At 43.2% G+C, this 72,089-nt stretch overlaps 1 protein-coding gene across 1 annotated transcript; it reads right to left on the bottom strand.

The window, feature by feature from the left end:
• Positions 1–224: 224 nt before the first annotated feature.
• Cpsf100 (cleavage and polyadenylation specificity factor subunit 2) lies at positions 225–59,419 on the bottom strand. Its single transcript, XM_075675371.1, has 16 exons — positions 59,102–59,419; positions 58,164–58,429; positions 51,430–51,675; positions 44,142–44,230; positions 39,644–39,742; positions 37,967–38,089; positions 34,328–34,495; positions 30,092–30,189; positions 27,616–27,703; positions 25,091–25,197; positions 22,219–22,304; positions 17,042–17,286; positions 14,331–14,499; positions 10,282–10,337; positions 9,364–9,498; positions 225–342 (listed from the first exon to the last, which is right to left on the bottom strand). Exons 1-16 carry the CDS (start codon positions 59,248–59,250, stop codon positions 250–252), a joined length of 2,217 nt encoding a protein of 738 aa, XP_075531486.1. The 5' UTR covers positions 59,251–59,419; the 3' UTR covers positions 225–249.
• Positions 59,420–72,089: the final 12,670 nt, after the last annotated feature.

The following is a 72,089-nucleotide window of genomic DNA, read 5'->3' on the forward strand; positions in this document are numbered from 1 at the left end:
TTTGATTGCGAGTCGCAAATGGTCGCGCGACCTCCTCAAGTCGCCGGTGTGAATGTGCCCTAAGAAATGGTAGAACATTAACATTTCGTTAACAAAAAAAGAAAAACAGAGAAAAACGCATCGGCGTACCCGTTTCAGGGAATGTTGGGAGATGCTGCAAAGAAAAGCATTAAGGAGTGACACCAAATATTTTGTGCATAAAGCACGCCATGTGTAAGAAAGAGTACATTTCTAAAAACATGTTTATTTCTAGATGATGGCATACTGCTGGTATAGGATCTCGCGCACTTTGAAGTAGTCTTCGCACAGGCAACCTTCAATGTTGATTCGGCCGGCTTCATTCTGCAAAAGATCAGCACACATTGAAATAACTAGAATACTAACAACTGTGGAGCTGAAATACACAACTGCTAGCCACACCAAAGTACAGTCTGGTATGAAAGCTTACACAAGACGAGTTCAAATGTGAACTTATGTTTGGTTAACGCAGTCTGAAACTTTAAATTCAAGTTTATAGGCACAGGTTTCGTAAGAGCTGGGCGTTTTCACAAATCCTGTGTCCTGTATACTTTCCTAGCTAACTACACATTCTTGACCTCATGGTGAAATACACCACCCTTGTGAATGCGAAAAATAAAATTTAGTGCGATTTGAAGATACAAATTATAATACACTCTTTTCTCACCCCTACAAATGAGCTTAATTTTCTTCTAATTCAAGATGCATTGTCACAGCATATGCTGTGATACATAATATTATTGCTTAATCGTTTGCATCTTGTATGGAACAACATAAGTTATTGTCCACGAAGTTTCTGAAAATTTTTGTGAAACTTCAAAGGAGCACCTCACGAAGTGCGAATGGAAATAACAATTTGCACTTTTACTGAAGTAAAAGAAAATTTGAAGCATATGAAAATATGTATCTCTCAAGAAGTTAGACCATGGCAAAAAACTATAAAGATTTGGTGACATGAATATTAGTGACTGTAATGCCCATGTTATGCAGAATAGTTGTGGCTTTGCAATTGTGAAAACAGGTATGCGCCCATTTTGTAGAGAGTACTTGTTTTGAATCCTTGCAGTAAGCAACTGGTTCCATTTATTCTGCATTCTGTATGTTGTGTCTTGAGCAGATGTACAGGGCCAAAATAACACATCTTTAATGGCAACGCACGCATCTGCACCACCGTGTACACACTTCAAACTCTTGAAGCAATGGTTGCCAGGTCAGGGAACATAAACTAACATCCTCATACTTGATTATTATCAGGCATAATGCTAACGGATAAAAGCAAATACATTGTGGATGAACTTGCACTCAATACTAGTTAAACAATACGATAATCAAAATAATATCCACACCTGCATGTGCATGTGTTTGAGGCATCGTTAAAGCAGTGTAGCAGGAAAACTGGATGACCTGACAGAAGCTCCCTTGTCATCACTGTTGCTGCCATTTAAAAATTATGTAGCCAGGTCTACTGAAGTGCACATTTTGCATCACCTGATGTTGGAAGTGCAAAAAGCACTGGAAGCCAGTTTAGATAATGCCTTCTGTTGAAGCTTAGTTTTCGAGACTCGCCAATGCATCAAATATTGACAAATCTGAACAAAAGTAAAAGTGGAGTCTTTTTTCCATATGATGGAAGAGTTCCAACAGCAACATTTCACATGTTGGAATACTGTTGACCAAAGTGATGCATTTCCTATGACCTGGTAATGAAAGAGCTGAGTTTACAGCTTTTCAAAGACCATAGCTTTCAAACTTGTGTGACCCTGCCGCTCTTCTTTAATGCAGTAAGTTTCTGTGACTATTTAGCTGTACACTAAATGACTGTGCATGGTTGGTGGCTAGCTAACTGCTGTAAAATTTTACTCCTCCCACTAGACTGTTAAACATTATTTTTCTTTGTATATCGATTTCCAGGATAGCCAGGACATTTTGCTTACTAAAGTCATGAATTGCCTTGTTACAGAGTGCTGAATTGACTGCCCAAATGGAATTGGGGATATAACGAAGTGAAAAAGAAGCCTATAATTCCATGAGAGAGAGACCAACCCCATTTTAAAGGGGTCCTGAACCACCCCTCGGGCTTGGCGAAAAAACAGACTGCAGATAGAATATGCTGTTGTGAACATTTAAGACAAATTTTATAGTTGTGCACGGTGCATAGAGCTAACAAGTGGAGTGTGAAGTTGCCGTTTTGTCAAACACACTCTTTTCAAACAATACCTTGTCCTCACCCATTTCAAAGCAGTCGGCGGCTCGCATATGTCATCATATGCAAGATTCCTATAGACGGATGACATTGGCCAATAGCTAACCTCAATCAAGTAAGGTGTTTGGACCAGCGCACTTCTTTCTACTGTAGTATGGTAGCTAGCTGGGTGAATCAGTGCATCTGCATTATTATTAATTAAAGCGTGCACTAAAAACACGGACAAAAAAGAGAGAGCGCTCGTTTTTTGTCTCTCTTCTTCGTCCTTGTTCTTAGTGCGCGCTGTAAGTAAAAATAATCTTTCTACTGTTACTGTGTATATTGTTACATGCGCTATCATGCACAAGTACTTACGCAACAATATTTATTGATGTAGTTAATAAACAGGCTGAAGTAAGCGAAAATGTGTGTTTCAAATTTCAAAAAGAATGATGTGCTTCTAGAAGAAGGCAACTGTAGCCTGCTCACGCTCGGTCACAGCCACCTGCATAGGAATTAAACTTTGGCCACCCTAGTTATTGGTGTTGTAGCAATTGGGCCTCACTAATTTCGATTAGTTTTTAACACTCAACTAGCATCGAACCACGCAAAGGTCAGACCACATGTACGCTTGCCAATGCTGCTCCTGAGTGGACACCTTGGCAGACATCGCTTCACATTGAACTATTGACAGTGCTTCAAAATGTGCAAGCTGAATGTGGCCACGAGCCAAGAGTCAAGCTGGTGCAAAACAAAGCCGGTCCGTACCACACAGCAGACTTAGCACAGCTTGACTAGTGAGTGTGAGTGCGCACTCCAGCCTTGTCATGCACAGACGAAGCATTGTGCATATGCACTACACGTTGCGTGTAGCTGTGTCTGCTACATAGTATAGCTACGACGAGCACTGTGGGGTGCTGCGACAAGCCCACTCACTGAGCTCAATGTGGCTTGCCAAGGTCAACTACCTTTGGCGCATGTAGGCAGGGAGTCGTAGGCGTGAAAATTCTAAATAGTGGCATCACCGTGAACATTGAAAATGAAATTTGAACTGCACACCATGGTGACATTGAGTAGGCAGAGCGTGGTGGGCGCACCCCGCTCTACTGTAGCCTTCGCAGTGCAAGGCATTGAAGAAGGTGTGGGAGCATCATGAAGGAGTTCGAAGGCGATTTTTGACTGCCAGTTAATCTGCTTCTACTGAACAGATTGAAGAACCTTTTGCTGCAACGCATTTCTGAAATAGTCCATTAACTTCAAATCCATATCTTCAATTCATTAAGTGTTTCAGTGACCCTTTAAATGACAAAAATAACCTGATGATAGGCAGATTATACACAGTCGAATGTCACTATATTGAATTCAAATACCAGACAGAAATGTGTTCATTATGTCTAACATTCGACACAAGCATGTATTCATTACATGTTGAATATCGGTAGGAAAATTTTAGATCTAGTTCGTTGTGTTCATGTTCACTGTACTGAGGTTCACCTGTAGTGACCAATACTGAAGAAAAGATGCAGGCTTGGCCAGGATGTGTGACTCATAGAACAGACATTTGTTAGTCCGTCACATGGACTAACACTGAATATGTATGCCAAGAGAAGAGGCATGCTTTTAGAGGTGACAGAGAAACAAATGAAGTAGTGAAGCTGTGGCATCTGCAAGTATAGCTCGCTAGCATGAACTGTAATGTATCCACTAGATGCGCAGCCCCATAGACCTCTGCATGACTAAAGTGAGCATCTATTAGAGGCCACATATGTGAAGGTGCGATATCCTTACAATGTCACAGCACTGCGATTTGGATGGGAGATTATTCACGGTATATATTAGTAATGTTGTTTGCACAAATCTAGATACCTATAGGATGTGTGCAATGCTTAAAAATAGGCCTCAATAAAACATGATTGGTTATCCGGGTACATAGGGGTCAGTGGGCTTTAGGTCGGGACCAAAAAAGTGCGACGTAATAGCCGGGAAAACGCAATAGCGAGGAGCGTATCAATGGGGTTCCACTGTATAAGGAATACATCAGAGAAGTTCATTTAACTTAATTATAGACGAGTTTGGATAGATCAAATTACATGATACATCTACCAAAACACTGTACCACTTAAGCCTGTTCATTACAACTGGGCTTGACTGTAACTACCTTAAAGAGATTGTAAAGGCAAAGACCAAATAAGTTTAGATTGATAAAACAATTTCATATGTCTATTTTGTGTTAATTTCGTGCTAATGAAATGATTGCTAGACAACAAAATTAAAATCAAACTTCAGTTTGCTACTATTTCACATCAAAACCTCAGTGCCAACGCATAGGTGAGAAACTATGGACTTCAAAGTATTTTGTCGAATTTAGGCCATTGTGGCAACATAAAAGTTCTTAAAACTTACTAAGTTCAATCTTCAGCTTCTTTACAATATGCTGCAGTTCATCCTTATCGATAAAAGATTACCTAGGGCAGGGCCAATGTCACCATTCATGATGTCACAGCAAGCTTCTGCTGGAACTTAAGAGGATACTAAAGGAAAATATTAAGTTGACCTAGATGGATAGATTACTTGTCTAGAGGTCTATAATCGTCTTCTGTGTGCTAATATATCACTTTGTTGCATAGAAAATTGCTGCCGAAAGCCTCACTGCTGCTCCTTAATTTGAACTGCCCTGGCTAAAATGGATAGATTTTTCGGACACAACTGATGATTCCGGCGCCTTCATGACACCGCCATGTACCCCGTAGAGCCAATGTATAAGGAGGTATGAAATGTCAGACACCGAAACCCTCCACTTTCCAATTTTTCTGACTTTCTGCTGTGACTGCAGGTCTGAAACGGTATGAATTGAAGCTGCAACTGCCATCTTTCTGATTATTTCGCAGCCTCAAACCAGTGGTCTCGCACGCCAATCTATGCCAGTCTACTGGCAGCCAAAGTAGTTCATTGTATGCTGATGTTAGGCCTAGCTGCTTCGATGTTCACTATCAAGCTTCTTGGGGTGGAATCTTATAACAGTTTGGAAAGTGAATGGCTCACTTTGCCATTTGCATCATTAAATGGGCAGCTCTCAAGCCAGAGGTGGAAGGGGAGGATACGAGCAATAGAAGAGAATGTGCCGCCTCTGAAAAGCACGTCATCATACTGTGCGCTAGTCAAAGAACTTTACAATCTTCTGCTTGCTCAATAAATATAAAATACGAACTAAATATTATTTTGAAAGTGTTAAAGTATAAATGTGTAGATCTGGGTGCTTGCACGATGCTTGAAGTAATTTATTAATGTCATTCGTTTTCATTCTCAGCTGACAGGCAGTGTCACAAGCGCAAATGCGTTGGCAGAGAGCAGCACCACATCATCTTCTACCAGGAGCTTGCACGATGCACCCACAAGGAATGCACTGCCGGTGCCGTCTAAGTAGCGAGTGCAAGAGACCCGTGAACTGTTTTTCTTTAGGGCCACTTTTACTAACATTCCTTACCAATCTTGCCTTTTCTTTTGCCCTTTATCATCAGCTCGGACATGACTCAAATGCCGCCGCGCTGCTGTTACCACTGCGATGTGCCTCGGCGCATGGTGTCATAAAAACAATGGAACCTGAAATCGAACATTACGATACACGGGCCCTGCATTGCCTGCTCGAAGTAAAACCCAGGAGCAAGGTGTTGACGGCGCATGCTGCACTGTGAAATTGAGAATGAAAGTGCAGCACTCCTGAACTACATACAGCAACGAGGGCAGCCAAATCTGGGGAGGTATTCTGTAAGAGTCCACCCAGCGGACATGTCGAGTTCGTCTGCTGCTGAAGTGCTGATTGGCTGCGGCACCTCACTGCTGCGGACACGCAGACCAGCCCAGCCAATTGGAACTTTAACAGCAGGCGAAATGGACATGTCCACTAGGTGGACTCTTACAGAATACCTCCCCTGATATCTCTACACTCTTCCCATCCTGACCACTTTCCACTCTTATCAGCCGAACAAAAAGAAGCACTGGAGTGCCTTGGGTGAACCCTTCAGGCTGCTGAACGGGGATCTGCAAGCTATGAATGCTATGAAAGCACAGGGAATCTCGTCTTGCCATGCACATGTCTTCTTGGCATTGGCTTTGACGGCCAGGGTCACCCAATGACACCCAACGACAGCATTGCGAGAGCTACTTCGTGCACAGTGTTGGCAACAGATATCTAGGCCGTTCTGATGAATGCTTCGCTTTGGACAGGCCTCTTGGCGCTGCAGGAAAGGTGGCGATGAGCCGCAGGGCGCAATTCATTCCGCTCCGTGGAATGACTACTGCACGCACACTGAATTGTACCTGAGTCTCCTCCAGTTTGAAGTGTAGCCAGCAAAAGGTATGCTTAGAAAGCTGACAGTGACGGTGCAATTAATTTTCTGTCATCTCTTTGAATGCACATTATAGTTCCAGCTGTTGTTGACATAAGAATAACCCCAAGCAGACGACAAAGGCAAGTGATAGCCTCCGAAGCAACCAACGCACGCACGAAGTGCTCGCGTGTCTCTGGGGCAGCGCGGCCAGGGTCACAAGTCAACAGCCAAGTCATAGCAACTGAACCCAAAGTGGACTACCTCTTTGCCAGTTCCACTCTTAGCCGACAGTTGGTTCACTTTAAAAATGATTGACAGATGCATGACATGTCCATAATTGGTTGTCTCGCTCCGCCGTCACTTACAGCCGGTGACGCAAGCACAATTCTGACTACTCACATGAAGCCAAGTGAATCGTCCGCTTTCCGAACTGCTACAAGATTTCGCCCCTGCTGTTTGGTGCCATGTTTTTCCTTTATAGGATTCGGCACAGTCGGCGATAGTGCCGACTCTGCATTTGTCATTCTCGGCGATGGCATCGACGAGTGGAAAGCACGTCAAAAGTTTAAAGCGTTGTGTAATGCCAGTTTCTGAAAGTCGGCCTTGCTGCAATATGCGGTGAAGCATACAAACTGCATTGCGATCTAGCATACCAAGAGTGGGAAGGGGCTACTGCCAGGGGACAGAAAATGTGTTTAACTACAAAAATGCAGACCCACGATCTCCTGTCATAGTATGAGCACCGGGACGTTTAATGCGTGTACTGGCAGGCCTTTAGAGCTTCTTTCCTCTTGAGTACCCTTTTTCCACACCTTGCGGTACAGATTTCATCCAGTACACTATAGAATTCTTTCAAGCTATTTCAGATCTGGCTGTGGCGATTTGAGCCCTTGTTGCCTGATTTTTCTGACGTTTTCGCAGTCCTTAGGGAGTCCAAAAAATCTAGGGAGTCTGAACTCTGATTTTCTGTTTTGGTGCTTTTTCTCACTTATGAGAGCTCTGTTCTTGCTAGGAATGATGAATTCGTTACAACAGAAGCCTAATCTTTCAATTTAGCTAGACTTAATATTTTCCCTTCATCATCATCATCATCAGCCTAGTTACGTCCACTGCAGGGCAAAGGCCTCTCCCATACTTCTCCAACTACCCCGGTCATGTACTAATTGTGGCCATGTTTTCCCTGCAAACGTCTTAATGTCATCCGCCCACCTAACTTTCTGCCGCCCCCTGCTACGCATCCCTTCCCTTGGAATCCAGTCCGTAACCCTTAGTGACCATCGGTTATCTTCCCTCCTCATTACATGTCCGGCCCATGCCCATTTCTTTTTCTTGATTTCAACTAAGATGTCGTTTACCCGCGTTTGTTGCCTCACCCAATCTGCTCTTTTCTTATCCCTTAACGTTACACCCATCATTCTTCTTTCCATAGCTCGTTGCGTCGTCCTCAATTTCAGCAGAACCCTTTTCGTAAGCCTCCAGGTTTCTGCCCCATATGTGAGTACTGGTAACACACAGCTGTTATACACTTTCCTTTTGAGGGATAGTGGCAACCTGCTGTTCATGATTTGAGAATGCCTGCCAAACGCACCCCAGCCCATTCTTATTCTTCTGGTTATTTCAGTCTCATGATCCGGATCTGTGGTCACTACCTGCCCTAAGTAGATGTATTCCCTTACCACTTCCAGTACTTCGCTAGCTATTGTAAACTGCTGTTCTCTTCCGAGACTGTTAAACAATACTTTAGTTTTCTGCAGATTAATTTTCAGACCCACCCCTCTGCTTTGCCTCTCCAGGTCAGTGAGCATGCATTGCAATTGGTCTCCTGAGTTACTAAGCAAGGCAATATCATCAGCGAATCGCAAGTTGCTAAGGTATTCTCCATCAAATTTTATCCCCAATTCTTCCCACTCCAGGCCTCTGAATACCTCCTGTAAACATGCTGTGAATAGCATTGGAGATATCGTATCTCCCTGTCTGACGCCTTTCTTTATAGGGATTTTGTTGCTTTCTTTGTGGAGGACTACGGTGGCTGTGGAGCCGCTATAGATATCTTCCAGTATCTTTACATATGGCTCATCGACACCCTGATTCCGTAATGCCTCCATGACTGCTGAGGTTTCGACTGAATCAAACGCTTTCTCGTAATCAATGAAAGCTATATATAAGGGTTGGTTATATTCTGCACATTTCTCTATCACTTGATTGATAGTGTGAATATGGTCTATTGTTGAGTAGCCTTTACGGAATCCTGCCTGGTCCTTTGGTTGACAGAAGTCTAAGGCGTTCCTGATCCTATTTGCGATTACCTTAGTAAATACTTTGTAGGCAACGGACAGTAAGCTGATCGGTCTATAGTTTTTCAAGTCTTTGGCGTCCCCTTTCTTATGGATTAGGATTATGTTAGCGTTCTTCCAAGACTCCGGTACGCTCGAGGTTATGAGGCATTGCGTATACAGGGTGGCCAGTTTCTCTAGAACAATCTGACCACCATCCTTCAACAGATCAGCTGTTACCTGATCCTCCCCAGCTGCCTTCCCCCTTTGCATAGCTCCCAAGGCTTTCTTTACTTCTTCCGGCGTTACCTGTGGGATTTCGAATTCCTCTAGGCTATTCTCTCTTCCACTATCGTCGTGGGTGCCACTGGTACTGTGCACCCTTAAAAAGTGGCATCACCGTCTGTATTTTGTTTTCACATCTTTTCTGTCTTGGCAAGCCTATTCTCCCAGTAAGAGCAGCTTTTTTTTGCTATTGCATAGAAGGGTAACTTACTAATAGAGTTCAAGTTATTCTTCTCTTTACAGAGTCCCTCTGAACATTGCTGAATACAATACCAACCCTTCGCACTGCCACAATGCCGTTGCAGTACAGGACTCCACCAGAGAATTCAGCTTGGACTCCATTGCGAAGAAGCACTTGTTTGAAATCCGAGAGTTTGAGTTCGTTAACAAAGATGGTTGCGTGTCCCGGTACCTAGAAAACGATGAAGACAGTGTGAAACAATTTGAACACCACTGTGCAGCATTCTCTCTCTCTGTAAATGCACCGATGGACCTGCAAATTCCTGTGCAGCTTCTGAACTTTTTAACACTAATTGTTGACTAATGAGAAACCAATATTTATTCCACATACTAAACAGACCACTCTCGTACCCCTTGAAATATTACAATGGTCTATCTCAGCAAGTGTAGCCCTGAAGTTATTGGTAAGTGTACACACATGCATGGGATTAAATAATTTGTTTTTGAAGTATTCATGGCTTTAGATGTTTCTTTTACCTGCGCAAAAAAAAAAAGGACACAAGAAAGAAGACACGCCACACCACGAGCACACACACCACACCATGAGCGCTCGTGGTGTGGTGTGCATTTTCTTTCTTGTGTCGTTTTTTTCGCACAGTTAAAAGAAATGTCTAAAGCTATGAACCAACCAGCCCGCCTGAATGTCCTACCGAAATGTCCACACCGTGAAGACATTATACGTACTTAATATGTTTGGCTTCTGCAATTTCAATCATGTCAACCTGTAAGAGAACATCTGGGCACACTGTTTTGTTTATGAGCCCCATTAAACATTGCTCACTGCAACATAAACTATGACTTCTTAGAGTACAGAAAATTTGTCAACTGACAAACTAAATGAGCAGTAATTAATGCCATCACACCTATCGTCGCACAATCTCTGAATATGTGAAAGAAAGGAGTACTTTTGACGGTGCCAACATCACCCCTGACGATTCCAGTCCATATAACCTACCTGACTGGGTGGCAATGGTTGAAGTATGTACATGCTGTCACGATTCTCGTCTTCATCTGCAAGATAACAAAACAATTGAGTAAACAACTTATGCACATCAGCAGATGCATTATTTACAAGACAAGGGCATGGCAATGCGTGGTTGCTAAGAACTCTCATCACGTACGAAATGGAGATGAAACCTTTTTCATGGTAGAATGAAACAGAGATGAGACAACAAGATAGGAGGCAGACATACGTGCTCTCCCTGCACAAATTTGCCGGTGAAGTTAACACTTCTATGCACAGGCGCAAGTACAAAAGCACCGACCTAATTGTATGCATGGGACTGCTGCATACGATAATGCTAGAACAGCAGGAGCAGAAAAACACAACAAAACAAAACCACATCAAGTTCAAACTGCGCAAATTGCTGCCTTGATCTGACGATAGTGCTTCACTAGTAGGCTTGGAGTGAATGACCTCCGTCAGGCTGAACTACGCACATGGTGTCAGCAGCAGCCATGATGTGACTGAAACAATTTGATGTGTGTAAATCGGTAGCTCAAGACAGGCTCAGACGCAGTAAAATTAAAAGAGCGCAAAAAAGCACATGGACAAGACTAAACAGCATAAGTGCTCACAGAACACTTGTGTTGTTCAGTCTTATCCATTACTGTTGTCCAGTAACAACAATAACGACAACCACTACAAGACGCAATGCTGTTCATAAAAAGCAGGGAGATTTGCTGGCGCTGAAGTATTCGTCCACATGCTACTCTGCAAGGTAGGGGCAAAGAAAGGTTTTAGTAGAAGAAGGGCAGAAGAAAGTTAAAAAAAAAATAATACGGCTAATACCTGCGTCACATAGGCAAAAAAAGGAGATTTAATTGTTAATGCCTTAAATTATGCAATGACATTTGCTTTTTCAATGGAGGTGCCACAGATGCAAATTTAATGACAGTATCTTCTGAAGTGAGAAATTTCAGGGTACTGATTAAAAAATAAACATATGTTTACAAGTTTAATTTGCGTTCATGAATAGTGAAATGTAAAAATAAGCATACTATGAAGCCATTAGTTTAAGTTTATTGCTGTCTTTTGCAATGTTGCAACTTCAGCAACTTTGGCCATTGCACGTCAGGCTCAAACTTCAGAAGCAAAATAATGGCTGCCGTATCAAAGCTGTTGCAGAGCTGGCCTGATGAAGTTTGCCAAGTAAAATTCCTGACATAAGCACTGTAGTTGAAATTTATGTATAAATTATACATTATATGACAGACACAACTTCAATTATACTGCACTGCACAAGCTACGGCATCAAGAGTACGCATTTCTCAGTCAGATGAGTTCTGGCAGACAAATTAAGCAGTGAATGACATTAAGGCAAGTTACATTAAGTTTGTCCATGTGGCAACATGCAAACAGCATTAAACTTTAAGGCATTAGCAAATTAATGTTACTTTCTGCACCTGTGTGGCACGAGCACAACATAGGATTTATAGGCACTACAGTCAACTTCCGTTAATTTGATCCTGATGGCACCGACAAAATTGATTGAATTATTCAGTGGGTCAAATTAAACAAGATAAAGAACAAACATCAGAACACAACGCTGATCAATTTGGCAGCTTTTGCCTGATTCTAACATACCCCCGAATCAAAGGCACGCTCGCCTTAGTGTGTCAAAAGTAGAAACTAACAGAGATAACATTAAAGTTTCTGAACAAAGAAATCTAACACACACCCGATTTTTTTGCAAGAAGGGCAAGACGCTAATATGTGTTGCAACATGGTGGCTGGTTTCCCAAGATCAACTCGCTGCACAAGTCCTTAATGTCAGCTTCGCCGCAACGAGCGCATGTTATGCAGCAAAGCATACAAACGCCGCAAAGGCGCTTTTGGCTTTTTGTCCGATTGCACTGCACAGGCAATTTATGGCCCAATTTTCTTGAAGAAAAATAATACAGAAAAAAGAAGGGGCCCGTGTTCAAATCGAATAAATACTGTAATCAGACATTGTGAGCTACAGCTATTGCTTGAAAATCTTCCTAGGGCACACCGTAAATAGGCGTTCTCAACAGGAAATGACGTGTTTAAGACATTTTTTTCCTAAGTTAAGCTGAGACAGCTGCTGCCAGTAAGGGGGTCACTACTGGGGTCACTGTGGTCAGGAGCATGCATGGTGACTGGTAAAGTTCAAGTTATCCCGCTAAGGCCAACTTTAAGACGAATATAATGAAACTACGGGCCCATAGAAATACACGGGTGCTGGCCGGTACCTTTGGTCAAGATAGAATCAATCAAAAAATGGAGTTAACCAGAGTCAAATTAACTGAATTCTACTGTATACCATCAGTTATAAGCTAATTTGGCATACACAAACAGCATTCTCTACCACCTTGGTCAAACCTCAAGCCCCTGTTGCAACAACTGTGGCTCTATGAAAACGATTGAATATATTCTGCTAGACTCTAGAGCGTACAGTGATGAAAGAGTTAAAGTCGAACCCGGCTATATCAAACTTGCAAAAAAATGCCTATTAGTTTGACGTAGGGCACAATTCAATATAAGCCTGCTAAAGAATTGGATGTCATAAAAGCACATACCATTTATAAGATCCCTTTATTGACAAACTAGCTTAGTTTAGCATGAAATAGTGCTGTATGTTGTTGTGCTTGGGCAGTTTTACTGCCTGCAACACACACACTTCACACTGTCTAAAGAGTCGGAGCAGCTGAGGCTGCAACTTTCCACATTCGCACAGAAGCACCGGACTCGTGCGAGTGCACCAATCACCTCGGAGGATGTGGGCAAAGGACCATCATTGCTTTCCTCATTGTGCCAAATTTCACTTGCGCTTGGTACGATGTCGGTATGTAGTCTTCGCTTTCCGGCTCTCCCGTGGTCGTGACACTATCATCTGCACTCACAAACTCCTTGATCGTTGACTCGTCAATGGCTTTCGGAAATTCTGACAGCTCGCTCCAAACTTCGGCAACACCGGCAATGGCTACGTAGCACGCATTAGAATTTACAGTAATCACCAGGCACATGGAAGCCGGCATGTCAGAAGAAATTTCGGATGAACTACTTGTACACGGCCGTGCGCACGCGTCAGGCACCACGAGCACCGGGTCACGAGTTTGTTTGCTTTAGCTCTAATCTCCCCCTTATTCTTCAAGATCGTGCTGAGAGTGCTCCTTGGAATGTTGCACGCTGCGGGGTCATCCGACTTCTCACCGCATTTGACCCAATTTACGATTTCAAGCTTCACGGGGAAAAGCAAATTTTGTCGCTTCATCACGGCAACACTGCGGGAGAAGGCCCACAAGGCACAAACACAATGAACCTGAAAAGCAGCGAGACAACTCGCACTAGTGCCATTTTGCACGATGAGGGCACAAGAGCCTCTGATTGGCTGTCTGCGCAAGTGCTGCAGGCAGACCAGGATCATATTTTGCAGGGGGGTGCCAATGGCTCACCCGATGCAGCGCGGTCACGGTAGGGAGAGCGGTTGGAGGGAGCCATGCCGCAAGGTTTCTCCGCCACCGCGAGAGAAAGCCAACTTCTGGGGGCACTTTTGCGCCACCTGTTGTTTGATGTATTGGGAGTAGCTGCTATTTTTGGTCGATGTAAGCGCAATTTTTGCTACACATACTAATTGTAACTATAATGTCTTCAGAAATTGTTCGATATACAGAAAAATTCTATGTAAACGCGTTCGATGTAGTCGGGTTCGACTGTACATGCAAGACAAATGTGGCAACAATCTGTCAAGGTCCTTTGACACTAAGGCTCACACAGGGTCTCTGGCACTCTCCATGAATGCAACGTCAAGCACTTGATTTCTTACTTGGTTGTCTCAACTCAGTACTCCAGCTGTTATTCGGACAACGCACATAATCAGAAAGCCAGCAGTGAAGTGAAGACTCACATATTCAGACAAGTAGGGCTCGAAAGCAAAATCAACAAATCAACGGCCAAAAGAGTGACTGCACATCCTCAAACTCCTGGTGAAAGTCTCACGTAGTTGCAATCCTCTTGAATGATGCAGGTGCAATACTCACCGATGCTCTCGTCACGAGTCCCGTCGGGGGCGAGGTGCTCCTCTGTCGCAATCTCGCCGTCCAGCCAAGCCAGCTCAGCATTCTTGGCTCGTGCAAACTGCAGGGAACTCACTAGCGAGTCGCGCAGCTTCACCTGGTAGATGTGTGACTCTGTTGTTGCATCTACCACCTGCACAGATGGACAAGACAGGTTGAGGGTAAAACCTCACTATTGTAGCAAGTTCCCTTAACGATGAACACAATGAGATCCTGGAATTCTGTTCGTCTTATGAGAAGCTTGTCCCAACAGAAGTGCACTAAATCCATGGGAAGGCAAGTGATGTTCTCCAAACCATTCAGTTTGCTAACAAATTTACTAGAGGCAATGCTAGCACCGTGACTGCTCAGGTAAAATGTGAAGGATCATTAGTGCAGGGGCTTTTCGTCATCTTCATGCTTGTGGCTGGACACATTCTTGTGACGCTGCTTACAATGCATCATCCTTCTACATTAAAGAAAAAAAAAGTTTTTCTAAGTGCATGAAGGCAATAAAAATCTGTGCTGCATGATCATTGCAAATTGTTACATTTATAACACAATGTTCTGTTGAGAATGATCAATTTGAAAAGTCACAAAGCCGTTTAAAGCCACAGGGACAAAGTTTAGGCAAATCCACGAACCACCCATCATATCCAGGCTGGCTGGAATCCCCGTAATTTAAGCTCCCGCAGACATAGGTGCCTTATTTCCCTTATTTGTGTGCCTTATTGTGCATAAGTGCCTTATTTCCTACTGCAATTAATTTATACTTTGTTTAATTCAATTATTAGGTACAAGTAATTTTCCCTATGTTGTCTTTGGTGTCCTTGTTTGTTGGCTTCTTATGATTAATAAGAATCGAGCCCATCGGTTAACCCCTTTTCCTCTCGTTCATTACATAATGAGGATCTCGAATCCGGTAACATTGATGCCTTCAGGTAGCAGGTGTGAGTTTATTGACCAGTTGCCTTCAACCAATAAGATTACGTATTTGTGATGCCTGTGGCAGAAAGGATGTTCCACATCCACCGCCAAGATTAGTGAGTGGTGGCGCAGGCTAACACTCCCAAGGTTAGTTCTTGTAGTAAAAACATAAATACCCCACCCCAGAAAGTGGATGGGGAAACAGTGCCACGGTAGCTCAATTGGTTAGAGCATCGCATGCGTAATGCGAAGACGTAGGATCGTTCCCCACCTGTGGCAAGTTGTTTTTTTATCCACTTTCATTGCTATTAATTCATAATTTTTTAAATTCAATTATTAGGTACAAGTAATTTCCCCTATGTTGTCCTTGGTGTCTTTGTTTGTTGGCTTCTTATGATTAATAAAAATCGGGTCCCTCGGTTAACCCCCTTTCCTCTAGTTTATTTCCCTCTAGTAATTTTGGTATAAAACCCTTGCTCCAAACTTTAGCTTACCACAAAACTCAGCTTAGATGTGAATTAAAGCAGACTGTTAAGTTAAACAGCCCCTCATCAGTTTTGGACATTTCAAACAGACAAGCCTGGGTGCACAGATCACACGTTGGTGACTGCGTTTACAAAATCTGAAATCCCATACGCAAGAAACCTGTGCCCTACGATCTTCTCTGGACTTTTCGCCATGTGTGCAGGTCTGCAACGGCGGTAATCGAACTCACCACCGCCGCCACTTTGATTATCTCGCTGCCTCGAACCGGTGCTCTTGCCCGCAGATCCGTTGGCAGCTGTAGCACCACAGCAGCAACACTAGCCTGGCTACTTCGATGTTACCTACCAAGCTTCTTGCTGTTTGGTGCCATGTTTTTCGTTAAAACAATTCGCCACTGTTGGAAATGGCGCCAACCGCGCATTCGTAATTCTTGCCAATGGCTTCGAAGCTCGGAAAGCACATTGCGAGGCATAATGCCCGTTTCCGAAAGTTGCCGTCGCCTCAACACAGCGATGTTACGCAATGAAGCACACACGCATTGAGGTGAAGCATACCAAGGGTAGGAAGGGGCAACTGTCACGGGGCATGGTATGTATTTTTTACTTGCACACGCCGTGCACCTGCCATCTGCTATCAGAATGAGCACTGATAGGCCTAATAAGTCTACTGGCAGGCCTTCAGAGCTATTTCAAATGTGCCTGTGGCGATTTGAGCCCTTGGGGGCAGCAAAAGGCATGCACTTACTTGTTCAGACATTTTTGCGGCCCCTAGGGAGTCCGAAAAATTGGATGTTGACTGTTACAATTGTTGTAATGACAACAATAATTTTCCAATCTTCAATTTGTGACAGGGAACTTATGTGAAGACATTACCTTCAGTAGGTGACCAGAAGCTGAAATGTTTCAGACACAACTGTTTGCTTTGAAAGTTGAGTCATGGAAGTTGCTCCCACAGTGAAATGTAGATACGCAAGAGAATGCATGTTTGATTTACAAGAACTCACACTTACTTCTGATGCATTAGAGAGATAACCATGATCTGTGCACTCACCTACATTCTTCCTTGGCTGCGATGCTACTGCATTAAAACAACCAGCACAAAGATAATGACTTGCGCCAACTACTGCACGCGCTCCCAGCAACATGTACAGTAGCACTATGTTGGTAGCAGATAACAACAACCATCACATTTAGTGTCTACATTTCCTATGCACGGGTCATGTACACAAGGTCATCGATGCATCTCCTAGCCCAAAGTTTTACTACATGCAAACGAGAACTTACCTCGCCTAGCCTTGGGGTGAACACGCGGCCTTGGACAGAGCCCGATGATCGGCAGAAGGCAGCCATGGCCTGTGTAGCCTCGGGACTACCGCGCACCAGTATTACCCGCTGCGGTTTCATCATCTGCACTATCTTCCGCACCGACTCGCCGTCCGAGCGGCCCTCAAAGTCGATGAACTGCAGTGAAGCGTTCACATCCAACTGCAGAGAGCTCTCCAGGCACTTGGTCGGAACCTCTGTAACATCTGCACAGCCCACCAGAGAAAACAAGTCATTGACTACCAGCAGCTACTACTACTAAGAATAGTTTCTAAACATTTTTTGCCTCCCAAAAGAGGTGTAGAAGCTGCACTTTTATATTTCATGACCATTGTACACATTGGGAGATGTTGCATTTAACGAATGATTGGAGATGTTTGCCTTCGATGTTAAGGCAATTTTAATGTTCAATGGCATGTTCGATGGCATGAATGTTCGATGGCATGTTAATCGAGGTGGGTGACAAGCATGATATATACACAGTGATCACACAAACACACAAATGGCACATACATGTAGACACGTGCACAAACTCAGACTACTCATAAAATGTCACTAAGGCTTGTAATTAAAAAGAAAGATATATCAGAAGTGCTTTCACTGTGTGCAATGTCTGACCAGTATTTCTCCCGGGGCCAAGAATGTCCAGCTGTTTCAAGTTTGAGTTATGGTATAAATATTCAAAGATTGTCTGATGAGTAATAATTGCAGTCACATAGAGCATGCTGTAAGTCCTCAGGATTGATGAAGCTTAAATGAGCTGTATGTATTTATGCTCATGATTTCATCTTATGTAATTCTATGCCAAGGGGTCTCTCAAGGCACCCGGAACCACTCCTCACGCTTGGTGAAAAACTACATTTCAGGGATAGCACATAATGCTGTGATCATGCCAGCCAAATTTGGCAGCCGTTCATGGTGCTTGGAGCTCACTAGCAGAGCACTATGCCACATTTTCCTAAAGTAATCCCTTTTCAGACAGATGCCTTTTTCTCACTTGTTTTTGGCACATAGCTGACATCAATTGAGAAGAGTGTTTGGATCAGTGTGCTTCTGCTTACTGTTACTGTGTATATTAATTGATGCAGTTTACTAAACAGGCAAGCAAAAAAATTCACGATTACAATACTCCCTAATTCAAAATTTGATCACAGCTGCATACGCGTTTTCATTTCGCAATATAATGGCTGGCATGGGGGCATTCTGTCTCGTGCGGCACATTGCAAATGGAGTGATATGTGGTGCGACTGTGTCGCTAATTTGGAGATCATGAGAGGCGGCTCTAGGGTGATGTGGGCACGATTGACAGTAGCTGTTGCAACAGATCTTTGTTCATGCAGCATTTTGTTTCCATACAGATTACGCACGATACACTGGTGCCATCTTGCTGCAAAGCCCAGCTTGCGTGGCATCACATTGGGAGATGTGATGATGTGAGATTTTTCTCATGCTTTCACCATACCCTCCTCCTCCGCTTTCCTTCTTGCACTATCTTTGCTATCGCAGTCTTTTATCTCCCGCTGCTCTCCTCATTTGCTTTCATCCTTCGCTGTGTTTGCTCGCTCGGTTACGAAGAACAACACCAACTTTCACCCCTGAAATGAGTGCCTAAGAGCTGTACTCTAAAATCTGCAGTCGGAATTTCAATAAGAATTACGCAGTTCCAGAAAAAGCCGACTATCATCTGCTCACACTTGGCTGTGCCTGCCCACGTAGGAATTGAACTTTGGCCACACTGCTTATCGGTATCGTAGTCATTGAGTGTCACCAATTTCAATAAGCGTTGAACACTCAACTAGTCACGAACCATGACAAGCTTAATATAAGGCTACACGTATACTATGCCTGCCTTGCCTTGTGAGGAATGGCAATAAGTACAGTTAAACTTCGATACAACAAACTTCAATATAACGAAATTCTCGATATAACGAAGTATTTTACTTCTCATAACCTCTTATCCTCAGAACACCATGTATTTAGAACCTCAACATAACAAAATGTGTTTGTATGCGATTTCAATACGACGAAATTTCACTCCTGCAGCAACCGAATGCCGAGACAATAAACTGAAATTTCCGCAGACGCAGATGGTCAAATGATTGAATTACAAGCGGCTGCTTACAAACGCACCTCTCAAATGACGCCCCGAGCGATAAGAGCAACCGCAGAAGTGGAGCCGTATAATGTTCCGTATAAGGTACAAGTGCGATAAGATCCTATTGCATCCCACGTGCTGTGTGCTTTGGGTGCAAGAGAAGGTGTGCAAGGATGAGAAAAGAAAGGTGGTGGCTTCACAAGTGCCGTCTTCCCGCATGAGCAGCGAGAAAGACGGGAGCGAGCTCATGATAATGCGATCAAGCGCATGCGAGTGCGCAGGAGGGGAGAATAAGAATGTGCACGTCTCGGTTTCTAGCTCATATCTCGGCCATGGCTGCGCATGGATGTAGAGTGCGGCTGAGAGCATATGCAGCCGCACATCCTGCTTTAGAGGTAATCTACTGCGTGTGAAAAGAGTGAGCGTGCTGAGACGGTGTGGCATAATGTAAGCTGTCTTCCAGTGTGTTTAGTATTGGAGATTGCGTAATCTTGAGCTTCAATGACCTGTTGGAGCGAAAGGCAGATGAAGCATTCACTTCCCGCTGCCGGCGCTTTTCATGATAGTGTTGTCACAGTGCGGGCGACGCTATCAGCCATGTGGGCAGAGTGTACATAAAAGTATGGCTGGCTTCGCTTAATTTGTACCACCAATTTGAAAATATTGTCAATGTGGCATGAAACCGTATCATTCGTCCCCAACTCCCGAATTTATAAATATGGATTGTTTTCTCATTCAAGTTTGCTTTCTTCAATTGCCCGATAATTCGGAAAAGTCTGTGGCCCCTTTCCTCGTGAGAAAGATCAATCGGCGACTACTTATTTGCGTAGAAGGTCGAATTTCAATACAACAAATTTACGATATAACGAATCAAATTGCCGATTTTACTGACTTTGTTATATCGTGTTTTAACTGTATCTACAAGGGACGCGTGCCAGTGTGTGCTCATTCCCAGCTGCTCTTGACTAAACATACTTTCCACTGAGGTATTGATAGCACTTCAAAATGCGCATTGTGGATTTGACTGCTATCCATGCAGGACAAAGCCGTGCACTACAGTTGCGTGTAGCTGGGTCTGTTGCATAGCATGAATATTGTGCCTGCTGCAGGGTGCTGCAACGAGCCCTTTGAGTTACCATGGCGGACATATTGAAATACATTTTCTTGGGTATTTGTGCATGCGTATGTATTTGTGTACGTGTATGTGCATCACATACTCCTAGGTCGCACAGGCATTGCATAGTACTGTGTAAAGACTGCAGCTTCTGTTAAGATACGACACTGGAAATGGTACAAAGATAGGATACAACAGACACACTGGCTTCTGTTAGTCAAGAATTGTGAGCACGCACCCATCAGGCACTGTATGCACAATTGTGAATGCAAAGATGATGCATCAAAAGAAAAAAGGCAGTGTTGAATATAATACTGTCAACGACTGAATTTTTGGACATGCCTGATATTTCGGATGTCTTCGTGGCACCGTCACGAGCCCCATAGAATCAATGTATAAGGACATCTGAAGTTTCGGACGCTCGAACCCCCCGCCATCCAATTTTCCTGACTTTTTGACGCGATGGAAGGTCCTTTGGCTCCTCGCGCAGCGCCCTTGCGCAGGAAATTGACTTGCAGCCGAAGCATACACCACTTTGAACCACAACTAGCCAAATCTAGCCGTCACACACCGATTTGGTCTGGCCACGCTGGCTCTGTTCATCCCTGCACTTCCACTTCCACCTCCGGCGGAGTTTCCGGAGCGGCGCCATTTCATTTGTTTGCGTAGGCCACGTTTTGGCTAGCGTGGTGTGTGGTTGTGCTGTTGTGTCAAGTGTGCTCTGCGACGCTAGGCCTAGGTGCTTCGACGCTCGTCTGCAAACTCCACTGTTCGCAACTTGAGGACTTCGCTTGCCTTCGATGGCCCCCACTCCGTCTTCGTCGTCCTCGCCGATGGCATCGAAGCGCGGAAAGCAGTACCGTCGGTTAACGATGGAGAAGAAAGCCGCCATTATTAAGCAAGTTGTGAGCGGCCCATCGCAGGCTGACGTGAGCAAGGAGTTCGGCATGGAGCAAGGAGTCAGGTTGTGGGGGATTCAGAAGACCCCGATGTTGAAAATGAGGAGCCAATGCCTGCGCCGCCTACAAGCGCCGAGTTGACGCGAGCACTGTTGACTCTTTCATCGGTGCACAGTGCTGACATGACCCTTGCTCAGATCGAGGTGAATATGATCGCATGCAACCGGAACGCCGTCCAAACAACAATCAACAAGTTCTTCAAGACACTGCAGCAATAAAACCGGCTGCCCGATGATGCACATGTACATAATAAACCGGCAGTCGGCTGCATACAGAGTTTTTGAATGCATTTTTTTATAGCCACTTTACTGATGCTTTGGCAGGTTTTCGGAAACCTAGTACTTCGCCCTTTACCTCTAGATCCGAGAAAAAAAGAAAAAAAGTGCGTTTTTTGCATGCATTCATTTTTTCGGACTGCCTGAATTTTTGGACGTTTTTACGTTCCCTAGAGGCTCTGAAAAATCGGATGTTGACTGTATTTCAAATGTGTCACATGCACTTTGAAAGACTTCCGTTTGGGTATGTGGTGGAAGTTTGAACAATATGTGTAAACTGGTTTTAAATGAAACAAGTTGGAAGGTCGACAGTTGGGTGTTTCCTCTTGGTGCCTGTACATTGTCAAATAGCATGTTCACTTCCTAAATAAATAATAAAAAAATTCTATAGGAGACATATTTTTCCAGTGGGCAGATAGGTGCTTTCCAAGTAGGCTAAACATGAAATAGCTGATGTCCTGAGAGTCAACGTTCTTGAAGAGAGCTCGCATGAGATGTACATGTTCTGTAAACTTCAAAAACAGACTGAAGAATTGAAAATTCGAAATCCGTTCTGCAGCTGCATGGTTCTGAATATCCAAGAAATGTGGGGAAACAGAATTTTTGATAGACTGAATATATTGCCGCCTTGAAGAGATATGCAAACAGGCCAGCCTACTAACCACAATTATCTGTCACGTGAGACAATAACTTACCCTGCATGAGGTCGTCATCCTCTGCCTTCTTCTCATCGGCCTCTTCCTCCTGCGCCGTCTTGTCGACGACCACAAAGTCTTCGGGCCTGCAGACACCACAAACAATGCGAGGCTTTCCACATACTAGAAATTATATATCTTTTGTTGTTCCATTGACGGTGAAGAAACGAACACTGTTAAAAGTGTGAGTTTAAAATCTAACTCTTCATTGGGTGATCTGGTACCCAGAAAGACAATGACAGTGGCAAGCCCAATCGGATGTTGAATCTGAATTTCATGTGTTGAGTTCATCTGCTTTTTTTATACAAAAAGCAAGGAAACGACGTGTGGCAGCATGGTAGCTTCGTATTGGTTTGTAATGCTGTATACAGCCAATGATTCAATTGCTATTGCTTGATCTGGAATGTGTTCTGCATGTGATAAGGCTACAAAGCAACCAGAACATGACCAATGGAAAGACCAACAAATACAAACATTAAATCAATGCTAGCTCAGTGAGGGAAGTTCACAGTAAAATTGATTATAAAGAACAACTGAAGAATATGGAAGAAAGTAAATGGGCTGGGAGAGTGTTGAGGTATTTGTGCAGGAAAAATATTGATTCACAGTGGAGGAAAAGAACTAGGAAGCTTACCAGCAAGTATGTGGCCTGTGGGGTAAGCAACACAGCAACAAAGAACGTCAAGCGGAAAGTCAGAGAGGCTGAAATAATCTCATGGGTGGTGGCAGTGGAAAAGAAATCTGCCATGAGTAACTAGGTAACAGGAAGAAACGAAATCAGGGAAGAAACAATTTATGATAACTCAAAGGGAAGCTCATTACTTTTTGAAGTGAGATCAGGATGCTTTGAACACGTACCTATAAAGCGAGATATAAGAAGGAAGAACAATAATGTGCTTGCTGCAGTAAAGCTAGGGAAACAATGGAGCATATTTTATTAGAACATGAAGATATCGACCCAGCAGTCGATTTAGGCATCACTGGCCTCCTTGAAACCCTTGGGTTCAGTGAGAGCAGGAGGAAAGTAAACATATCCGCAGTAGAGATTAGTAAGAGGCCAATGGAAGATTGGTGGAAGTAGGGAAACGACAAAAAAATGGAGACGTACAAAAACAAAGTTCACAATAGGGAGTGAGATAATTTGGTTATGGGAATTCATCATGCTTTTTTTTCTTTTTTAACCTTAGCTAGGATGTTAGGCAATATAATCACAAAAGCTTGGTGGTGCAACCGACCACCCTGTTCCAAAGGGGACACTCATAACATCCATCCATCCATCCTAACACGAGTGACTTGATTCTAAAGTGTGGCTTCCCGGCAGTGCGGCATGTGCTACCATGAAGCCACTACTCTAGAAAAAATATTTGCTACTATGAAGCACGCATCTAAAGGTAGAATTTGCATATAACCCACACGTTGACTTTACTATTAAATTTTAAAATTTTTGGTACAGGTGATATGCACCAAAATACAGTATTATAAATTGTAAAAAGGAGACGAGTTCAGGAGCTGGTGTGTGGATGCTTAATTAACCATTGATTTAATCGCTAAAAACGCCTATGTGTTCGAATTACCGGCTATTTTTGTACTTTGAAACACATAATTTTGACAAGGCCACTCTGTCCGTTTGAATTCACAACATTTCACTGTAGTTTAGTCATAACATTTGAAGACAGTAAATAAAATGTTAATCAATTCAATCAGCTACCTCAAATTAAAAGAAATATAAGTGTTTTCGGGCAAACTGTGGCCCCTGACAATTTCTGCCACTAACACAAAGCTAACCTGACACACATCATCAATAAAAAGATGTGCACTATAGAAAGACAACCAATTTTAGTGGAACAAATTACACCTTATAGCCCGTGCTCAGTTTCTTGGGAGTGATATGCCAACAAGTAAATTATAGATCAGTGCCTATGCCTACAACTGACATACCGAAAATTTGAAGCACCAAACCATATTTTTTATCAAAATTGGCAGAGTGGTATCCGTACACATAAAAAAATTTTCTATAGGCAATTGAGTCATTTTCCTACCTTGGGTATCTTCGGCGTGCCTTGGCATGATTTGTCATTAATGTTCTATTAAATTTAGGCCTGTGCTGCTCTTCAAGAGGTACTGGCCCACAGCACCGAGTTCCCCATAAAATTTACCAGAGAAAGATGTGGTGCTAGAGAGCATAGAAGCTGAAGGTATGGCAGTTCAGCCACTATGGGAATGACAGGAACTACATTGATTTGCCTAAACATTGTGCTTCTAGATTCAAACGACTTGACTTTGGAAATTAATCATGTCAAAGAAAATATTTGGTTACAAATGCAACAATTCACAATGATTGTGCATGCATGCATGCAGAGTCTTACCGACCTTCGTGGACTTATAAAAAATATACAACTGCTTAAAGATATAGGCCAACGAAGGCAGATAAAAATAAATAAGGCCACAAGGACACCTGAAGCTACAAGATTAAAAGATTGGACAAATGCATCATTCCAATCATCCCCAGTACCATTCATTCAAATGGTAGCTGAATAATTGCAGCACCAGACTTTCCTCCAGTAATAATAAAAAAAAATCAATTCTTGAGTTTTATGCACCAAAACCCCAATGTAATTATGAGGCACACTGTAGTGCGGGACTCCGGATTAACTTTGACCACTTGGGGCTCTTTAACATGCACCCAATGCTCGGTACGTGGGTATTTTTGCTTTTTGCCTCGATTGACATGTGGCCATCACGGACGGGATTTCATCCCATGACCCTGTCTTTAGCGGTGCAATGCCAAAGCCACAGAGTCACCACTGCATCCTCTAACTTTAGAATGAAGCCCTAAGGTCCATAGTACAACACAGTAAACAAGAAAACTAACCGTATTACTTCTCCGTAGTCGTCCCACTTGATTTTCTCTTCCTTCACTGGAAACATGAGGTACGACTTTTTGGCCTGCTTGAAGAAGCCCATGCTCTTGGATTTTGCCTGCATGTGTCAGATGCAAAAACAGCTCAAGGAAAAGCCAACTAGGCAAGAACTAAAGCAGTTTGAGGCCACGAACATACCTTAAAAGCATAGGAAGAATGATTTAACGCTACAGTTTCCGCACGTGGCTTAAGCAACGTCATTGTGTGTGTGTGTGTGTGTGTGTGTGTGTGTATATATATATATATATATATATATATATATATATATATATATATATATATATATATATATATATATATATATATATAAATTGCTTACCAAATGAACAGATGCATTTTACACACTGGTGTGACCTACATAGCCTTTTTCTTTTTCAGAAATATAGTCGTTTTGAGGGGGATGCGAATTATAAGCCAGTAAATATGGTATTCCATAACTGAAAACTCGCTCCAGCATATTAAAAGAAGTACTCAGGGTGTCTACCAAGTTGACATTTCCAAATTCCCTGAGTTTTCCAGGTTTTCCCTGAGTGCCTTTGCAAAATTCCCTGATTGATGCAGAACTATGTTTTATTTCAAGACAGGCTGAAATTATATCGCCCGATGCTGTCACTTTCTAGTAAGCATATGGAAAAAAAAGTAAAAATCGACTTAATCTAATTTGTATACTAAGGAGTAATGTTTACGTCATTCAAAAAAGAGAATAGAAGGGAGGCGTTAGTAGAATGCACAGCAAATAATATGTCTTCGAAAAAAAATTGCAAATCGAGTCGGACATTCTCAAATACAAATAGAGAAGAGATGCATAAGAAGCAAATATTTTCGAATGTCAGCTATTTATATCAACTGATAGCAAGCTCAGTGGTATGAGGCCAGAGCTTTGTCAGAATTGAAATTCTCTCTCAACAGCTCATAAGTCAACCTCAACTGTCCTGACATACTCTCAGCCCACGCACGACACCTCAGGGTTGTGTTTCACTGCGTTAAAGGGTTTATTTTGGTTTGGATGAGGGACACCTGCATCTCGCCATTAGCCAACATTGTATTTTGAGCTCAAGCTCCTTCAAAACAGGGGCAGCAGGCTTCCTTTCCGGTTCATTCCTCAATGCATAGGTGCTTTCTGTTCTTGTCCTCCTTCTGCCACTCGTTCACCCCACGGACCATTTGAAGCAACTTCTTGGTCAGTTGCACAGTCCACGTCCTATTTTTTTCAACTCCCTAGGGGCTGCGAAAACGTAAAAAAAATCGGCCAGTTGGAACAAATAAATGCATGTTATTTACTGCCCTTAAGGGCTCAAACCGCCACAGGCATAATGCTCTGAAGGCCTTTCGGTACACGCATTAGGAATATCGGTGCTCGCGCTGTGACAGGAAATACCGGGTGAACGCATGTATAATTAAGGAATACATACTGTGTCCCGTGGCAATAGCCCCTTCCCACGCATGTTATGCTTCACTGCAATACTTTTGCGTATGCTTCACCAAGTAACATTTCTGTACAGAGGCGACGCCGACTTTCGGGAACCGGCATTATGCAACGCACAGTGCTTTCCAAGCATCTAAGCCAATCGCGAGTACCACAAAGGCCGAGTCTGTGCCATTGCTGACAGCAGTAAATTCTTTCAATAAAAAACACGGCACCCAACGGCAAGAAGCTTCATGGCGAACGTCGAAGCAGCTAGGCCTAGCGTTGTAGCAGTGGTGGCTATGGTTGCCAGTGGATCTGTGAGCGAGACCGCCGGTTCGAGGCAGCGAGGTAATCAAAATGGCAGCGGTGGTGGCTTTTATTGATGCCGTTTCGGATCTGCGGTCACAGCAAAACGTCCGGAAAATCGGATGGCGAAGAGTTCTTGCGTCCGAAATTTTAGACGTTCTGATACATTGACTCTATGGGGTACGTGGTGGTGCCGCGAAGCCGTCCAAATTATCGGGAATACGGAAAGTAGGTCGTTGACTGTACACTGGCCACTCTCCAGCTGACGACAGGGCATCAAAGACGATTCATTATGATTCCTGTCTGCTACTCGAGCCAGCATTACCGCGACTTTCGACCCTTTCAATAAAATTACAGCTAATTTTCCCTGATTGTGGCACAAATTCCCTGAGTTTTCAATGAGTTTTTCCAGACTACCCAAAATCCCTGAGAATTCCCGGTTTTCCCGGTTGGTAGACACCCTGAGTACTATAGGCTTACATTAGGTTCCCTGCGCTTAGACCAGAATTTTGAGGCATCAAACGCAGTGCAGCAAAAATAATACTCTGGACTATACAGGGTTAATTATCACAGTTTGATTACATACCAGTACAGCCACAAACATTTAGCCATGTACTCTGTTTCCTTGATACATTGTAGTCTGTGATTTAGCACGAACGACTTTCTAAACAACTGTTTGCACATGGACAAGATTGTACTTTGAGCTTTCACAGGAGTTACTGTCAGACGTAAATGTTCACTCAATGTCATTATGCGGCCCACCTCTCCTTTTGGCTCGGGCAGTGGCTTCTTCTCATCAATGTCCATGTCATCCTCACTTTCTTCACTTGAGTCAGAAGCGTCCAGTTCCCTGCAGCCAGGAAAAAAAAAAAAAAAAAGAGGACATTAGAGCACATGCTCAGACCTGCCTGTGTACAAACAGCCATAGAGTTTTCCACAAAATTTACTAGAGATAATTTTGGCACTGGTGTCTTCGGAAGCTGCTAATATGGTAGTTCAGCCAGTATGGCTCAACCGCCATATTATGCCTTAACTACGTCCTCATGACTTTCGAATGGCTTAGTGACTTTGCAAACCAGTCATTTTCAACATGCTGCATTATCAATGCAGCGATTCGCAACTACTATGCAGGTGCACAGAGACCAATTGCCTTGCTGCATTTAGAAAAACATTTGCTTTTTGGAAATTTAGAAAGACAAGGCATAATAGTTAACATCGCAAGAATGACTGAAGCCACAAGCATAAAGATTACACCAATCCAGGTATTAACCACTACTGCCATGGTAGCTGAACAATCGCAGCACCAGACTTTCCTCTAGTATATATACACTGTAAACCCTTCAGTTGGTGCTGTGTGCACAATTGAGCATTCCAAGATAGCGCATCAAAAGCAAAAGCACTGATGAAGATAAGAATATTTCAAATGTGTCACAAGCACTTTGAAGCCCTTCTGATTGGACCTGTACTGCTAGTTTGAATATGTGCAGGGTGTTTTAGGAAGGCGACTTGGCTGGAGGTTTGCTCTCGGTGTCAGTATGTCGGCCTGCGGCGGGTTCACTTTTGTCATTGTTTTTCACGCTTTATATCAGGATGGGTGCATTATTAGTATGACAGACATGAAATAGCTGATGTTTTTATACCTGAAGAGTTCTTGATGGAATCCACCAGGGTCCTTCACAGAAATGTTTGAGGGGTGGACATCTTGCGACTGGAGGTACGTATCCAAAACTCTTTTTTAGCTTTTGTTTTTTATTTATAAGAACAATCTGGCATTTTTATGTTACATTCACCAATTTTGCATTTTGAATGTATTAATGAAAGAAACATAAGTGAAACCAGCGAAGCAATCTATCGGTATTGCCAAACATCGCCGGGATAAAGAAAAGCAGAGCACACCGCAGTAAAAAAATGCGCACAAAATCTACGCCAGCAATTCAAATCTGCATCAGCCAATAGAAGTACTTCCTGTGTATGGCAGCAGTAACAAATCGCTCTGCCAATTTTGTTCCTCTTTTCACTTGCTTCTTTGGCTTTTAGTTTTGCATGGCAAAGTGCAGCACTGTGGCTGTCTGAAACTCCCATCTCTCCTCTTCGCGGTGATAGGAAAGTGACGGCATTGCATTAACAGAAGGTCGTGCTATCCGTTTTGCGCTGGCACCTCCTGAAGTCTGATTTTCTACCCTCTTTTTGTTGCTGCACACTAAAAAGTGCGATTTTCTCAACTTCTACTTCTGATTTGTTTCTAATATTTTCCTATGTTATGAACAAACAAATAGGAATTGTGAGAAAAAAAAAGTGAGAATTGAAAATTTTCACTAAATCAACCATTCTCATTGCAGAGTCCCCCCCTCAAAGGGGTGGGCAGTAAACCAGAACAATGGGCAGCACTTCTCCCGCCGCCGACCGCAACGAGAACCCTTGAGTCCACATTCTATAAACTTGAGAAGACTCAAAAAACAATTCAAAATCAATAATCTGTTTTCCAGCTGTATGTTTTTCATTATTCTGAATAAGCAAGACAGTGTGTTGAAAATGAAATTTTTGATGGTCAGAATTAATTGGCGCGTGAAGGAGATTAACTGTGGCCAACTATTGGAAAAGTTGCACTCTAAGTGACCTCAGGTATTGGAGTCCCTGAGCCCGCAGCTAAACACAGGCAAATACAGATAAACATAAATTCAAATCTGGACAAGTCGAAAGTGGCTAGAATGTACTGTTGCATTACCAGCATAATCTGCATTTTTAACTGCGACTTAGCTCCTGGTCGAAAACATAGGTTGGGGTCAACACCAAGTGTGGGAACTGGCTACGGTGTGTGTGATTGCATGTAGCACTCCCATGTGGTTGCACATTCTAGGTGTTCTGACTAGATTTTTTTTTGTCTGCGTTTCCATCCATGCTCCTGCAACATGTTCATGGTGCAAACACAAGCAAAAGTTTATTTCATGCCCCAACGACACAATTTGGCCATAAGTGATGCTCTAGTGGGGTTGGCTTCGTATTCATTTTTGTCACACTGGGTTCTTTTAAATGCACCTAGACCACCTAAATTGTGCACCTGTATTTTAGTCCCCGAGTGCTTTTGCATTCCGTTCCCATCACAACGCGGCTGCAGTGGTGGGAATTGAACCCGCAACCTTGCACTTGGCAGGAGAATGCTGCAGCCCTTGAGCTGCCTCACCGCCTGTGGGATCACAAGTATCACCAGTTTCCGCAGCGAATACATAAAACAACTCACGTGTCACGTTCAGCTTTGTGCCGTGCTGCGGCCAACTCTTTCTCCTTGCGCATGTATTCTTCAAGTTCGGAACCTTCTAAGCGGACACGCTTCTTGACCTGTAAAACAGGAAGAGAACCAAGCTAGAGCGAGCATGTCTTTGAGCACATGAGGTTTTTAAACTATCCATCCACTACAAACAAACAAATAATTAGAGCAGTACCCATGTAATGTGATTGTAAAAGTTGTCAAAGGCATTGCTTTGCCTCTACTTGCAGTCTACCTGAGTTAAACGTTTTTCATAAAGTACATTCACTTGACATGTACTTTTGCACATGCTGATAGGACTCACCTTTTCTTTTTGTTCTTTTTGTGAGGTTTCTGCATTTTCCTTTTTTAAATGACTGTCGTTTGAGCGTGCATTGTGTTGCTCACCAATGCTGGGCCTGAACGATTCTGTGACAAAGAAGCTTATGGCTTTTGCAGGCCTGAAACTGTGTTTGTAGAAATTGACCAATCAAATTATTTTTTTTCTTCTTCTAATTATTACATGTTTCTTCACTTTAAGTGTCATCACAACTGCCCAGCCCTCTGAATATGTCCTAATTACTGTCCACAAAAAGCTACCTGCTAATTAGACAACCACTACAAGTCTCCCGACTTGCCTTTTGAGGGCTATATTCAGCATCACACAGTACAGTAACAACTGCCTGAATTTAATTCTGTTCAACAATATTTGATTTCGGCCTGGCCCAATGTGTGTTTTAGTCAAGAACACAGCACAGATAAGTTTATTTAAATGTTCTTTGCTCTTGCTAGCCACACTTTTCCTAGTCAAGCTTCCCTGTTAAGCTTTCAAGCATTCTGCTCAGCTGCCATATTGTTTGGACAGCAAAGTAGCCTGAATCATTTTTTACTTTGATGCTGTCTTAGTGAAGCTGTTCTCTCTTGCTGGATTTGTCGGAATTAGAATGATACTTGTGAGGAAACTTTAAGTTGGGGCTAACACTGATTTCCCTATTTGAACACACGTGGAATGCAGAAATGAAGTTTTAAGAGACAACCGCCGGACCAATTTAAACGAAATTTGTTGCATTTGAGAGAGAACGGCAAATTACAGTGACTCTAGGAAGCATAATTTTGATCTAAGGCCTGGAATTTCTTTATGATATTCCCCAAAAAGTGGTAAGCAAGAAAAAAGAAAATGAAGCAAGACGCTTACCTCTGCACTAAAGCAGATAAACAGGTGGCACTTCAAAGCTGACATTGTAGTTCTGCAAACTGCATCTCTTAGAGCATCTCAAGCGTACAAATATTATGTGCGGGTTTGTTTGTTTGTTTGTTTATTTATACTGTCAGTCCAAGGATGGACCATTACAGGAGTGGATAGAAATACAACAACACATATACAAAATATCGGTACATGTTGAACAATAAATAATGCAATAGCAGTATCTGTAAAAAGTGACATGCAGTGATCAAAGACAAAACACTCGTAATATGCGCATCAGAAACAAATGCTATGATGCAGTCATATCCGGAAAAATAAGATTCTCTAAACCAGCAGTAAAAGCACTGACAGAGGAACATGTGACAAGTGGATTGGGTAATTCGTTCCATTCCTTGATCGCCCTAGGAAAGAAACTATACTTGAATATATCATTCCGTGTAACTGGCGGGTGTATGTATAAACTGTGCTTGTGTCTGGAGCGTTGATCTGGTGAAATTATACAGAAATCAGTGAAATTAAGTTTAACCTGGTTATGAACAATTAGGTAGAAAAATTTCAGCCGGTCAAACTTAGTCCTTAGTTCTAAAGCGGAAAGGTTTGCGCGTCTGCATAGTTCAGTAGGAGAGTGCACGCGCTGATACTTATTAAATATGAACCTGGAGGCGAGTCGTTGAACTCTGTCCAATTTATGACGGTTGGTTACAGTGTGTGGGTCCCATACAATGTTAGCGTATTCAATAATTGGCCTTACTAATACCTTATATGCCAAGCTTTTCACTTCAGGAGTTGCGCTGTACAGTCTTCGCCTGAGACCCCATAAGACTTTATTTGCTCTGCTACACACCTGATTGATATGCGCATTCCATCTCAAATCTTGAGTAAATATTAGTCCTAGATATTTATATTCTGTTACTCTTTTTAGTTCCTGTGGTCCTATGCTGTATTTGTACCGCAAAGGCACCTTCTTTCTTGTTATGGTCATACAAACTGATTTTACTGGGTTCAGTGACATTTGCCATTCATTACACCATTTTAATATTCTTTGTAAATTGTTGTTAAGTTCTAACTGGTCACTTAAAGATCCGATCCTATTGTAAATGACGCAGTCGTCTGCAAACAACCTTAGTGGAACAGTTATATCGGAAGGCAAATCATTAATAAATATAAGAAATAAAAGGGGACCCAGGACACTGCCTTGGGGTACTCCAGACAAAACTGGTTTGGGCATGGATTTAATTTTGTTTATTTCAACATACTGCTCACGAGACTAAAGGTAGGATTTAAGCCACTTAGTAATATTTGGATTTCTAAATATTTCATTCGTTTTTAAGAGAAGTTTAGGATGCGATACTTTGTCGAACGCTTTGGCGAAATCTAAAAAAATTAGGTCGACCTGTCCTCGGCAATTTAAAGTTTGTGAAAGATCGTGAACGGTTTGAACAAGCTGCGTTATTGTAGACAACCTCTTGCGAAAGCCATGTTGTGCTGGTGATAATAACTCGTAAGCTTCCAGGTAATTAGACAGATGTTTACAAACTATATGCTCAAGTAGCTTGGAGCAGGTACTCGTAAGAGAAATAGGCCTGTAGTTTCCTACCTCAGATGTGCTCCCACTTTTGTGAACTGGAATTATTTTAGCTTGCTTCCAGGCTGTAGGAAATGTTCCCTGGGTGAGCGAAGATTGAAAGACTATGGTAAGATATTTAGCAACCCATGGAGCATATCTACATAGGAACTCATTCGGGATGCCATCGGGGCCGGGGGATTTCTTAATGTTAATGCTCAGAAGAAGGTTCAGGACTCCTGCCTCGTTGATGAGAAGGTCAGATGCTGAAGGGCGGTCAGAGATGTCACGAAAGTACGGAAGTGTGCCATCATCACTGGTGAACACGGAGGAAAAAAAGGAATTGAAATTTTCTGTGCGTTCTTGGTTAATCATTTCATCCTCGTCTTTGTGTTGTTTTTTAGAAGGGTTCACATATCTCCAAAATTTACTAGGTGCATTATGAAGGAAATTTTTCAGTGTTACATTGAAGAATCTCTCCTTGGATTCCTTGATCAGACGGTTTAAGTCGAGCTTCATGTTATGAAGAGCTTATGTCAAATTGTTACAATGTTTACAAGGGTTTTATAAAAGTCCTACTTACAAATTAGTAGCGGTATATTTTAGAGCGGTGTATAATACAAAAATTTTGTTTGCTTTAAACACATTGTTAAGTGCAGTTTACAGAATTCTGATATTGTCTTTCATAGCTCAGTTGCAGAGTCGAAAACATGGTACTTGAGTTGGTTTTCAATTTTCAACAATTTCCATTAAAAAAAAAACTACACCCTAAACAAAAACTCTGCTTCCTACAGCTACTAGAGTTTACTTTGTTTCCACTGCAACAAACCTCACTGAAATTGGTACAGTGGTTACCGAGAAAAACCGTGTCTCTGTTCCCATTTATTTACATAGGAGCCCCCCGCGCGCTGTCCACTTGGCTGTCTATTTGGTCATCTACGGCAAGCACTTGAACATAGCCTGTGAATACAATCACAAAGCCCCGCCACACAGAAGAGCTGCAACAAATTACGCTGTGTACGTACAGGTGCGAACAAAAGTAATTGGAACACAGGAGCTCTGGCTGAACTGCCTTCCAGTTCCACCTAAAAGCCTTTGCATTTCAGTGCTGGCATGTGTGCATGTGTGATCCCATTTGTATTTTTTCCTCGGGGCCATTAGAGGGCACTGGAATGCAGTTCGGATACAGCTTCTATGTTCCAACGGCTCTTGTTTGCCCCTCTACCCCTCAATATGCAATCTCGATATGCAATCGTTTCATGACCTACCGCATATGTAACACTCTTCTGTTCCTTGTACAGCCATACAGCTCGATGCTTTGTATATATTGCTACATGTATGCTGTTACATGCTTATGATTTACTGCCTGTGTAACTAATTTTTGTATCTACCTTTGCAATGTCTCATAGTGAGACAGCAGTATTTGCATATAAACAAAATAACTAAATGACGGTGCCCTCACCGTGATAGTGAGTGACTGCTGGTGCGGATTCTCGATGAGTTGCCGTGTCAGCGTACCGGGTGCTGAGCGACTTGTGAGCACCACGCTGTTTCGCGGGCTGCTGCACCACTGGATGAAGAGCTCCCGCGAGAAGCCGCACTCCATGTCTGACATGCTGGCTAGAACAACCTGCAAGATTTTTTTGTTTTGTCTATGTAAAATAAAACCTGTTTCTTCGGCAAACTGCACACAAGTGCAAAAGTACAAATGAACATCTTTTGACCTCATACACTGCAGATGTCAAAACAGCCATCAGGATTCTACCTGTGTGTTGGATATTGCATTTGAACCTTGATAATTATGAAGACTAATGTAAGGAATGTACTGTAAAATAGGGAGCAGTGGGGCTGTGGCTAGGAGAGAGACAACGACGACGAGAAGGAACAACCTTGTTTCGGTGCTCGGTCGGCTGCACTACCTCTCGCTGCTCCAACGTTCTAGTCGCGAACGCTTACTGTTCAAAGTGCTTCGCGACATTTGGTGGAGGTGCTGGGTTAAATTAAAAAATGTTAATTGCCAGTATCTGCCTATGATGAATATAGCCTTATAATACATATCAGATATAACAAAGTTGTTTTCATGCTGGGTGCAACTTTATTATATTAGGGTTTGATTTATTTATACAAACAGAATGACATGGAACTTGGCAACATTTTACGTGTTGGCTTATTAATTCACAACACAAGGCCCACATGGCCAGTGTGGTCAGAGGGGAGAAGACAATGCAGCTAGCTTGACCTGAGCACAGTTGACTGCTGGTTAGTTAAAGCTAGGTTATATTTTTATTTCCCACAAGAATGTAAGGGGTTTGCACCGAATTGTGATAAAGTAAAGCATCATCATAGTGCCGGCCACACAAGAATGACACAAAACAAGAAGAAGAGAACCATTCAGGCCATATTCTGAAAAGGCAAAGCCTGATGATCATCTCAGTGCCCTGTCCAGACTGCCAGATACGTGGCCAGTAAAACTTTAACCAACTGCAATTACTGCTAATCATATCTTCACGTAAACAATGAGAAATACATTCTCCTTGAAATTTATTGATATGACAGAACTAGCAGTGCCGCTTGCACAAATGGCTTGTGTCAGCTATAATTTACTTATGCATTTACAAATAGACTAGAAAAGCATGTCCTTCGAAAGCTCAAAGTACTAGCTGAAAGGAGCATACTACAATAGACATATGAACTAATGATGAGCTACTTGGTGGCAATGTTTTGCTCCTCTGAAGAACAGGTGAGTCCAGAAATAGCTTGCACTAGGAAAGGTCAGTCAAGACTAAATCAAAGGATAAGGATATGTGTCTATGACAGAGGGCTACTGTTGCAGGCATAGTTAATGTATTTGCAAGAACAGGAAGCCAAGTTTTCTTTTCTTATATTTTCAAGCCTAAAAATGCACTCTGTGTTTTTTTTCCTAACCATGCTAGGAGTATTATCTCAGAATTTTCTCTTTCTTTAATGCACCAAGCTCAGCCACCAACAACTGGTGAGACAAAAAAATAAATAAATAAAGGAGATCATGACAAAATACACTTGACTACAAAACTAGAGTGCAAAATGGAAAAATATAACGGTACAGAGATCTCGCCCAAAAATGGGGGATGGCATTGGTGCAGACCTGAGTACTGATCTCATTAATGTGCACTACTGTCATGCCTGCACTTCTTTCATGTGGAGTATGCTTAGCACATGAACCTGAGCACACATTAACTAGCAGCCCCGTTCCTCTCTACTTATTGCACTGTTTTCATGTCTACTCTCTAAAAACGATTTACACATTTTCGGGTGTATCTTTGTCCCACAGCAATTATCATCATCTACCTTGTGTGCCTTTTCTTTTTATTTAACGCTGTGTGCCTGGTACTACCAGGTCACGAATCTCATGTGCATTATCAGAGTGGCTTAACATTTTTTACAGGAAAGCAGTGAGTGCAGAGTTTTCAAGAAAGGAAATGCAAGCAAGACAGATGACGATTGCTGTTGTGGAACAATGAAACACCCTAAAGGGCAAAAACTCTTTTTAGAGCGTATGCGCCAAGTGCCCATCATTCTGGAAAACAAAGAAAAACTGTGCCTGAAGACAACACACATTAGCAATCTCCATTGCTTATTTTGCTAACCGCACTGCTTAGGTGTTGCAACTAGACGCACTGCTTAGTAGCGCGACGGTGGACAGTTTAGCAACAAGGTGAAAGAGACAAGATTATGTGCAAAACACAGGAAAAAGAATACAATTTCTTTTTACACTGAAGCTATTTAGGAAAGTCTAGCAATCATTTTCATGCGGCAATGAAAGCCAGGGAGCAAAGGCGTGCTAGGTATGGAATGTCAATAAGAAACCAGCCAGTAACGCAACCTGCATCGGAGTCTCAAATATTTGCTTTAAAACATAATTATCAAGAGTTACAAAATAAAAGTTACCTCGAATATGCATCGCTTGAATAGACAATAATTTCACTGAGTGCTTATCTTAGCTAGTAATTGCAAATTTTCATTTCTCACGTCACATTTAACCAGCTACACTTTGGATGTCAGTTAGGACAGGCCTAAATCCACAAAACATTTTGCGGGTCTTGCATCTGGGCCTTTTGGCTAAGGTTCTTTTTTTTTTAATTATGGAGTTTTACGTGCCAAAACCACAATCTGCTTATGAGGCATGCTGTAATGGGGGACTTCGGAAATTTGGACGACCTGGGGTTCTTTAACGTGCACCTAAATCTAAGTACATAAGGTCAATTTTACCTCAGCATTTGTGTTCCCATGCTACCAGCATTTCATCAGCATTGGCTTCAGCACCCATGGGCCTGCCGGGGATCGCGCCTGCTGCTAATCCATTTTAGTTAGCTACAGCTAAAGCTATAATTGTTGTTCACAAGGAAAAAGGAAGCTTCAAAGGTTGTTTTTAGGGAGTTTCAAGTTTTAATCGGTGACTCTCTCTAATTTGTTGGGTTTTCCTTTGTCATAAATTTTCTTCTTTCAAATTCTGTACACAAGCCACATTCTTTACCAGAAAGCAACACAGCTGTGAGTATGCGTGTTACCTTGCCTGTGCCACCTTGGTTCTAACCTGTCCTTTGTTGCATTGCAAAGCAGTGAGTGAAGCCATGACCTTACAGCAACTAGTTCTCCTTGCAGCATTACAATCGAGCCTTATTATTATGACATCGCACCTGACACAAAAATACCTTTGTTACATCTAATATTCATTTAAGCATCCATTTGTCACATGCTGATATTAGCAAGAAGCATTAGATTTACTGTGGTATAACTGATAATTCTTTATTTCCCTGGTTGTTATACTCAGGTTTCACTGAACAGCAATAGGGTGTAAGGTGCGCAATAACCAGACAAAGACAACCCAACCAGACAAAGAAAAGGCTACAGCAGGAAAATGCGTGCTAACCAGAAGTCTCATATTTAACAGGGATAGGCGGGCTAGTTGGTGGTCGATATTGGAATGCATCATGTAACCGCACAAAAACAAGGGACATAGAAGGAACACACAAGACAGGCGTGGCTGTCTTGTGTGTTCCTTCTTTGTCCCTTGTTTTTGTGCAGTTACATGATGCATTCCAATACCCAGAAGTCCACTGACCTTTGGCTCGGGGACCCTGGCGAGTTCTGCCATGCCGTGGCAAAGTTGGAGGTGTCGGAACTGGAAGGGGTTGTTGCGCGCACCTTCGAAGGAGCGCATCACCTTGTCGCTCATCCACTCCACCTGGGGGCAGCCGCGAGCCAGGTGAGCGCAAAGCAGTGCGCTGCAATATCTCATTCCAAGAACGGGCCATTTTTTCTCATCTGTAAACATGCTTCTCTGCATTGCACATATGCCCAACTAACGGCAGTGCTGGTCAAGGCTCAAACGAAGATCAAGTTGTAGCTGCAACATGCTGGAGCTTGTCTCTATGGGATATTTTCAGCACGAGAGTCGTGACTATATTTTCCATGTAATAACACAAGCAAACTGTTCTAGTGTGTGCCAACTGCCAAATATGACAAATAACTCTATACTAGCTTGACAAACTGCCTCGCAGGTAAGCTAGCTTTACAACTATGAAAAGGCTCCGTCTTGCTAAAACCACGCTCAATATCTGCAATAACTAGTAAAAATCCTTTGTGAAGGATTTAAACGAGAAAGATAAAAAATATAGTAAATAAGAATTTTAAGGCTTTAAGGCGTAAATAATTTGATAGCCCCAAGTGATGCCCCAAGTAAAAGATAACACATATCTGTAGCACTTGTTTATTTTGATGGCAATGTGCTTGTTGAATACCTTTGGAAAAATGCTCCTAACGTTACAATGCCCACTCTGTTGAGAATGTTGTATCAAATCATTTCATGTTAATGCTTATGTGAATTATTAAAGAGAAGTATGGGCAAATTGATGCTTCCATTTTGCTAAGGCAGAAAAATCTATAAAATACTAATCTTAAAGAATAACCTAGAGTCTGCTAAATATTTTTGTGAATCTGCAAAAAAAGATAGGTTGACAATACCATGACGTAAAATCTGCTATATGCTAAAAGTGCATTTATGGTACTAGACAAGCCACAAATTTGTTCGAACAGAAACTTCATGAAAACAGCCAAATTGATGAACAGCCCTCGTGTGGTATAAGAAACTCCTTCAACACATCATGGTTATGACAGGTGTCTTGCGATGCGCTGCTACAATAAATTGTCCTGTAAAACAGCAAGGCTGGTTGCTTATATGCCTTGATGCAACAATACACAATCAAGGACAACAAACTTAATAAGGGTAGGAGGTTAAAAAAAAAAAAAATTCTGCATGGTGAACCAACTGGCTCAAAGAAATGCTTTGTTACCAGCAGGCATCACCAGAACTGACGTGGTACTGTTAGCCATCAGCATTCATTTAGTGCCGTTGTGCGCAGCTATCGCCATTCATATAAAAAAAATATCAGAATCAAATCAGTGAGTTGGTAGCTTACCATTGTATAAAAGAAGCTATATGATAGGAGCGCAGGACAAAAAGAATCAGAAAACGTAGGCACTGTACAGGGCCTGTGTGTTGTACGGCTCCTTCAATTCCTGTTCCTTTCGCGCTGTTTGTTTTCTACGACGAAAAACATCAGATCAAATCAAATTTGCTCTGCCTGAAACGCAGGGTTGGTAAGGTTTCCTTAATCCGTACCTTCATGACATGGCCTCTACGATTACACACATTGCTGGGAAGCAGCGCTAATTTAGGTGGGTCACTTCTCGGATGTCACGCGAAAGAGACAGCTTCAGCGAAGTCTTCCCCACTCACCTGTGACTTGGCAAACTCAACCACATTGTAGCTGACATTGTTCAGGAGGGCCAGAGAGTAGGCCATCAGGCCAGAATCCTGGTTGCGCCAGAGCTGTTCCTGTGAGGTGTGCACACAACAAGTCGATTCGTTGGAATCCTGAACTGGAATGTGAGAACTAAGTAAACTAAACTTCAAGATCTAACATGACATACAATTTTAAAGGTCTTTAAGGTAATAAGTGAAAATTAAGCTAACATATTTCTCCCGTACACTGTACATTGTTTTAGTGATGATTAATTTTTAGGGGATGGTATGGTCACACTTGCATAATGTTATCTGCCATTGTGATTGTGAATGGTGCTGGCTAACACTCTCAGCGCTAGATCTAGCAGGCACACACAAATACCGAAGAAAGTGGGAATTGAGCTATGGCCACAACCTTACCTCAAGTGGTAGAATATCACCCCCACATTGTGGAAAGCGCGAGTTTAGCCCCAACCAGCAGCAAATTGTGTTGTCCTGTCGTCTTTCTTGTGTCTGTCTTTTTGCGCTAAACAAAGTATTCATGTGTTTTTCTCCACTTTCATTGCCATTTTCATTATTAGCCCAGTTAAATTAAAGATAACAGTCAATGTCCCCTATGCTTTCCCTAGCATCATTGTCTGTTAGCTTCACTGAGTTTTAACTAACAAAAAATCAGTCCCTCCGTTGCCATTTTCTTTGTGCTCATAATGACAACAGTGACATCTAACTGAAGGAATGAGCACCCACTAGTGAACTATGCTGCATAGCTACCAACATGTGAAACTTTTTATACAGTAGAATCCGCTTAAACAAAAGTCAAAGGAGCAGAAGAAAGTGTTCCATTTATCCAAAGTTTCTTTGAAGCGAATGACACTAACAACAAGAACAATTATTTTATGAAAAGCATCAAGTGTTTTAGGTTTTCTGCATTGAACAAAATGATGTTATGATGCTTTGCTTCGAATATCACCACTCACGCATAAGCCATTAACGCCATATTAGATGCAACCTCTGCTGCCTTCTATGTCAGCATCCGGCAACTGATAGAAAAAGTGTCACTCCACGGACAGCTGAACTGCACGAACGATACCTTTTCAGTTTGTTCACGGCAAGATGTACGCATCCACATGCACTCCTCCGAAAATCTGCCGTTTCAGGCAGCTTTTATTTTCTTTTGTCTTTCATTATCCCTGACAATGAGGATTTCAGAATCCAAAATTTTGCCACATTTCTCGTCTTCCATGATGTCCATTTTTATAGCCACTGTTGGCACTTTGTGCTATTAATTTTGACTGGCGCTATTAAGAGGCACGGAACATGAAAACTAAGCAATGTGAAGGCCGCATAGCAGCAGCTGTCGCCACACTACTGCAAGTGCCTGATGGAACTGAATCTTCAGCGTTTAGCATCTCCATTTTACATGGTTGTCAGACCCCGTTTTGAATGCAGTATGAATGCCCACGAAGTACTTGGTTGTTTGGGTTCCAGTTTTGTTTAACTGGAGTTCTCTCTCTCTCTCTCTCTCTCTCTCTCTCTCTCTCTCTCTCTCTCTCACACACACACACACACACACACACACACACACACACACACACACACACACACACACACACACACACACACACACACACACACACACACACACACACACACACACACACACACACACACACACACACACACACACACACACACACATTCCGTTTAAGCAAAGTTTGTTAACATACTGCCTGGAGGCAGCCAACCAAAATTGGTATGCTCAGCGAGTTTCGTTTATACAGAGTTCACTGTATTCCTAAATGTCCCACAGACATGGCAAGGGTTGGAGAGAGGGAATAGGATGCATTTTAACAAGTTTCATGAGAGAACACACGCTTTTGTAGGGTACATGCCTACTTTATTAATGATGATTTACTACGAGGACTATTCTTTTTTTCAAGGTCTGATTGGTCACGAAATGAAAACCACAGGGAAAATCAAAACTGTTTCATTTGGAACAGTTAGACACACTTTCCAGCTACATCTCTACATAGTCGCCGCTCCAATTGAGACATCCATCGTAGCATGGTACCAACTTTTCTATACCCTCGTCATAGAAGACAGCCGTCTGTGCATTCAACCAATGCTGTACGCTGGTCTGCAGCTGGTTGTCCGAGCCATACTCCTGTCCTCCTAATCAGTGTGTGTGAGCAAGAGCAAAGAGGTGGTACTCAGAGGGAGCCAAGTCCGGGCTGTACAGTGGGTGATCAAACACTTCCCATCAAAAACGCTGCAGGAGCTTCTTTGTTGCAGCTGCACTGTGCAGCCGCGCATTGTCATGAAGAAGGACAATGTCTGATGACAACACTCCTCTTCGCTTGTTCTGAATTTCCTTTCGTAGGCATTCAAGAGTCACGCTGCATGAGGCTGCAGTGATGGTCATGCCACGTTTCATGAATTCCACCAAGAGAACACCATTGCTGTCCTAGAACACAGTAGCCATACACTTTCTGCTGGAGAAGGTTCGCCTGAGCTTCTTTGCTTTCGAGGAATCAGAATGCATCCACTGTTTGGATTGCCCTTTTGTTTCTTCAGTTTCAAAACCGACCCATGTCTAGTCCCCTGTGACGATTTTCTTCAAAAAATCTCCTCCTTCATCATGGTAGCAATGGAGAAATGTTAAGGCTGCACCCATTCACTGTGTTTTGTGATGTTCAGTCAGCATCTTGGGAACCCACCTCGCACAGAGTTCGCAGTGCTGGAGTCTCTCACTCACGATGGTATAAGAGCTGACCAGGAAATTTTGGGAAATGAATCATTCGAACAGAAATTGTGAACCGATTATTTTTTCTAATTGCCTGATCCACTCGCTGAACAAGATCATTGGTTGACACTTGTTTCCTTCCCTGCCTGCCTGCATCTCCCCCCATGAACGTCTGTGCGTCCTGCTTCAAGGTTCCTGCACCATTGCCGCATTTTGCTGTCACTCATGAAAGTTGTACCGTACACATTACTCATTTGTCAATGAATTTTGGGTGCGTTGCACCCATCAGCATGCAGAAATTGAATGACAGCACACACTTCACACTTAGCGGGAGACTATTGTTCAATGCATGTTTACGTGCTCACTGCGCACTCAGAATTGACACCTGCGACCTCACGCAATCGATGGGCGTACTAGAGACATTGTGCAACACATCTGCACACAGCATCATCGGATTTTCACTGTGGTTTTCTTTTCGCGACTGATCAAACCTCGAAAAGAAAAAAAAAATGTATTATACATTGCGCAAAAGCAGCGGCAAACTTTGTAAAGCAGCGTTGAAGAGCAACACATTGCTTTTAGATCACAGCAACTTCGCTGTTGTTGACATGGCCTGCTTCAGGAACTTTTCTGAATAAACTAGTTCGAAGAAAGTACCCCTATGGTATATGGCGCCCTACTCTACCACAAGAGGGCGGCACAGGTACCATCCCAACTTCTCTTTTGTATATGCACTGTTTTGCGATCTTGCGCAGCATCTTTGACCACCTTTAAAACTTCTTTAGCAAACAGAATTCATTTTGCATAAAACTTGATGCAACACTTGTGAAATTGTAGAATGTGCCAAAATTTGTAAACCTTTAGAAAAATTTGGTAGAGTTGGCAGTTATGGCTATGTGACATGGATGTAGTGCTTGTGGAAGGCATGGCATGTTCTTCGTCAAATCCACTTCTGCTAACTTTACTAGTCAATGTGCAATAAAAATATAACACATCAAAAAGAAGTTTACCAATGCAACCCTACAAAGCACCAGTGTTATGCAAGTAAAAAGTATTTAAATTGTATAGTTCATAAAACATTCTTGCTGTTTACCCTAGTGAGAGCCTAACCAGACAAATGCATGAACTATGAATGCATAACTCAAGTGCCAAGCTGGAAATGTGGAAAAAATAACAAAAATAAGATAAAAGCACCAGATAAGTATTTGGATTAAATACACATAATATCCTGTGCAGTTTAAGCATGCTCTTTCAATGGTACTGTTTACCAATAAGATTAAATAAATCAACTTTAGCTTGATTAAACATTAAATTAATTAAATTGCAATATATGAGCCAAACCCAAGATATGACTATGAGACATGGCGTAGTGGGGGACTTCGGATTAATTTTGATGGGCTGGGGTTAACATGCACTTGAATATAGCAAGTGTATGAGCGTTTTTGAATTTTGCCCGCACTGAAATGTGACAACTACAGCTGGGATCGAACCCGTGACACCGAGTTTAGCAGCACGACGCCATAGCCACCTATCTGCCATGGTGGGTTTTAAGCTCAGTGCGAGCATGATTACGGTATTCATCTAAATGGACCAAGATTGATACTCAGAAGTCTGAGTTCATTACCTATGCCCCAAGGACTTATAAGTGTTAAACAACGAAAATGATAAGCACAGTCTACTACAGTGACATTGTTTAAGTGCGCAAATGTTAGCTTCAAGCTTGAATGAGCATAAGCAGACTTGTCGTACCAGCATGTGGGCCAGTTCGAGGACACGGCCAGCGGTGTCGACGGCCACTAGAACATTGCCACTGTTCCGCAGGGTTTGGAGAATGTTGGCTGCAAGGAACATACCAGAAATGATAAGAGTCCCAACACTGTAATGCTTCAGCAGTCCAGGTCATTTTGCCAGATAGACAAGTAAATAAATCAACTTGAACACATACATTTGAGCATCATTACAATGAAGGTGCATTTGACACAAGACTGTCTTCATAACCAATATTCATTGTAAGCATACATGCTAAAATATTTTAGGCTAAATAAATTTGTAATATTATATTTGCTTCATTATATCTGATATGTCATTATATTAACTGATTCCTTATACTGCATTTACTTGAATCTAAGCAGACATTAAAAAACAATGTGCAAAAGTAGAAGGTCAGCTGAGATTCGAGGATGCGATTTGGCTGCAACTACCAGATGCTTAATGTCATCTCGGGCCCACAGAATCGCAGTGGGCAAATTGGCGACTGGCGTGTACGATTATGTTTCTTCGTTTTCTCAAAGTGTGTCAATCTGAGTGGTTGCGTCTGCAAGCATTTCACTGTTACCTTGTTCTTGTGAAGAGCCCATGCTCGAGGGGGAATAGAACCCACCAAGTGACCCCACTACACTGTGGCCTTTAAGCAAAAGGTCGTTTCGCAAGCAGAGAAAACATCAAACCTCCAAGTCAAGCGCAAGTTCAGCGTAGATGAAAAGAATGTGCGCCGATGGTGGAACAAATAGAATGAGCTCTTAAACTGTGCTGCAATGTGGATGGCATTCACCGGACCACAGAAAGGTCGCCACTACAAAGTGGAAAAAAACAAACAATACGAACTTCATCAGGACACAGAGAAGCGTGCATGCCTACAATGATGGAGATTGCAGGTGAAGGCAAGGGGGGTTGAAAATGTTCGAGGCGTTGCATGAACCCAGTTCACGGCCAGCAGGAGCTGGGTCTTGCCATCTTTGAAGCGTTTCGTATGCAGCCTTTGATGATGGACTTCAGCATACCAAAGGCTTTCTAGCGAATTCAATGAGAAGCTCATCGTATTCAAGTGCTATGTAATCAACGAAGGACTGGAGAAGAGCTACCAATTGGGTCAAATTGGGAATGCTGATCAGATGCCAGTCTACTTTGATATGTTGTGGTGTTCAAGGTTAAAAAAAAGGTGCCAAGGAAGCTCATGTCTGAAGTGCAGGCTATGAAAAGCAACAAATAATGACAATGTTGAATTGTGCTGCTGACAGGTGGAAGCTGCTGCCATACATTGTTTTTAGGTGCAAGACTCCTTTAACCGGAGAAGTGCTCCTGAAGAATGTTGTCGTGCATGTTCTAGAGAACAGGTTGAGGAGTAGCACAATCGTGGAAGACTGGGCCAAGATAGTTTGGCAATGCCATGCTGGGGCCCTGTTGCATAAGGAGTCACTCCTGGTTCCTGACTCCTACTGTGGTCACTTTACTGATGTCGTAAGACTGTGCTTTTGTGATGCGGTATGGACATCATGATTATATTGCGGCTGCTCGACGTCAACATTCAAAGACAGGCTTTAGAAACATTATACTGACTGACTGACATTGCAAGAGCATCAGTTCACTTCAACTGGATGCATCAAGCGTGCTTTGCTGAGCCAGCTGGTGAACTGGATCGTTGTGACATGAGACGAAATTATGGCAGAAATGATTGTGCGCGTATTCCGAAAGTGTAGTACTTCTAATGTGCTGGATGCAAGTAAGGACGATTCACTGCGAGAAGGAACAAGCGACAAAGAGGACAGTAATGTCCCGGATGCTGCTTACGCCACTGAATAAACGTCGGACGTGCCTACGAGTATGCTTGCGTAATATGATGCATGCTCTTTTCTCAGTCAAGTATCTTTTTTTGTCACTCTGCTTACATTCGAGTTTTTTAATTCTCTGGCCTTGCAAATTTCGAGGGTCGGCTTAGGTTCAACTAAATATGTTATTTGCTGATATAGGTGAAATAAATTATGTATATATCATATAACTTTTGCAATATGATCTAACATTATGTGCCTGATTTTGTGTTGAATCTTGTCATAATTTCACGATGGTGGCAAAATTTTTCCGGTAAAATCTGTTTAGCCACTGGACGTTTGCACTTTGCGAGAAAGCCAGCCTTTTAATAGCAAGGGGCACGGATTTGTGGACAGCAAGATGTGCTGTTTCACAACCCCACCCCTAATAATGAGCTTATTGCTTGACAGAAGACGCAATAAGTGATGGCTAGCACAGGGTCAAATGCCTGAGTTTATGGGCATTTGATGTATAATAAGGGTTGGCGAGAACAGACAGCTCGTGGGAATTACTCAATTTTCCAAGTTAATATGAGCCAAATATACAATATTTTAGTATAACGGCTTATAGACTCTTTTATTATTTTTTTGCCATATTTGTGAAGTTCCAACATGTTAAGATAACCCGACTTGCTAATAAATGCACGTTTGTGCGTATCACTATTTGATATTCGAAGCTATGTATTGCATTCAATATGGATTTGAAAATTTTGACATTTGTACACCCCTAGCACTGTACACAGAGAGAGAGAGAGCTCTTTATTAGAAAAACAGAGAATTTTGCCGGCTCGTATATAACCGCTGGCATGCTACTCTGTATAGGGATGGGGAATGGGATTAAAAGATTCCAGAAGAGACTGGGAGAAAAAGAGGACAAAAATAAATATGGAATGTCCGAGTGGACCTGATACTAATATCTACAGGTGACATGGCGGGTAAATTTAGGCTTTTGTATATAAGGTGTGCAATTTTTAAAGCTTTCCTACTAGACCAATTTCCGACAGGTATTTGAACAATAAATCCAAAACCCGTCGCTGTATTGAAGTGCCGGGCATTGGACCTAGGATGCTCGGTAACGCTAACGGTTGTTGGCAAATCGTATCCATTTGTTGCTCAAGAAATTGTCTCTCGTCGCGGTACGTGGGGCATTCTAATAATATGTGCTCAATTGTCTCTAAGTTGCGACAGTTATCACAGTATGGGTTAGTAGTAAGCCCTATGCGGTACAGATAATTGTTCGTGTATGCCACGTTCAGTCGAAGACGATTGTACAATGTCTCTAAGCGTCGAGGAAGTGTTCGTGAATTTTTCGGTCTCATTTCTGGGTCATTGTAACGCAGGAAGTTATCTTGGTGAAGCGGCAGATTCCAGATGTGGTCTTTTTCTTGATAGGCATATTTTTTTGCCATGTTTGAAGCGTCGGCGTTCGTAAAAAATGTTGTTTTGAACTTGCGTTATTGGAGTCCATTTCTGGCAGCTTCATCCGCTCTTTCATTTCCTGAAATGCCGGCATGGCCAGGTATCCACTGGAACTTTATGCAAAGCACTGTACACAAACCTTCATGCAAACGCACCACGCAGGCCTCTTTGTAATCATTGCCCCAGACTCATTGCTCTCCGTGAACAGTGATATACACCAGTTCCCTTCCATAAAGTGACACTGATGTATTACTGTACTTGCGTGAAGATTTGTGTACACTTTTGATCTCTGCATTTCAAAAAGAGTTCGTACTCAGCACTTGTCCTGTCTATGTGTGTATTACTGTTGTCATCATCTGGTTCATACAAGGTTCTTCCTATTAACAGTTATGCACCAATTAGTCCAGTAATATGTTCTTGTTAATCACAAGCCCCGTCCTTCGTACCACTGTATGTAGTTGGTGAGAAGGCATATAGCCCCCTGATGACATAGGCAATTGGAGATTTACCTATTTATCTAGATGTTAAAAGGCTTGGATTAGAAGATTAGCTGATGAAAGTCGAAGGAACAAAATCTGAACAGGCTGGACCACAGAAATGCAGGCCTAATATGTGCAAGTGATGGGAAATTACCAAGTCATCTTATAAATGAGGAAAAAAATTCTCAACTTCACATTACACAGTCCCAATATGAAAAGGTTTGTTGGCAGCCACAAATCTGCTGTAAGAATTATAGTATATTTATATCCCATACCTATCTGACATGTGCACCTATTGCTCGTTTATGCTGTGTGAGCTTTATCATAACTTTTTGTTATGTTTGTATGGCTGTTGAGGATCCTCCTTTAATAATGCCTTCTGAGCAAATGCAGCAATCTGAATGATTTTTTTCTTAATTTGAAATTTCATCATGCTGCATAAAATAGTTTTGTTATAATGTACAGGTTGGTCAACTCTTAGAGGGAACATGCAAGCACATGGCTCACCCTCCGCGCAGCGCCATGTATGAGAAGCACCAAAAAGCAAGCGCATGCACGAAATGACCCCATCGCTTCGCCTCTGTGTGGCTGGGTGACCACACATCTTGCGCTGTAGTTGCAATGAATGCAATCTAAAGGAGCAAAGATGCATTTCACTTGCCAGGCAACTGGATGATAAGAGCACAGAAATGATCGAGCTTTCAAAACATTATAGGCGACATGAACAGGGTGTCTACCAAGTTGACATTTTCAAATTCCCTGAGTTTTCCAGGTTTTCCCTGAGTGCCTTTGCAAAATTCCCTGAGTGACGCAGAACTATGTTTTATGTCGAGATGGGCTGAAACCATGTCGCCCAATGCTGTCACTCTCTAGAAAGCATGTGAAAAAAAAACCCCGACTTTATCTAGTTTAATACTATGGAGTAGTGTTTATTTTATTCAAAAAGAGAATAGAAGGGAGAGGTTAGTAAAATGCACAGCAAATAAAATGTTTTCGAAAAAAAAAAACTGCAAATTGAGTCGGACATTCTCAAATACGAATAAAAAGGAGATGCATAAAGAAGCAAATATTTTAGAATATGAGCTATTTCTATCAACTGATAGCAAGCTTAGTGGTATGAGGCCCGAACTTTGTCACAATTGAGATTCTCTCTCAACAGCTTGTAAGTCAATCTCAACTGTCCTGACATACTCTCAGCCAGCACACGATGCCTCAGTGTTGTGTTTCACTGCTTTAAAGAGTTTATTTTGGTTTGGATGAGGGACAACTGCATCTTGGCATCAGCCAACACTTTGTTTTTTGAGCTCAAGCGCCTTCAAAACGGTGACAGCATCCTTCCTTTCCTGTTCATTTCTCAATGCGTAGGTCGTTTCTGTTCTCATCCTCCTTCCGCCGCTCGTTTGCCCCACGGACCATTTGAAGCATCTTTTTGGTCAGTTGTACAGTCAACGTCGGATTTTTGAACTCCCTAGGGCCCAAGAAAACATCTGAAAAATCGGCCAGTTGGAAAAGAATGCATGTCTTTTACTGTCCTTAAAGGACTCAAACCGCCACGGGCACATTCGAAAAAGCTCTGAAGGCCTGTCGGTACACATATTAGTCATATCAGTGCTCGGACTGTGACAGGAGATACCGGGTGCACGTGCGTATAAATTAAGGAATACATACTGTGTCCCGTGGCAATAGCCCCTCCACAGTCTTGTTATGCTTCACCGCAATACTTCTGCGTAGCTTCACGAAGTAACATTTCTGTACAGAGGCGAAGCTGACTTTTGGGAACCGGCATTATGCAATGTACCGTTTCTTCCGAGCTTCGAAGCCAATCGTGAGGGCCACAAATGTGGAGTCGGTGCCATTGCTGACAGCGGCGAATTCATTCAATGAAAAACACTGCACCCAATATCAAGAAGCTTAACAGCGAACGTCGAGCAGCTAGGCCTAGCGATGCCGCAGGATCTGCATGCGAAAGCGCCGGTTCGAGGCGGCGAGGTAATCAAAACGACTGCAGTGGTGGCTTTGATTGATGCTGTTTCGGACCGGCGGTCCCGGCAAAAAACTCAACAAAATCGTATGGCAAAGGGTTCTTGCATCTGAAATTTCAGACGTTCTGATACATTGACTATATGGGGTACGTGGAGGTACCGCGAAGCCGTCCGAAAAGTCGGTCGTTTACTGTACACTGGCAACTCCTCCAGCCAACGATGTGGCATCAAAGACGATTCGTTACGGTTCCTGTCTGTTACTCAAGCCAGCGTTACCCCGACTTTCGTTCCCTTTCAATAAAATTACAGCTAATTTTCCGTGATAGAAGCACAAATTCACTGAGTTTTCCCTGAGTTCTTCCAGACTACTCAATATCCTTGAGAATTCCCGGTTGGTAGATACCCTTATAAAGCAATGTTTTTCTGGAGGAGGCTTAGCATTCAGACGTTATCACACGACAGATTGAAACACATTCACTTCATGGATGGATCATGGCAACTGACTCAACGAAACGAGTGACACCACAGTTTGTTTACGGCCCTGTGGCGCATGGCATGTTTCAGTGATGTCTGCCTACAACGTGCTCAGTCTGTCGAGTTGCTGGAAGATACGAAATGCTGTGTAAAGCTGCCATTGGCACATCAGGAAATGTAAACATGTGTATAGTTATTCAGAAGTATCGCTGTTTTCTTCCAAAGTGATAGTGAGGGAGTGAGACGAACATATATAAGCAAATACATAGATAATAATTTGCAGTTACCGACGGTGTTGTGAATGTGTTTCCATCCGCGGAATGCTCGCGCGAGACGCAGCACGGCAATGTTATTTGGCTTGTCCTAAAATACCATTCTCCGAAACATAGTTCTGCCCCTGATTATTCACATTCTATGCCACGGTAGTAGAAGTGAGTGTACTTGTATGCTTTCTATGTCTCACGGGTAGCAGTGCACAGAATTAAATGCTTCTCTTTGAGGCAGATCCTGCTGATGTGTGATTGCATGGCAGCACGGCACTGCACAAGCAAAGCGGCAAGTTGGTAGCAGATGATGCACAGCATGCGCCGCACCGGCGCCGTTTCACGCATGCACTTGGTTTTCGTCGCTTCCCGTACATAGTGCTGCACTGAGCATGAGCCACGCATTCGGGTGTTCCCTCTAACAGTGGGCCGACCTGTACATATAGAAGAGCTGGTTTGCTTCGATGAAGTCTAGCAGTGATCTATGGTGTTGTGTTGGCCATAGGTCTACAGATTGTAGTCAAGTGGGTGGCTTGGATATAGCCCAAATTTTGACCGTTATAGTGGTGCCTTGATGAGCACAGTCCAGGAGAACTCTACAAGAGGCGCGGTGCATCTGCAAGAGCAAATGAGCAAGGACACACGGGACAAGTTGTGTGGAAGGCTGGCCGACGGTTCGGAACCCATAGCAAATTTGATTAACCTACTTCTCTATTATATGCATGCTGATCTATTAGCCCACAGACGTGCATTATGCTTACTGCACACAAAATATACATTGTACGACCGACACCTCAACAATAGTGAAATCTGGAGAAATAGAAAGCGGTGCTTACTCATGAGCTGCTCGTCACGCGTCCTTCGGCGTGCCTGTGCATAGTTTGCATTGTAGCAGTCCGTGATGAGCAGAGATGGCCGGCTGATGGTCTCGAGGGCACAGCCATTAAGATGCCGCTCCTTCTTGTGGTTGAAGTCCACCGCGTACACAATGTCCTCTTCACCATCCTTGACTATGCGCCACACTGTGCCCCCGATCATGTGACCAGCTGGAAGCGGAGTGATGGAGAGGCCCTGGCCTTTACCTGCAAACAAGTCAGAGACCGGCGTTTCCCAGAGTACAGTCTATCTGCCATGGTCACTCAGTCGCTATGGTATTGTATGAGCACATGGTAGCAGGTTCGATCATGCGCTGTGGTGGCTGCATTCTAATGGAAATGGAATGCGTAAGTGATAATGTACATTGGGTGCCTGCTGAAGAACTCATGGTGGTCAAAATTAATCTACAGCTTTACACTATGATGCCTCTTACAGTGGCTGCTGCTTTAGGACATTAAACACTAGCCATCAACCACTACACCAATCAACTATTATGTTAATAAAAGTGTGGCATGCAGACACCCATGGTTCCCTAGAGTAGATTTGGAACAGCAGTGTCTGCTTCTGATGCAATTTTGGGAGCAGTAAAATCTTGGTTTTGGACCAGAATATTTTTAGTTTCGAGCAAATTAACAGGGTAAAAAGGACACTTTGGGAGCTGCAAATTTTAAATTTAGAGCAGCTTATTTGGAGCAGTACCACTTCAAATCTGGAGTGGCTCAATGAAGTAAGTCATCACAATTTTTACTCTAGTCCTTAATTTTGCCAATAGCTCCTGCAGTTACAGATCCAAAGACATCTACGTTCCACTCTGCAATGTTTACCAGGTACAGTGAAGTCCTTGTACAGTTGAAACTCGATTTAACGACGTGGTGACCATGCTTGAATTATTTCGTTAAATTGGGAAGTTCCGAAAAACGAGTAAGAGATTTTTTGGTCCTTCGAAATCTAAAATTGTAGCATAGCGACACCCAAAAGCTACTGCGGCATTGCATTTGCTGCTGAACCATGGCTGCGTGTGCAAAAAGTCCGCGTGGGCGGCCCAACTACCGGCTCCCCTAGCGCCATCTCATAAGAATGCTTCGCAGCTGTCGAGTCTGTTGTTCTGTGCATGGGCGTGGCATGCAGTCTCGCCAAAATAAAGCTAGGGCCGTGACTAGGGTGCCCAGATGTTTTAACGTGCTAGCGTTAGAGTGCACGCTCTAAGAAAAACCCGTCTGTGTCAAAATTAGAAAATAATCCCAATATTTTTTTTACTCATTCATTTCTGAAAAAGCTTCATTAAATCGGGTTTAATGCAAGCTAGTTTCGTTCATTCGGGTCGATGACAACATGGAACCTTATGAGTACATGCTAGGGAATAGAAATTTCTTTGTTAGATCGGGAACTTCGTAAGACAGGGTTTCGTTAGATTGAGTTATAACTGTAATTCTAATTCCCATGGTTCAAAATAACGGACGATTCGAACAGCATTTTGGGACCTGTTACGGGGCAAGATACTTCGATCCCATTTAGACTCTTCTATTTAATTCTTCCAAGAATTAAAACCACAGTGTGCACAGCGCAACTGCAGACAAGCGCAACTGCAGACAAAGGACAGAAAAGCACAATGGAGACAAGCACTGACACCGTGGGTTGTTTAAAAAAGTTTCTTAAACCAAGATATTTTTTACCATTAGTAATGGTTTTGTCAGTTTGCAAGCATGCTGTTCTCCTATGAATGCGGCTGACGTAAAATGCATTCACATGTTGACGCATGCGTTACTAACTAGGGCCAACACTCGCCATGCATGATTAACCCAGCCATACTTCCAGTGAGAGTTCTTTTGCACATAAGCTATCTTGACCAGTACAAACATGACCATGCACTTTGCTGCTTCGTTTGCTTTTCCATGTTAAATATCTTATTTCTATGGCTTAATGACATAGACATAATGGCCTGTGGGGCCTCTACCGTGAGTGCATTTAACATGGTGGCGATGGGGTAACTTGTTGATTGCAGTCTAGCTTTGTATCAAAGGGACTCCCATTATACCAACCCCTTTATGGTCCCCTTGGCTTTAGTAGCTAGAGCACAAGGTGAGAAAATATTAGTATTTGACAAAAATGGTAACATTGTTACAATATGGATGCTTCAAATTAATGTAAATCAAATATCCTTAGACTCAAACATGAATTGTGCGCTGCTACAGTGTTCCTAGCAAGTGACAGGGAGCCTAATCGAAGTTTTCGCATTTACATTTTACAATGCGTATTTGCACTGCTGTAAGTGAAACAACTGCACAGAAATGAAATAGACACACTGAATGGGTTTTAACAGGTGTGTGCTGACGCCGAGTGAACGAGCAAGCAAAGCAAGTTAGGTCTACAGGCCCCGATGGAAGGTATGAACTTGCACATGCGTTGGCGTCTTGGGGGATAAGTACAAAGGTATGCCACTCATAAAACACGAACGCAGGCTCGCAGGTGTACTAATATGGTTGTGCATTACTGCACGTGAATGGGCAGGCTCGAACCGACCAGCAAAGTGCGGTACGTAATGACTCCCGATATCCTGAGGATCAAGTAAACAAAACATAGGCTATCTACCTTGAGTTCTATCACTTCCCTCTTTTTGCCTTGAATCAGGCTGCCCTAAGTGGTCGCACTCAAGTGTTTTGGAGCATCTTGGACACAATATGAGGCATTGTTATGGTTTTTGCGCAGCCTGGCTCGGCAAGTCACAAATGTAGTACTTAGGCACAACTGGTGCTGCTGTGCCACTTGTGCTAGAGATTAAAAAATATGCCTGCAAACCCTGCTGTAATTCCATCCAGCTAACAAGCATAGAAGGAACAAAATAGTTTGCTCCACTAGTAAAGTCCCTCATAACACCTGTGTTGCTTTGGCACATGGAACACATCAACCAATCACTAGATCAAAAAACTAATATTTTAATCAATAAAAGCGTGGTTGTGGATACCAGAGAGCTCGAAGGGGTCTATAGGAACTGCTGTAATTTCATGTACCTGATAAGCATTAAAAGAACAAAATAACTACCGTATTTGCTTGAAGATTGGTCAAACATGTATACAGGTCACCCTCTATATTGGACTTGCAGAGAAATGAAAATAGGTAATCCAAATAAAGGCAGACCCACATCTTTTTACAAAAACAAGAAAACTTATATGACACTCGCTTATTTACTATAAGCTCAGCTACTAAATCTTGCTAGCCATGTCACAAGCTACATCCTTGTCCTAAGTGCCAGAGTAGTTGTCCTCGTCGGAGGCTTTGCCAACGTCCCAGGCACCCCAAACAACATGATCCTCGGAGCTGTTGAGTACACTGCGTCTGCAGCATTTCCTAAAGCCAGTCTAGACAATCTCCAGATTGTCTTTACAGTGGGTGTGAAGGAGGCACTCCATTCGCATGGAACTTTTGGTAGATTGGTTCATGAGTATAGGTCGAAATCCTTTGGTCACGAATATAGGTGGATAGCTCATTCTGGGTATCATTTTTGAAAGAATAAAAAAAGTTTGACATATTTTCGAATAAGTATGGCAGGCGTCACACAAAACTGACAAATCTGTGCATGTGAAGGTTCCTTGTTTATGTAAGTGCAGATCAAATCAAAAAGATGTAAAACGAGTTTGGTGCTTTAATGTTGGATTGGATTGTACACTTGTGAATAGAGGCAGATAAAGAACCAGTTTTCTGGAAGCAACATCATTTTTCTCCAGTGACTGCAAAGTGCGAGTAACATTCATAGCGCTGAAATGTTATTGTAGTAGCTGAACACTTTGTTTCTTATGGCTCAAGGAGTAATGTACAGAGTTATGTGCATGCTTTTATTTTTAAAGATTGCATAGACTGTATTAGGGACGCAGCTGCAGTGAAGCATGTGAAATGTCTAGTGCATGCTCCAGGGGGTGTGCTGGCAATGGGGTAAAAATGATGTAGCTAAATGCACAAGTTCATTTATTCACATATTAGAAAGCTTACTTTATGTTACAGGTAGTCGGGGTGGGTCTTACGGTTTAATTTTGCCATCATCCTCGCTGCCTATCCATAGTGGGTCCATTTATTTTGCAGAGAGTGTCGGGGCACTAAGGTAAAGAAATGATCCTCCTACTAGTGCCACTGGAGTTCGCCGCCCTTGTACGTACATGGTAGGGGCTCCTGCACTTGTGCTCCCAACGGAGATGGACACATTCTGCTCTCATCAAAGGGGTCGGACATCCCTCTGGCTTGCTGCCCGAGTTTCTTCATGCCATTTCTGGACTGTGTGTGTTCAATGCAGGGGCACCATAACCCTGATATGATATAACCCTGATGAAATGATAAATTATACCTTTTATGACTCAGTGAGTTCTCCCAAATGCAACCAGTCCTGCTCGAATCGACAAATGCACTGCCTAGGTACGCCTCTCCGAACGCCAAGCAAACAGCTAAATTTAGCTTCGATTATGTCATGTGTGGCATGACAACTGCACGATCTGTGCAAGCAACACATTCATGATTGAGTAATTGCTTCTTTCGTCTATACAATGACATCAAATTAAGATGTATGGGTAGCACAGCTGCAAAGCTATCAGTGATGATATATTCATTATCCGTATATTATTCTGTTCTGCAAACTCTACTAATAACTCTCCCCTGCTATTCCTAGAACATATGCCATATTCCCCCACTGACTTGTCTCCAGCCTGCTTCTTGACTACCCTGGCATTGAAGAGCCCATCAGTATAGTGTATTTTGCTTTGACTTTAGCCATCGCCGATTCAACGTCTTCATAGAAGCTTTCGACTTCCTGGTCATCATGACTGGACGTAGGGGCGTAGACCTGTACGACCTTCAATTTGCACCTCTTATTAAGTTTCACAACAAGACCTGCCACCCTCTCGTTAATGCTATAGAATTCCTGTATGTTACCAGCTATATCCTTATTAATCAGGAATCTGACTCCTCGTCTCTCCGCTAAGCCCTGGTAGCACAGGATGTGCCCGCTTTTTAGCACTGTATATGCTTCTTTTGTCCTCCTAACTTCACTGAGCCCTATTATATCCCATTTACTGCACTCTAATTCCTCCAATAGCGCTGCTAGACTCGCCTCACTAGATAACATTCTAACATTAAACGTTGCCAGGTTCAGATTCCAATGGCGGCGTGTCCGGATCCAGATTCTTAGCACCCTCTGCTGCATCACAGGTCTGACTGCTGCCGTGGTCAGTTGCTTCGGAGCTGCTGGGGACTGAGGGCCGGGGTTTGATTGTTGTATTTATATAGGAGGTTGTGGCCAAGTACTGCACCAGGGTGGCCAATCCTGCTCTGGTGAGAGAGTGCGTTACCGGTTCTGGTCACCGGGATCAGGCCACTCTCCAGGCCCGTTTATGCAATTTTATCAATATTCAGATTTTTTTTTAATCCGGTGGAAAATTGCATGGCACCGGGATGCGAACCACGGTCCCCTTGCACGCAAGGTGGATGCTCTACCTCTACGCCACCGCTGCACCACTGATAATATATTTCCATTTAATTCCACATTTTTGCATGAAATAAGTGCAAGCCATTACTAAACAGGGGACTGGCACTCGGCCACACGGTCTGTTTCGGCACTTCATTGGTGTTATTTACGCATGTTCCACTTGCATTCTGCCTGCTCTGCTGGTGTAACCGTTGCGCAACTCAATTAATTCCACACTTTCTGTTAATCATGCGGTCATGTAAAAAAAAAAGCATTTGTTAACTATTAATGTGCACCCTACTTCACCGCTTGTTTATGCATCACCTTTTTTTTTCTTCTGTGAAGTCCAAAACAGAAACTAAGTTCAGTAGACGAGTTATGTATGCTACTGTGAGTGATAGCACAATGGCATGATCACCACAGTAAAATGCATGTAGTAATAGCTGCCAGCAAATCAGTGCTACGACTTCCTGTGTCTAGTGGCTGCCATGTGCCATATGATCGTCATGTAATGCTGTACTTTCGGTTTCCTTAACAAAGAATAAGTTTTGATTGAAGAAAAGATTATGTCTTCCTAATGGGACCAGGACCGCATAATAAAGGGACATCTCAGGCAGATAAAGGTGGTCACACAGTCATGAAGTGACAGCCATGCAATATAATGCGAGTTCTTACTTTTTTTTTTCTACTGCCGAGTGATCTTCACGTACCTCATTCATGTTTCGTGGTATCACATAGTGTACGGAATCACCAACACATCCAGACAACAAATTGCAAAAGAGCTACACCCATGCATTGCTGTGACCATTTCAATTGTTTAAAATGATGCCAAGTGCTTTTTGTGATGTAGTTGAAATGTGAAAGACACACACACAAAATATACACGATTGTGGTGAACCGTGGGTGCGACGATACACATCACGTGCTTGACACGTGCAATTACTAGTCTTATTGCAGTGCAAATCCTAATGCTTCTCTTGAATATAAGAAATTGCATTTTAGCATTTAAAACTGTGCTTCAGCCATGGAACAAAGTGCCTTTAGCAAATATGCATGCTGCACGAGTGCGTATAAACACACAGTGGCTAGCAGAGAATGCGACATGCCGTTCGAATTACACGTGGTTCAGTCAGTGTCTGCCAAGCATGAACTCCACTCAATCTTGTGGCCCACATCTAAACACACAGTTGCGTCTGTGGACCATGAGGTTGTGGTAGCATGCAGCGTAAATGTGTAATGTGACCTCACCTTTCAGATTGACTGTTTGGCTGTACTTGAGTTGAATGATTTTGTCGAAGGCAGCGTCGACATCGTCGAGGGTAAAAAGAGTAAAGTCCTCCATGTTATGGCGTGACTGGAACAGGTCGTACATGAACATCTGGCCCATCTTGTAAACGGGGACAGTTGCATAGATGGGGCACTTGAGCTCACACTGCCCCACCAAGTATGGCAGTGCCCCCAGGTGTCCACAGTCAGGAAATGAAAGAAGTACTGCATCCACCTGGCTTGCATGCCTGCATAGAGAAATGATGTGAGCACCATATTTCGAATCCTTCATAATGTAAAAGATGAAGGAAGTCCATACAAATGCTACACATGATAGCAAATATAAGGTGGGCATTACTATATAAATTTCCCAACATAACCGCTTAATAATAGTGATAATGGCAAGCATCGCATTTAAATTCTGCATCCATGCTGATGTTTTTAATTCGAGCATTTGATGACACGGAAACTACTCATACTGAAGTGTTCCTTCCGCTGTTCCCGAAGGTTTTATTTATTTATGTTGAAAAAAGGATCTATCATGGCGAGCAAAAAATAAAGTGTGCTAAGGCATTACTGGAGAAAAGTGCGCACACATGTGAACTTAAAGATAATCGTGCACCCAAGCGATATGAAAACATCACACAATGCTGGGGCCGCGCCATGAGTAAGTAACACCTGTTGCGAGATGTGCACAATGATCTCTACGTTGGCCCTTCCCTACAAGTGTACACAAGTTCATAAAATGCCCAAAAATAATGTCTAGAAATGCCTAGAGTCTAGGCATGACACGACTACTGTAAAATCACAAAATTAAGGAACGTTTAGAAGAAACGCTTCAAAGACAAGTTGGCTACGAAAACAAATGGTTGTCATAAGAACGCCGACTAGCACTTGTACACGGTTTCACGCTCACTCACTTTTTCATTTCTTTGACAGCTTGCAAGCTGAAGAACTCATCCCAGCCACAGTCGAGCAAAAACTTAAATTCGTCCACTTGCAGGAGGTAGCACTGCGGCGATTCATCTTGAACGCCCGAAATGGCGTGCAGTTTGATAATGGAAGTCATACCGAAAAAAAAAAACGATGAGGCGCTCTGCCGCGAGCACCTATGAACACATACACCTGTGCAGTCAAAATATGCACATTTGGGAGCGCACACAAGTTTAGAAAGACCGACGCCGCGGAACAAATGCCGGCCTCACGTCTGCCATGTTTAGCGCGTTGGCATGGATTGGATTGTCTGCAACATGTCTTTCTCCTGTACTGTCAAGCCACTTCAAGCCATTGCCACGGCCGCTCAATGGAAACGCACTTGGTGCGGCCCGTCGCGTCGCGCCGTTTTTACTGGGCGAGGGCATGATGCGAGAGTTTACAGTTTCCGCCGTCGGGGCGCCACTGCTCCGGGATGCTTTGCAGGAGGAAGAGCGCCCGAGCGCCGCAGAGCCATGGGTCTCACGCGTCGTAGCGGGTTTCTTTATGATATACGACTGCCCTACTGGATCTGCGCACGTGTGTGGTCGTGTACGGTGTGAACAGACGTTAGCACAGACGGTGCCATGCCGCGCAACTGCTGTGTGCCGCTGTGCAGCACCAACGCAAGGAAAGATCCGACGATCCGATATCATGAATTTCCGTGCGATCCTCAACGGCGGGCAGCATGATTGAAGAACATGGTTTCGCCATGTTTGGCGAAAACGGCCGTTAAACTTCGCATTCCGGATGGTGAAACTTGTCTTGCCAGCTGCCATCTCACCTGCAGAAGCTCTTGAGTGAGCTTGAATTCATCACTATGTGGAGTGAGCTAGTAGCTGACATAGAGTTAGCACCGATTGCATACCTGGCCGGCTACGTTGCACGTGCATGTGAGGAAAAGGTACAGTTGTTTAACAAGTTTAAAAAATAGGATTAGGCGTGCATTCTCTTGTCCTTTGTTTAAACGACTAATTCACACACACACACACACACACACACACACACACACACACACACACATATATATATATATATATATATATATATATGGTTGATTTCATTACGAATATCATAGATTATGTTCTTTTAGTACCATTTTTGAAGCTAAATGGTTATGCTCGTCTTCAGGTGGCTTGTAATTCCTGAAAACTCCTTTTTCAAGCAGTGAGGCCAGCTGAAGCAATTTATAGATTGATCCGCAACGTTGATGATGGATGGCTAAGGTATCCAACAATACAAGCAGTTGGCCTGTGTAAGCTTGTATGCACCTTCGTCACCAAGGTCATGAAGTGCTCAGACGTGAGACGAACCAGCAGGCTATGCAACACCTTGATGTCAGCACTACTTCCTCATTTCACACAATGTCTTGTGAAAAAGAGGATCGCAACCACGCTGAGGACCTCTGCAGAGTATTTTTGAGCAAGCTCATAAGACCATGAGCAAGCTCATAAGACCACGGTTGCGCTTTAAAACCACGGCGCTGCAAGTTTGCTTTCCTTTCCTTCCCTCTTCTCCGCCCTTAAACTGGCTCTCTTAACTACAACACGCAGAGACAAAGAAACAGCACGCGCATGCGATCGCATAGATGAGATGAATACATATATATAGAAAAGCATCAGTCATAGCTCTCGAAGTATAATATAATATAATATAGAATAGCTCTCGAAGATAGCTATTCCGGCGGCTAGCTTCCCACGCTATGCGTGCCGTCCTCGCACCTGTTAAAGCTTTTCCTAGACGCTAGAACTATACTATTCCTACGCAACCTTGAGCGATCGGAAAGCGCGTTTTCCACGCCTGGCCGGCGGAGAGGGGAGGCTTCGTTCCGGCCGCGAAGCTCTCCACATCCCCGTGAGGAGCCTGGTGGTGGTCTCGCGCTGACGATGCCCTCTCGGTGAGCGCATATTTCCCCCCTCATCTTTTAAGAGATTCAATACATACAAGCATTTGTCTCGCAAACCAGATTTATTTCAAGGGAATTTTCCACGTCTCAATTATTTCTCTCGTCGTATTCGAGTGCTCATTGACGTGTTATAGTTTGTTAACGAAGCTTCCCCTCAAGTCTAAATATTGTAAGGCAGTTTGTCGTGTGCGTATCATGGCCACGCATGCTTATATCGCCTTTCCGTTTCTCTACCACGGTTGCGCCTTAAAACCACGGCGCTGCAAGTTTGTTTTCTTTTCCTTCCCTCTTCTCCGCCCTTAAACTGGCTCTCTTAACTACTACACGCAGAGGCAAGAAACAGCGCGCGCTTTAGATCCTATAGATGAGATGAATATTTACAATTATTATTAGGGTTATAATTATATTCGAGTGCTGATTGCCGTGTTATAGTTTGTTAACGAAGCTTCCCCTCAATTCTAAATATTGTAAGGCAGTTTGTCGTGTGCGTATCATGGCCACGCATGCTTATATCGCCTTTCCGTTTCTCTACCACGGTTGCGCTTTAAAACCACGGCGCTGCAAGTTTGCTTTCCTTTCCTTCCCTCTTCTCCGCCCTTAAACTGGCTCTCTTAACTACTACACGCAGAGACAAAGAAACAGCACGCGCATGCGATCGCATAGATGAGATGAATACATATATATATAGAAAAGCATCAGTCATAGCTCTCGAAGTATAATATAATATAGAATAGCTCTCGAAGATAGCTATTCCGGCGGCTAGCTTCCCACGCTATGCGTGCCGTCCTCGCACCTGTTAAAGCGTTTCCTAGACGCTAGAACTATATACTATTCCTACGCAACCTTGAGCGATCGGAAAGCGCGTTTTCCACGCCTGGCCGGCGGAGAGGGGAGGCTTCGTTCCGGCCGCGAAGCTCTCCACATCCCCGTAAGGAGCCTGGTGGTGGTCTCGCGCTGACGATGCCCTCTCGGTGAGCGCATATTTCCCCCCTCATCTTTTAAGAGATTCAATACATACAAGCATTTGTCTCGCAAACCAGATTTATTTCAAGGGAATTTTCCACGTCTCAATTATTTCTCTCGTCGTATTCGAGTGCTCATTGCAGTGTTATAGTTTATTAACGAAGCTTCCCCTCAAGTCTAAATATTGTAAGGCAGTTTGTCGTGTGCGTATCATGGCCACGCATGCTTATATCGCCTTTCCGTTTCTCTACCACGGTTGCGCCTTAAAACCACGGCGCTGCAAGTTTGTTTTCTTTTCCTTCCCTCTTCTCCGCCCTTAAACTGGCTCTCTTAACTACTACACGCAGAGGCAAGAAACAGCGCGCGCTTTAGATCCTATAGATGAGATGAATATTTACAATTATTATTAGGGTTATAATTATATTCGAGTGCTGATTGCCGTGTTATAGTTTGTTAACGAAGCTTCCCCTCAATTCTAAATATTGTAAGGCAGTTTGTCGTGTGCGTATCATGGCCACGCATGCTTATATCGCCTTTCCGTTTCTCTACCACGGTTGCGCTTTAAAACCACGGCGCTGCAAGTTTGCTTTCCTTTCCTTCCCTCTTCTCCGCCCTTAAACTGGCTCTCTTAACTACTACACGCAGAGACAAAGAAACAGCACGCGCATGCGATCGCATAGATGAGATGAATACATATATATAGAAAAGCATCATGTCATAGCTCTCGAAGTATAATATAATATAGAATAGCTCTCGAAGATAGCTATTCCGGCGGCTAGCTTCCCACGCTATGCGTGCCGTCCTCGCACCTGTTAAAGCGTTTCCTAGACGCTAGAACTATATACTATTCGTACGCAACCTTGAGCGATCGGAAAGCGCGTTTTCCACGCCTGGCCGGCGGAGAGGGGAGGCTTCGTACCGGCCGCGAAGCTCTCCACATCCCCGTAAGGAGCCTGGTGGTGGTCTCGCGCTGGCGATGCCCTCTCGGTGAGCGCATATTTCCCCCCTCATCTTTTAAGAGATTCAATACATACAAGCATTTGTCTCGCAAACCAGATTTATTTCAAGGGAATTTTCCACGTCTCAATTATTTCTCTCGTCGTATTCGAGTGCTCATTGCCGTGTTATAGTTTGTTAACGAAGCTTCCCCTCAAGTCTAAATTTGTAAGGCAGTTTGTCGTGTGCGTATCATGGCCACGCATGCTTATATCGCCTTTCCGTTTCTCTACCACGGTTGCGCCTTAAAACCACGGCGCTGCAAGTTTGTTTTCTTTTCCTTCCCTCTTCTCCGCCCTTAAACTGGCTCTCTTAACTACTACACGCAGAGGCAAGAAACAGCGCGCGCTTTAGATCCTATAGATGAGATGAATATTTACAATTATTATTAGGGTTATAATTATATTCGAGTGCTGATTGCCGTGTTATAGTTTGTTAACGAAGCTTCCCCTCAAGTCTAAATACTTTAAGGCAGTTTTCCTAGTCTCTAAAGCCGCTCGAGTTCACGCTGCTCCTCTGGCGGCCATTTTTCCAAGTCGACTGTCGCGGACAACACCAGCCCCTTTCCACATAAGTATGAGGCTCGGAGCAGGAGCTATAGCGCTTGAAAGTAACCGCTGGCTTAACGAACCAACCGACTGAGCTACCTTTCCGGGCAACATTGAAGGATCACGAGTTCAAATCACAAGTTATGTTCCTTTTTTTTCTTTTTTTAATGTCTTTTCCTTCATTTTATCACTGTACGGAAACCCTCCTAAAAGAAAAAATTATATATCCTCAATTATGTGTGGCCACACATGTGCAGGTCATAAATACCAGGTTCTCTAGCCGAGTGCCATCCATGCGGTATAACCGAGCTCAGATTGGCCCACCTTGACTGATCAAATTGGGCACCACTGTAGGTTAAATGAGGCGTACAACTCCTGCGGGACCCGCCGTGGTTGCTCAGTGGTCATGGTGTTAGACTGCTGAGCACGAGGTCGCGGGATCGGACCCCGGCCACGGCGGCCGCATTTCGATGGGGGCGAAATGCGAAAACACCTGTGTACTTAGAATTTGGTGCACGTTAAAGAACCCCAGGTGGTCGAAATTTTCGGAGTCCTCCACTAAGGCGTGCATAATCAGAAAGTGGTTTTGTCACGCAAATCCCCATTCTCCAATTTTTAATTTAACTCCTGCGGGGACGGTAGAGTATCCGTCTCCAGTGCAAAAGGACCGTGATTCAAATCCCGGTGCAGCGCAATTCTCCATCGGGAAATACAAAAAAAAAAAAACGTGTGTTGAGAAAATTGCACAAACAGGCCTGGAGTGCGGCCTGATCCCGGTGACCAGAACCGGTAACGCACTCTCTCACCAGAGCAGGATTGGCCACCCTGGTGCAGTACTGGGCCACAACCTCCTATATGAATACAACAATCAAACCCCGGCCCTCAGTCCCCAGCAGCCGCGAAGCAACTGACCACGGCGGCGGTCAGATCTGTGACGCTGCAGAGGGTGCTAAGAATACCTGGCTCCGGACAGGCTGCCATTGGAATCTGAACCTGGCAACGTTTAACGTTAGAACGCTATCACGCGAGGCGAGTCTAGCAGTGTTATTGGAGGAATTAGAGGGTAGTAAATGGGATATAATAGGGCTCAGTGAGGTTAGGAGGACAAAAGAAGCATATACAGTGCTAAAAAGCGGGCATGTACTGGGTTACCGGGGCTTAGCAGAGAGACGAGAACTAGGAGTCGGATTCCTGATTAATAAGGAAATAGCTGGTAACATACAGGAATTCTATAGCATTAACGAGAGGGTGGCAGGTCTTGTTGTGAAGCTTAATAAGAGGTACAAATTGAAGGTGGTACAAGTCTATGCCCCTACATGCAGTCATGATGACCAGGAAGTCGAAAGCTTTTATGAAGACGTGGAATCGGCGATGGGTAAAGTCAAAACAAAATACACTATACTGATGGGCGACTTCAGTGCCAGGGTAGGCAAGAAGCAGGCTGGAGACAAGTCAGTGGGGGAATATGGCATAGGCTCTAGGAATAGCAGAGGAGAATTATTAGTAGAGTTTGCAGAACAGAATAATATGCGGATAATGAACACCTTTTTCCGCAAGCGGGTTAGTCGAAAGTGGACGTGGAGGAGCCCGAATGGTGAGACTAGAAATGAAATCGACTTCATACTCTGCGCGAACCCTGGCATCATACAAGATGTAGACGCGCTCGGCAAGGTACGCTGCAGTGACCATAGAATGGTAAGAACTCGAATTAGCCTAGACTTGAGGAGGGAACGGAAGAAACTGGTACACAAGAAGCCAATCAATGAGTTAGCGGTAAGAGGGAAACTAGAGGAATTCCGGATCAAGCTACAGAACAGGTACTCGGCTTTAACTCAGGAAGAGGACCTTAGTGTTGAAGCAATGAACGACTATCTCATGGGAACCATTAAGGAGTGCGCAATAGAAGTCGGTGGTAACTCCGTTAGACAGGAAACCAGTAAGCTATCGCAGGAGACGAAAGATCTGATCAAGAAACGCCAATGTATGAAAGCATCTCACCCTACAGCTAGAATAGAACTGGCAGAACTTTCTAAGTTAATCAACAAGCGTAAGACAGCGGACATCAGAAACTATAATATGGATAGAATTGAACAGGCTCTCAGGAACGGAGGAAGCCTAAAAACAGTGAAGAAGAAACTAGGAATAGGCAAGAATCAGACGTGTGCGTTAAGAGACAAAGCCGGCAATATCGTTACCAATATGGATGAGATAGTTCAAGTGGCTGAGGAATTCTATAGAGATTTATACAGTACCAGTGGTACCCACGACGATAGTGGAAGAGAGAATAGCCTAGAGGAATTCGAAATCCCACAGGTAATGCCAGAAGAAGTAAAGAAAACCTTAGGAGCTATGCAAAGGGGGAAGGCAGCTGGGGAGGATCAGGTAACAGCAGATTTGTTGAAGGATGGTGGTCAGATTGTTCTAGAGAAACTGGCCACCCTGTATACGCAATGCCTCATAACCTCGAGCGTACCGGAATCTTGGAAGAACGCTAACATAATCCTAATCCATAAGAAAGGGGACGCCAAAGACTTGAAAAATTATAGACCGATCAGCTTACTGTCCGTTGCCTACAAAGTATTTACTAAGGTAATCGCAAATAGAATCAGGAACACCTTAGACTTCTGTCAACCAAAGGACCAGGCAGGATTCCGTAAAGGCTACTCAACAATTGACCATATTCACACTATCAATCAAGTGATAGAGAAATGTGCAGAATATAACCAACCCTTATATATAGCTTTCACTGATTACGAGAAAGCGTTTGATTCAGTCGAAACCTCAGCAGTCATGGAGGCATTACGGAATCAGGGTGTAGATGAGCCATATGTAAAAATACTGGAAGATATCTATAGCGGCTCCACAGCCACCGTAGTCCTCCACAAAGAAAGTAACAAAATCCCTATAAAGAAAGGCGTCAGACAGGGAGATACGATATCTCCAATGCTATTCACAGCATGTTTACAGGAGGTATTCAGAGGCCTGGAGTGGGAAGAATTGGGGATAAAAGTTGATGGAGAATACCTTAGCAACTTGCGATTCGCTGATGATATTGCCTTGCTTAGTAACTCAGGAGACCGATTGCAATGCATGCTCACTGACCTGGAGAGGCAAAGCAGAAGGGTGGGTCTGAAAATTAATTTGCAGAAAACTAAAGTATTGCTTAACAGTCTCGGAAGAGAACAGCAGTTTACGATAGGTAGCGAAGCACTGGAAGTGGTAAGGGAATACATCTACTTAGGGCAGGTAGTGACCACGGATCCGGATCATGAGACTGAAATAACCAGAAGAATAAGAATGGGCTGGGGTGCGTTTGGCAGGCATTATCAAATCATGAACAGCAGGTTGCCACTATCCCTCAAAAGGAAAGTGTATAACAGCTGTGTGTTACCAGTACTCACATATGGGGCAGAAACCTGGAGGCTTACGAAAAGGGTTCTGCTGAAATTGAGGACGACGCAACGAGCTATGGAAAGAAGAATGATGGGTGTAACGTTAAGGGATAAGAAAAGAGCAGATTGGGTGAGGCAACAAACGCGGGTAAACGACATCTTAGTTGAAATCAAGAAAAAGAAATGGGCATGGGCAGGACATGTAATGAGGAGGCAAGATAACCGATGGTCATTAAGGGTTACGGACTGGATTCCAAGGGAAGGGAAGCGTAGCAGGGGGCGGCAGAAAGTTAGGTGGGCGGATGAAATTAAGATGTTTGCAGGGACAACATGGCCACAATTAGTCCATGACCGGGGTAGTTGGAGAAGTATGGGAGAGGCCTTTGCCCTGCAGTGGGCGTAACTAGGCTGATGATGATGATGATGATGATAAGACCATTGTTGACGAGCTGGGCTAGCAGCCTGAATTCGACAGTGGAAACATTTTTTCTTACACATAAACCTCTCTCGAGGAAAGTTCTGCGCTTGTAACGCTTTCAGATTCTGTGTACATGAACTTTGAAATGAAACTGGACTCAACCTACTGACTTCTGGCTTTATTGTTTTCTTTCCGACCATTGATGTAGGCTAGTAGTGCCCATTTGCAAAATACTTCCCGCATATACCCGTGAACCGGCCGAACTATAATGCAGTACATTTCTGCATGTCCACAAACGTAAAACTGCGTTAATCATCGGCTCTAATTGTGGACCAGACTGATCAGAGTTCGGACTTCTTAAAACGAGCATTTTTATGCTAACCAACTAATTATTTGCAACAAGTTAATTAATATAGCGGATAACCGGCTTCGTGTGTGTCGAACGCTCGAAGGAGCGCACCTAACATAGGTGACTTCCGACACAAACTCGCTGACAACTGCAGCGATGCTGACGTACTGCTATCAGTAGCAAATCACCAGTCGACATTACCATTCATATTTTGTGAAACACCGCTACACAGCTCTTTATCGGAACAAATCAAGCGCGGAGAGCACAGCTTTCACCCCGCAACTGTCCCGGAGCAGTGGCGCTGCGGCGGTGGCGATGGGAACTAGGCGCGTCACGCCTCTCTCGGCCGACGCGACGGGTCGCACCAAGTGCGTTGCATTGAGCGGCCGTGCCATTGCATAGCCATGGCCCCTTTTACTGAAATATAGTAGGAAACTCGGGAAACTCTGTTTACTGATACCATAGAGTTTCCTACATTTTTGTAGGAAACTCTATTACTGACATTACCAGTTCTGACTGAGGTCGCGGGGTGCGGTAGTGCTGAACTTATCGTCACAAATTGGCGCCTGGACGTGATTATATTGATTCAATCATGTTTTTTTACTGATTGTAACATAACCATCATCATCAGCCTATTTTATGTACACTGCAGGACGAAGGCCTCTCCATAGAGTTTCTCACTACATTACCTAGAGGGAAATCTGGCGCTGCTGCGCTGTGGTATGCATGGGAATGCCGGTATATTGTGGATTCGGATTGGCATCGTTCTCGTAGAGACAGGACACCTTGAAGACGCGCTTGGCAAGTAGGCCGGCGTTGCGCGTACCCGGTGGTTCGAACGGGTGCGTTGCGTTCACCCAAATAGCCAACTTGTTACTGATTTGGCTTGGCTCCCGTTGGATTTTTAAAAGGCGGCGGTAGTGCGCTTTGGACATTTCTTGAATTTCTTGTGAGCGTCTGTGAAACAGGGCGTAACCTTTCTCTATGGTGAAACCTTTTCGAGGTGTTTCTGCGTTGTATTTTCGATTTAAGTGGTATTCGCTGCCGTGGTTAGTTTGTTTGGCTGGTTAGTACATGTGCAAACGGTCTTTTGTGATGTTCTGGAGTTGTGGAAGGTCGTCGCCCCTATTGCAAGTACTTGCGTTGTCGCGACATCATTCGAACACTATACGATCAGAGCAGAAACACCGGTGGTTGTGTAGGCGTCAGCTCTCAAAGTATTGGGCAATGCACGGTGGGAGCCGTTTTATCTGCGGATGCGTGCTTGCACCAACTCTGACGAAACTCTGATCCTTCGGGACCTATGAAAGCAGTGCTGTGTTTTTGTTCCCTGCTTAGTTCGCCTGTTTACATACTCGCCTGAATGTGTGCTATTGTGATTTGTAAGTTTTCCCCCGTCGGTCTGTACCAGATACCTCGCATTCAGCTGCTTGTCACCTGTGGTCGTTTTATAACTTTGCTGCAGAATTTGGGAAGGAACTTGGGAAGGAAATCGTGAAGCTTTACTCCCGAAAAGCGCTTGTACGTCCATAGAATTTACAGTTCAAATGCAACACATATCCTCATTTAAATTTTAGAAGAATTTATAATTTCAGTAAATTGAAATTGCAGATAAACAGAATACAATAAATTGAAGATTTCTGTATGCACACCAAATAAGTTCTGCAAAGTAACACGGTTTGTTACATTTAAGTTCAATATATGGAGGTCTAATTGTACAAAATTGATTGATATAGGGGTTGATTGGTTACAGGGTGTGCATATTCACATGCCTGCTTCCTTAGTCAGTCGTTGGTCTACTTGGGCAATAAACCAAGCAACAGTGTTAATGTTTTCGAACTGTTCATATATCGGGAGCACACCAAGAAGGTTATCTAAAACCTCCAGGCATATGGTGACTTTCTGTTCCAAAAGAAAAATAAGTAATAGTAATAATTTGTACAGTGGCATAGCAGAGTGAACAAACAAAAAAGCTGTCTTTTTAAGACAATGCTACATTTTTCTTTCCTAATTGCAGCAGCCGTGCGAGGTGTTCTAGATCAGTTACAATATTTGAAAATTCATTGTGATGAGCCAGTCTGTTTCCCTTAGTGTTATAATGGCCTCATATTCTTGCAAAGTTAATCATATTACTCCTGTATCCTTACTACATTGAACTCCTGAAATGTTTTATCCCAGCCACTGCTCCTCATCCACCATGCTGCTTCTGCTTAATAGTTCTCAAGGCAATTATATTGCCCTCCTCTCCCTATTATTCAGGCAGAGAAACAGATCCACATGGCCATCACAAACTAATTTTCACTTGCACATGCCCTGACATTCAAAACATTGCAGTTGAGCTAGAAGCTAGAGGGAAGCTAGAATTAGCACTAGTGAAATGTGAAGGTTGTTAGCAAAGGTGCCCACAGTGTGTGAGGCCACAGTTTATGTGAAGATAAAAGTTTTGAGAAAAATTATATAAATTTTGCAGTTGATAGTGTTGTTTTATTAATGCTGCTCTTGCTTTAGTTATCCTTTTTTTTTAGTTACCATATGTGTTAAATGTCACAGCATTTGATATTATAGCATTGACATATATCAGTGGGTGGGGGGTCCTCATCTGGATAGTTCATTTCTAATGCATACACTTTGCATGGCTTGTTCGCGTTGCCAACACCTACTGTATTACTTTGCAATTAAAACCTTCACAATTGTTTTTCGCACAAAAATAAAACAAGCAGTCTAAAAATGTTCCTTTGTCTCATGCAATATAGCGCTCCTCTCACCTAAAGCTGTATGTTCTCGAGACACAAGTAAACAGCTACATGTTAGCTGCAAAACCTCTTAAATTTGCAACAATATCGAATATATTGAGACAAAAAAAATATCTTGGTGAACATATTGCTGCAGATGCTGACCAGCACATGAGTAGTGCTTTTTTATTACAAACATTTAATCACATTGCAGAGAGTGTGTACCACTTAAATCACAAACATTTTATTGAGATATTTTTGTGTCATTTGCATGTGGGAGAAGCAGGAAATAGTAAGCTGACTCTGCCTTAAAGCAAACATATGCATGAGAGAGCGCTTAAAGCATTACTTGTTCAAACCGAGGCTTTGGTGTCTAGACTTCACGACGAAGAGAGTAAAATGTAAGGTCACTTACCCTGTATTCTGAAACCATCTATGACTGGAAGCTTCATTCCACTGAGCTGAGCGCAGTGCCACCCCTAGACTGAAGACGACGCTGTGTTTCACAGTAATTGACATGAAGTTTAATTAAAGCTAAGCAACCGCCTCTGTCAAGGAGCGGGGCTGCTGTGCATTTGAATCCAGGTGGAGTGTTGAGTGGAGAATACGGGAGTTAGTCATCTATACCTATCCTCGAGCCTCTTAAGAGATTTCCTACAACATTTAAGCTCAGCCTTTCTGTTTTTTCTTACAGCATGGTTATTACAGGTGGTACAAAACATTCCATTGTACAGTTTATATAATTCTTTGGGAAAACATCCATCATCTCACTAAACAGGAATAGGCTCAATAGGTTCACTGGTATCATCTATAGTGTTTCCATCCAAGACCTGTTGCTATTACAAGGCATTGCAGACATTCAGTGACGTAGCCAGAAATTTATTTCAGGGAAGGATTCTCCACTGGCCACTACCACTCCCCCATCACCTCTCTCTCTCGCACTATATAAATGTGTGGAGGGTTTTACATCACACCAAGACAAACTCCTAGCACTCCCCGGACAGGAATGCTTTAGCAATGAGGATGCACATTTTTACGTTGCCAAAACAACTTTGCTTAACTTCTGACAAAAGTTTTTCATTGCTAAGGCATGCAGCCACTACGCCTAAAATTATGCTATCATCCTTGTGCTGTTTTTAAAAATGACTATATTAAAGATCACATTTTGTTTACAAATTGATGTATTTATATAATGTATATTATGACCTTGTTGGTACATTACTTAGGAAAGCGAGCTGTGCTAAAAACATGACAGCGCTCTGTCTTGTGTCTTCTTGTTTGCAGCCCAGACTTGTTGCAGCCCAAATAACAGTGGAGGTCAGCATTATTTTCTTACCAGATTTGCTAGTGAGTGGTTCAGCCATGGCTGTGTATGGAAGAGAGCGGGCACTATTTTGCAAGTCGCCTATTACTTACTTGCAGGCATTATGGGCATGCTTCCCTGACACCTGCCTATTTTAAAGACAGCAGAGCAGCAAGCACAGCACATGCTATGACAGGGTAGGTGAATCTCGGCTAAAGCAACTGGCCACGGCTATCTGGTGTAGAGCGATCGAGCAGTGATGAGACAATCCCCCTATGTTCCATAATTTTTCACTTCATTCTTGATGCCCTTAATGCGCGTCACCACTC

This window comes from Dermacentor variabilis, chromosome 11 (genome assembly GCF_050947875.1).
Source record: "Dermacentor variabilis isolate Ectoservices chromosome 11, ASM5094787v1, whole genome shotgun sequence".
NCBI classification, from domain to species: Eukaryota; Metazoa; Arthropoda; class Arachnida; order Ixodida; family Ixodidae; genus Dermacentor; species Dermacentor variabilis.

What these genes read in the sequence shown, in the direction of transcription:
- Cpsf100 (XM_075675371.1), bottom strand. Translation starts at nt 59,250, where the DNA reads ATGACTTCCATTATCAAACTGCACGCCATTTCGGGCGTTCAAGATGAA. An exon ending in TTGAGTTTGCCAAGTCACAG is followed by an intron (nt 38,090 to 39,643) that starts GTGAGTGGGGAA and finishes GGCTGCCCCCAG; the next exon opens with GTGGAGTGGATGAGCGACAA. An exon ending in GACTACGGAGAAGTAATACG is followed by an intron (nt 22,305 to 25,090) that starts GTTAGTTTTCTT and finishes TGGTGTCTGCAG; the next exon opens with GCCCGAAGACTTTGTGGTCG.